The sequence below is a fragment of the Lathyrus oleraceus genome, chromosome 4 (genome assembly GCF_024323335.1).
Source record: "Lathyrus oleraceus cultivar Zhongwan6 chromosome 4, CAAS_Psat_ZW6_1.0, whole genome shotgun sequence".
NCBI lineage: Eukaryota > Viridiplantae > Streptophyta > Magnoliopsida > Fabales > Fabaceae > Lathyrus > Lathyrus oleraceus.
The window spans coordinates 221,373,842-221,445,930 of NC_066582.1; the positions used below are offsets into that span (position 1 = coordinate 221,373,842).

Genomic DNA, 72,089 nt, shown 5'->3' on the forward strand with positions numbered 1-72,089 from the left:
CTAGTTGTCACTAGTATCGTTTCAAGAGTTCAATTGTCATTGGCATCTCCAAAATTCAGTTGTTACTAGCATTATCATCAAAAGTCCAGTGGTTACTAGTATCTTTTTAAGATCCCTTGGTCATTGGAGTTTATCCAGTTGGTTTTCTCTAAAAAAAAACCCAGTTATAACTGGCACTCCGTTTGAAAATCCAATCGTAATTGGTACCTGAAGTTTGGTTGTTGCCAACATCATTTAAAGTTCAGTTGAAGTTGTCACCAATCCGTTAAAAGTTGGTTGTAATCCATTGCTTACGGTCTAAGTCCAATTGTTGGCATATACAGAGAGTTTGAGCACCCTGTTTTTCCTGATGGTTCCTAGAAAGTCATGAGTGACTTTTCATTTTTAGGAATTCCCAGAAGCTTGGATGTTATTCTTGTTGAAAACTCCAATGATGTTTGGTTTTGATTGATTTCTTTGTAAAGAATCATCATACCCTTTTTGCATGGATGATCTTCTCGTAAGAAGACTCCAAATCTAGTTTGTATGGATGATTTTCTAGTAAGGAAACTCCAATGTGTTATATGGATAATCTTCTCGTAAGAAGACTCCCGTTTATTTTTGTTGTTTTGGGTAAATTTTATGTTAGAAATCTCCAAAGTCTTTGATTGGATATATCTCTTATAAGAGATCCTCATAATTGTCAAAAGTATTCTAAAGGGTTAGGTCATGTCTGAACTTATTTGATAAAACATATTGTGGATATTTCTTATGAGAAATCTTAAGAACTGTCAAATATATTAAAGTGTCAGGTCGTGTCTAGACCTATTGATAAATTGTACTTTGGATGTTCCCCAGTGTCTTTTTCCCAGCAAATTGTCATCCTCAATGAGTCCCCACCCATTGCCTTTGACATTTCCTATGAAATACCGCTACCGTATTCCCATCATTCCCCACAGATCTATCCATCATCCATCATAAAAATCCCGCTAGGGTCCATCATATCCCCAACAAACAAAAAAAAGGTCCTTCAACTCATAGCACGGCATGTCATCACATATAAGGGAAAAATTTGGGTCTTTTGTATTTAAATACCTTTCACTTTTTATACCATGAGGATTATCATCACTCATGTCGTCTGGTAAAGATATTTAAATAGGGGCAACTGTCATACCCTAAAGTTTTCCCCACCTAAAGTCATTCATCTTTAAAACACCCATTCATTTTATATCTCATTGTCTGAATTGATTGGTCATCGGGGTCATAAGGATTTCATATTCCGTACATAATTCAGGATTAATGGTCATCTTGCTTGACTTATTTGTTTTGACTTATTTCTTTTGATCGATCTTGCATTTTTTTCTATCCCTTACATATTCATAACCAACATTGGTTTGACTTTCATTTAAGCTTTGTTAAGTTGATAATTTAAGTTTTGCTACATATTCTCGTTAGATTCGTAGTATGGTTGGGACGACATCATCATTCATTCATGCACCATCTAACATACATTACATTGATATTTGTCTTGCATCACTTTGAATACCGATGTTTAGAAATTCACTTGGCACTTGCATTGAAGTTCTAGTTTCACCAAGTGAAGCTATACTTGTTTTTTTTTTTAAATTTAAGTCAGACGCTAATTGATTATTACTGATTAATTAATTTCTAACGAAAGTCTTTCATAAAATATTAGGATAACATTTTTTAAAATAACAATTCAAGATTTCAAAATTAGACATAGTACGGATTTTTGTTTTACAATTTAACCTTATAATGTAATCCCTTATTACATTAAGTTATGTTTTTTCTTTTCCTTTCTTTATAACTAAATAAATACAATTTAAAAAATAATAATAATAAACTCCCAAGCTTGCAAAGGTGGTCCCGTGAACACTCTTTCCATGAGGACAACAACAACCCTGTTTGTTGGTAGAATTTTGTCCTGTATGAGTGTAAGACCCTAATTTTGACCCTAAGATCCCTCATGGCATCATTTCATTGTAGTTTTCATTTGCCTCAAGGATCATAGCATCTTGGCTCCTTAACCCTAGGGTGGGACTTGTGTGAGTTGGCTTGAGACCACCAAGCATGCTTGAATTGTATATTATTGATTTTCTTATTTTGTTTACTAACCAAAAGCACAAAAATATGTCACTAACATCTTTTGTTTTGTAGCTTGAGCAATCATGTGATTCAAGACTCCTAGGAGGCCCCTATGCCCATTGAAGTGGCCAAATGAAAAGGAAAGCAAGCATGACAATGGTTCCCAAAGCTCTCAATCATCATATATGCCTCCCAAGTATCTTAATTTGTCAATTTGATCAAAGCAAACCAAAGGGCTTGAGGATTGTTTCCCAAGGAAACCCTAATTCATCTGTGCATTGACTGTGCCTTGCTCATGAAACAACCTCAACCCATGATCAAATACAATCAAGGGAAGTTCTTTCATTCATCATTTCATGCATATTTGAGCTTATGTGAGTGTCCTCAATCATCTATTCACCAAGATTGGAAGTTTGGACTTGAGAAGTTGATCAGTCAATTCATCTGACTATTTTGAAATCCATTGAGACCTAACATTTGATGTGTTTGTAAAATGAAGATGACCCCAAGATAAAAAAATATTCTTAAGAACCATATGAACAACTTTCATGTTCATCAAAAATCCATTTGAAGCTTGGAAGGTCATTATTCATTTCAAAAACATTATAGGTCATTTTGACTTAAACCCTAATTTTGGGTCAACTTCCCAAAGACTTAACTCCCTCATTTTTCATGATTTTGATGTGGGATCAAATGCATTGGAAAGTTTAAGATGTTTAATTCATTTGTTATGTTTAACAAATTTTCATAATCCTAAAATAAACATATGTGATAATACAAAACATTATAGGTCACTTTGGACCAAAGTCATTGAATCTTGAAAAAGTCCAACTTCAAGTGCCCATAACAATCTCATCAAAAATCCAAATGATGCACAATTTTAGTCCTAATTGATTTTCTTGAAAAGATATACAACTTTTGTGTTGAAGGTTTTGTCATTTGAGGCTTGCATCATTGAAACAGAAGGGGTTGAAGTTGGTCCATTTTGGCAAAATTCACATACACATGTTTTGCACCTTGAACTTCATGATCAGTTTTCAATAATTTCCCAACTCCAAATGGATTTTTGTTCAACATAACAATTGTTCCTCATGTCAAGACCTTTCCAAACATTACCCACATGACCATATTTCAATTTGGCAAAGTGCATTTTCGAAGAGGAGAAGATTTATGTTCATTTATGCATAACATGTTGAAACTTAATGCACAAGCCAATTCAATCACATTTGCACGTCCAAAACACTCCAATTACACTTCAGCATGCTAAACCAATTTCATTTGGGCCTCCCATGCTCTTGTACAGGCCCATGCATTGAGGCCCTCATTCCACATACACACGAGTTTGCCATTGTTTGCGTCGGCTTCTACTATAAATACAGGTGCTTGGCTTCATTCAATTCCAACCTTAAGGCGCCTAAATTGCTGCCGAACTGAATCCCCATCCTTCACTCAAAGGAATTTCACATTTCCATCTCAATTTTTCAGTTTCAATTTTCAACTTCCTTGGTTGATTATATGAGGATCGTGCGTTTTGGTGAGGTTTTCAAAACCTGCAACTCTGGCCGAAGCTGGCTTGCTCACCGGAGAAGACGGTGGTGTACACCACCGTCCACCACGCCAGATTGCATCTGGACCATTGAATGTTGTTTCCAGATTGAATCACAGCCATGCAATGTTATGACTTTTTTAAATGCTTTATGTTTCTCATTTGACCAAGGCCTTTGGTGCGCGCGCATCTCTCCACCATCTGATCATCCACCTCATTTAATGAATCAGATCCAACGCGCCAGGATTTTTGCAATTTCTAATTTATTTCATTTTATTTCCTTTATTTTATTTTATTTCAAAAATTCATAACTCTTTCATTTTAAATCCAAAAAATATGGGACCAATTGCATTATTTCTCTTTTTAATTCTAGTTTCTGAAAATGATTTTTAATAATTTTTATGATGTCATTTAATATTTTTTGTGAATTTTCTCTTTTCTGGTTATTTTTAATTCATTTAAAATAGTTTCCAATATTCAAAAAATGCAAAAGCTATTTTCATAACATCTTTGAATGATGATGAATCTATGAAAAATATTCTCATCAATTTCTTAATTGATTTGAGATTTATTTGAGATTTTAGTTCAATTATGTTATTTTTTATTCATTTTTAATTGTTTAAAAATAGTTTCTGGTTTCCAAAAATGATGAAAATTTTTGTCAAACTTTGTTTGACCTTGTTGAACTTAGGATGATCCATTTGGACTTTTCAAAGTTGATTTGAAATGGATTTGAAGTTTGACCTTTATTTGTTTATTTTAATTCAAGTGTTATTTTAATTCTCAAAAATACAAAAAAATATTTTTTATTGTTTCTTGACTTCTAAACTTCATTTTGCTTCTGTTTACCATTGATTGACTTTGATTCTATTCATGTTTGATCAATGTGTGTTGGTTGTTTCATTTGAATTCCATTTATGTACATTTCCATCTTCATCTTCTTCTTTTTCTTTTTTTGATCAATGAGTTAATGATTGATGGTTAGCCTTGACATATGAGGGGCTTAACCTTCTTTGATTCAAATCTAATTCATCTTGATCAAAGATCAAGTGAATGGCTTTACATTAGAGATAGGTTGCTTCTTGGTCAAGCAAAAAAACCTAAATTCATACAAGATCATTCTTCTTTTCTTTTGGCATGGCAAGTTGTAGGAGCTTGGCTTACTAGTCATGGTCTCTACCTTGTGTTTGTTGCCTATAGTTTTATTGATCGGCCTCAGATAGGTGTGACTACTACATTAGTCCACTTCGATTGCTTAACATAGCGTTAAATTGCCTTATGACGCACTAACACTAACTACTAATGACTAACTTTAATTCAAGCCTTTAATTCTTGCAATTTAATTTCTTGCACATTATTCATTTGCTTTTGCCCTTTGCTCACTTGAGCTCATGTTTATGTTAATGCAATTTTCCTTTTACTCACTTGAGCACATTATTGTGTATATACTATTGTGCTTGTTTTGTTTTGATTGTGTGAACCCAATGCAAATGGAGAAAGGACTTAGATTTTAGGATCTTACCTATGCTAATGGAGTTTGAAGAGCAACTAGGCCTCATGCCTTTAGAATGCTATAAAATATCAAAGAGCAACTAGGCCTCATGCCTTTAGAATGCTATAAAATATCAAAGAGCAACTAGGCCTCATGCCTTTAGAATGCTTAATCTTGAAGAAAACTTGGAAGGGTCCTAATTTCTAAACTCACTCTTGTTCATTCTTTCTATTGCATTGTGGAACTTTTTGGTTTGTGTGTTCTTGTGTGCTAGGGATCCTAAACTTGAGTCAAGTAGAAGAACCATTGTCATGAGCACCCAAAGTGAGAGATACAAAAGCCAGTTGGAAGATTCCTAGGAGCTTGCTTGTTTTGCTTGATTGCTTGAGTTATTTGCTTATTGCTTACTAATTCCAAAGGAAAGGGAACAACTTGGATCATCACTATGATCTCAAGAAGGGAACTCCATTGTGGTTTTATTTCTCCTCCTTCATCTTTGCATGTTTAGGACCTAGCCCTTCTCTTCTTCTCTCCACTCTAACCCAAGCCAAACTTTTGTGCAAACATTAACATTGTTTTCAAAATTAGAAACCTAAGCATTATGCTTTTGATTTTTCAAACTCTTTTCATAACACTTATTTTGAATTGAATCCTAAGTCAACTTTGACCTTACTTTGTAAATACTTTTCATGGGTAAATACAACTCACTCAATTGTTTTTGTGGTTTCAATGACCATTTGTGTTAAAGCTTTTCATAAGCATTAGCTATTAGGTTTGAGTTATCCTAGAGGTTGATATAATACTCACCTATATCCTTAGTGATGGACTATAAGTCTTCCATGCTTATCATAGGGTTAACCCCTCACTAGTATGTTGAAGCTCTCGTCACATGGTGGATTTGTGGTTTTAGGTTGAGTTTTCTCCCTTTGATAACAAAAAACCATAAGGCTTTTGACCAATTAATTCACCAACTTCTTTTGATATTTTTACCCCGAACTACGAGGTTTTGATCCTACCTTTTTAAGATGGTACGTAGGCAATGGGTTTATCCATTCAAACACAAAATTGTAAATAACTTGTATATTCTTTTCTCATCTCCCCAATCATGTTTGCATAAATATTTTTCACAAATACCAACCTACCTTACAACATTTGTAAAAAGGGCTCCCTTAGAGTACTAAGGATGTTTTGGGTGCTTAAAACCTTCCCATTGCATAACCAACCCCCTTACCCAGATCTCTGACATTTTTATTAGTTTTTGATTTGATAAAACTTCTCGGTTTTTGTTCGCTTTCTAACCTTTCCTTTGGATAAATAGAAGTGTGGTGGCGACTCGAATTATATGATTTACTTTTGATTTAGTCAATAAATCTAAAGGTAACGAATACCTCGCTACAATGAGCAGAAGAAATAACAGACATTAGCATGTATTTAGGAAGAAGGTACAAGGCTAGGAGTCAAAACAGAAAGGTAAATAATTTCTTTTCAGGATATCACAACATTAGTATGACAAAGACAGTTTACACAAAAAAGATGTTAGAAAATTTTCGTTTTATCTAAAGTTGTTGAAGCTCAATTCTTTTTACGTAAATGGTATCCTAAGAGTTCTAACATAAGAGGGCAGCAAGAGAAAAACAAAGAAGAGACAAAAAATTTACACACAAAAAAACCTAAGCTATTGTTACCGGATTGATATCAAAAGACCTCTCGGTAACCATTCAAATTGGAAGCAACATATCCAAGGCTATTGGACTCATACAGTGGACATAGAAGAAGAAGCAGAAATAACGAAAAGCAAGAGGAAGAGATTACCCGATTTCCATCAGTGAGTTATCTTTTGTCTTCACATTTTATTTGTTGTAACTTCTTGTGTTTGGTGTCATTTTATTGAGTAGCTTGATTGTTGCGGTGATTCAAGTATCTCTTCGCGAGCATTGTGAATCCTTTCGGATATTTTGTGTTGATGAAGAATGACGCGACCAGATTCATGTGTAGGTGGTCATCCGCCGTCACGAGTTTGTAAACGGTCGGAGTCGTTGGGTTCTTTTCATCAATGTCGTCGTCTGGAGTACGGTACGGCCGAAATCGCGTCCATGGCTACCGCCTTTGAATCCATATGCGTCATGAACCATGAATGGTCAGAGCCGTTTGGTTTTTTCCGTCAACACCTTCGTCGCGAGTACGGTGTGGTCGGAATCGCGCATGTGCGTTCTGCCATTGTTGGTTGAGAGAGAGTGAGAGAGTGCGGCGCTGAGAAGAGAGGAAACCCTAGTGATAATGCAGAGACATTTTTGGCCATGTGCGAATTAGGGTTACCCCTAACATTTTACATTTGTGTTTTAAACAATCGGGTTCGGTTTGAAATAAACCGACCTGCCCCACTTTGGGTCGTCCGTCATATCCAGGCCCATTATTCTTTTTTTGTTGAATGTTTTGCCAGTTTCTCTATTTGTGTACGTGGATGCATATAACCTCCAACTAACCGCTTCCGGCATGGTGGTTGAGACCCCTCATATCTCCCACCAGGCCCTGGGTTCGATTCTTGCCTTAATTACTTTATTTTGTCATCATTTAGATTTATCCTTCTTTATTTCTTTCTCTTTTTTTCCTTCTTATGTGATTATTTAATTTAAGTTAGTCATTTTTGTATCTCCATTTGATCCAAATTATTCCTTTTTTTTTAATTTTTGTTGTTCTTATACGTCAAAAATAAAATTATTTATTTATTCCAACATATATTTATTTATTTATAATCAACTTGTTTTGGAGTCCTTGTATGCCAAATCTTGGTGAGGGTATCCATCCAACTCCCTTCGATTTCAAACTTCCACATTAATCAATTTTAATTTCTTCAAACCATTTTCAACTCAAATAATTATTAACTAAAATGTGAAGAAAAATATTACCTGGATGGAATATCTAGTCGTAATCCTGAAAATTAGGCCCAAGTTGTAAGAGTTTGTAAGCCCCGTGTATTCGTCTTCTCTTCAAAACCATTGTAATTATTCAAACTTCTTTTTCTCAATAAGATTGGAAGAAAAACATTACCTGGATGGAATATCCAGTCGCAATCCCGAATATTAGACCCAAGTTGTAAGATCTTTTGTAACCCATAAGTATTCGTCTTCTATTCAAAACGCTCCAATATTCAAATCATTTTCATAAGTGAATCTGAAGAAAAAGATTACCCAGGATGGAATATCCTGTCGTAATCTCGAATATTAGGCCTAAGTTGTAAGAGCTTGTAAGCCCTATGTATTCGTCTTCTCTTTAAAACACTCGTAATTATTCAAACTTCTTTTCTCAATAAAATTGGAAGAAAAAAGATTACTTAGGTGAAAGGTCCAGACGTAGTCTTGAGTATTAGACCCAAGTTGTAAGAGTTTGCAAGTCATAAATACTCGTGTTTCAAGTCCAGAAATACATTCAACCAATCAAACTCTTTTTTTCGCCGTCATGCGATTGTTCAGAAAAACCTTTTCATAAACGAAAGACACCTTGTCTTAAGGTGATGTAAAGCAATGTTTCGACCACAATTGTTGAGTTGAGATAAGTGACATTTTTTGAATGTTGATTTGTAAATCCATTCGATATGTGGTATACGTCCGCTCCTCATATGTTTTGGGTAAAATAATGTTTTTCATCGATTAATACAATATAGCTTTCGCTAAAATCGACCAACAAAGAAACATTTTTCTACCCAGAACTACGTAAGCCTTGAGTTCTCTATTGAGATACGTAGGAGCAGGATTGCGAAATCCTATCAGGCCCATTAATAAAAAACTTAGGTTTAGTCCCCTTCATTGTAAAAAATCCAAAAACATATTATCTTTTATTTTGATCCTATTATTCTTTCCCTCATAATAACTTGAGAAGGTAAGGGGTGTTAATATCTTCCCCTTACGTAACCGACTCCCGAACCCTGAGTACAACGTACGTGAGGCGTGTTAATACCTTCCCCTTACGTAACCGACTCCCGAACCCTGATTTGGTTGCGACGACCATAATCATTGTCGTTCTTTCTTGGGTTTTATCGATATTTTCCCTTTCCTTTTAGGAATAAATAAAGTTAGGTGGCGACTCTGTTTAGTACATCATTGTGAGCGTGTGATTACGCTTCGCTAGGTCGCATTCTCATTTTTTGAGGTGCGACAACTATACTAGATCTCAAGTCAACTCAAGCTTCACATACAAGACTTTGGAGACTCTGGACACCAGGAGTGGATCACTGCTTCATTCTTCAAGCACGACAAAAGGATTAATCTTTCAACGCTCGTCAGTTATGATGTGAATTGCACGCTACAAGGCTTAAGTAGTGGAGAAGGAATGATAGGGAGTATTCCTATCCTCATTCTGAATATATTTGGATACGGGACACCTGACCCTATTGTTCAAAGTATTCACCTCCATTCATAGACTTTAGTGCAATTCGAATCAAACAAATGTCAAATCTTATTCCCCACAAATAACACTTCAAGAATAAACATCTATAACACTTGCGTCTTTGAACCAAGCACACATTCTCTTGGACATCCATACATTTATTGGGTTAATCACCTCATGGTTAAACACCCATCCCTGATTCAAACCCTTCATGCATCGCCTTGTGGAGCCCTGTGCTTTGGCAAACCAATTCTTTTATTTTTCCATGTGGAGCCTTGTGCTCTGGTAAACCATTTTATTTTATTTTTCCCTATGGATCCATGTGCTCTGGAAACTCTCATACATTTCCCTATGGAGCCTGGTGCTCTGGAAACCTCATGCATTTCCCTATGGAGCCCTATGCTCTAGCAACCCTCATGCGCTGCATGTGGAGCTCCATGATCTAGCAACCCCCTTTCTTGTAGGTCTTGATATCCTGGATCTAGGAAAAATCCTACAAATGTGCATTGGCCACGCCATCTATTGGTTAACACCATACTCTTTGGTTCAGACATGCCTATCTATGGATTCAAACAACATAATCATGGTTCGGGCAATACTTTCACCAATCTCGACAACACCTTCCTCATTTCACAACTCTTTTACCTTCAAACAATTTTCTTTTACAATTCAAACAACTCTTTTTCAAACTCAAGGAACTCTTTCTTTTTCTTTTATCACACAAACCTTTTTTCAAAACAATTTTCTTTTCTTTTTCATAAAAGAACTGTTATAATTTGTTCCTTACAGAGCTCTAATTTTCTCTTTGCACTATGAGAATACGTAGGCACGAGGGTTCGAATCATTGGCGAGCACACTAACTAATAAACTTATTTTCCCCTTTTATCATTCGCAAGTAACCTTTAGATAGTAACACCCATTCATGCAGAGGACAATCAAAATGGTTCTCGTTGAGTACAACGTATGTGAGGGGTGTTAATACCTTCCTTTTGCATAACCAGCTTCCTTATCCATTTCTCTTCCCCTTGGGTTTTATCGATATTTTCCATTTCCTTCTGGAATAAATAAAGTTCGATTGTGACTCTGTTTTATCTTCGAGTGTGCAACGTGCTCGGGTATTTTTCGCAGTGCGACATCGCCATGAAGAAAGGACAACGCCACATGCGCCCCTTACCACAGTAGACTACTATGCTACACCTTATCCCCCACTACTGTCTTTGTATCCGATTTCTTGTAGACGAAGCTGAAGAAAGTAAAGGAATATTCTAATTTGATACTTGGGCTTAATGTGATCCTACAAAGGCCCGTGATCCAAGACAAGAGAAAAAGAAAACCTAGCTAAAGGGTTATAAATAGAGAATGTTGAAGTTTGTTGAGGAGAGTTTCGCACATTAGAGAAAATCACAGAGAAGATTATTGTATGAAAGAGTGGAGAGAAAAGATAGCTTCTTCTTCTCACCTATTCTAGTGCTAATTGTTGAAGCTTAGCACAACTGAAGTCATCACTTATTGGTTATCCATCACAAGGAAGTTTCACGTTACTCTTAGGTTGCTATTTTGTTTTCATCTTTTGTTTAAGAATGTTTCCTTTCAAAACTAGCTTTGTAAGTCAGCTTATTATGAGTTAAACCTTTTGTTTGTTAAGAAATGAGAAGTTAATATGAAGTTATTTTTATGTTGAAATTGTATGTTATTTAATTCCTTATTTTATTATGTGGTAACATGTTTAAATCTGTTTCTCTGAATGATCAACTTAGAAAAAGATAAAAGCTTGTTGATGTGACAGATCCCACAACAAATGGATTTCATAATAAAAGTAGTCGCACGAGTAGGATAAATATATTCACTTATTTAGTATGCTTAGAGATAATAAACTACATCTATAGAGGAATTTCATGAGACAAACAGACGTATCATACAGTTATAAGTGAGACTTAGAGATTTGTTCCCTTGCCCTTGTATGTATGCTTTTGATGTTGTAGAAACACACTCTAAGATCGCTCACTGACTTATTCTGGCATGACACTTCACATCATCTACACATAATTATTTCATGCATATTAATGAATCACAACTCAACATACACTCTCTTGATATATTCATACACTCTCTCTGCAATATTAAGTTACTAATTTAAGAACATTGAACTAGTGACAATCTACTATTCTTTTTACTCTTGCTCATTCTTAATTTCTAAAAATAATTGCTTATAAAATCAACCTAAGTTACTTTCACTCCATGTGGGTACGATATCCTTACTTTTTATCACTTACTACTTATAACAAACATGTATACTTGCATGTAGCACGTTCTCAAGTAACAAGTTTTTTCCGAAAGCGGATTTCTAAACAATCGAGTTCGAGGCAACACTGAAAGGCTGTCTCATTCTCGGTTGAGAAACCTTCATAGTTTTGCTAAATAACGCTCTCGGATGAATGAATGATTTGGGCTAGCGAAAGCAGAAGAATAATCCATCTGAGAGAGTACACACGATGCAAAAGTAGGTGTTGTACAATTTAATCTATTTTCTATAACTCGCTAAGTTTTTCTCATATTCAAATCATATAGTCGATTGGGTAAGTAGGGATAGGTAATCATGTACCCTATGTCTTGTCTTTAATTTATGTTAATTCTATTCATCAACACTTAAACCTGAGTATTTTGATCGCCTTAGCTTTACACCTCTAGAATAAAAAACGGTAATCAAACAATATCTCCCTGTGGTTCGATATCTTTTGTACTATTTCACATTGTTGTGCACTTGCGACTTGCATCACGCACCCCCAATCAGAAGAAGGACCTACATCCTAGAAGACGATGTCCAACCTTTGTTTGTTGATGAAGATGCAAGTCATCCCTAAAGTTTCCTTATCTACCCATGATAATTGGTCAGTATCCACAAGAAGTACAACGTATCCCTCCGCCCATTTTTGCATCGTTGTCAACTAATATAAATTTATGATCACGAGTAAAGGCACATGACCATGATTCTGTCCACCACCTAACCTTTTTGTCAGTAGGGTCACAACCGAAGAGAGTTCCTATAGGTTATATAATATAGGTTTTGGCCTTCCGAACAAGTGTATCCTCGCTGAAGAGTCTCGGACTAAAGCAAGGCGTCACTCCATCTCAACTGTTTGGGTCCTGGAAATAGTTTCCTTCACCAAGCGTCATGTCCATCAAGGACGGTTCTAACTTCTATTCATTTATAAATGTGACTCTATGTCACACCAAGGTAGGATTCATTACACCATTGCAAGCTTAATATATGACTTATTTTCTTTGACGTTTGAGTGTCAACATGCAAGTACACCCTCTTCTCCAGCCACGAAAGACCACCGCGTCGGAGACTTCGTCAATCTACTTTATTTATTCATTTTACGCACGTGAATAATGAATAATGTAAAAGAAATGAATGAGATATTATTAAAATTTAACATATGTTAATCATATTTATTAGTTAAAGTTAAAATGAAAACCGTAACTTGGAAACTAAACATATCTTAAATTAAAAAACCTCTGTATACAACGATAATTTACATCAGCTATAAAAATTATGCTTTTAGAATATAGAAATTTATAGAAATATAAATTATAAATAAAAAATTCTTTAAGTATTAAAATCAGATTAATAGTGCCTCAACTCTTTCTTGTATATTCGTAGTGGGTTGTATTTTTTTATCCTATATATGAACTGCACCGTAGCAGCAATGTTTTCTTTCAAGAAAATTCGAAGAACCTTCCTGGAAAACTCCTACTCACAAGGACAAAAAAATATTTCGTTATGAAATTCCGGATGTATATATTAGGAAGCAACCTATCAAATATAATTCACACTTCAAAGCTAACATCTAAAAAAGTTTAGGTGAGTGAAGTGTTGAAAGAGAGAAAATATGAACATGGAGATAACTGGCAGCTACGAAGCACCACTACCACTTCTCTCCCTGAATCATGTCTCTCTATTGTGCAGATCAGTGTTAGACTCTATGAGATTTTATGAAGAAGTCTTGGGTTTTGGTCTCATTAAACGCCCTTCCTCTTTCAAATTCAATGGAGCCTGGTTAGTACTACTTTGATTCATTACCATTTTTTTTATTTATTGGTTTGTACGAGTTTTCAATGCATTACAATATTTTTGTTTCGTTTTGGTGTAGGTTGTATAATTATGGTTTTGGAATACACCTGCTTGAGAATCCAAACTATGATGCATTTGATGATACTCCTATGGATGAGCCACGACCCATTAATCCCAAGGACAACCACATATCATTCCAGGTAATTAAGCTTTGTATTCTAATAATTTTAGAGTTAAATCTAGTTTTTAATAAACAATTACTAAAAGTATTTGCAATTTGGTTTTGTGCAGTGTACAGATGTTGGACTTGTGAAAATGAGGTTGGAAGAAATGGGGATGAAGTATGTTACAGCATTGGTAGAGGATGAAGGAATCAAGGTGGAGCAGGTGTTCTTCCATGACCCAGATGGATACATGATAGAACTTTGCAACTGTGAGAATATCCCAATAGTGCCTATTTCTTCTTCTTCATGCTCTTTCAAGGCAAGAAGCCAGAGCATTAAGAAGGCTCCCACCAAGTGTGGATTCATCATGGAAAATGTTATGATGCGAAGCTTGAGCATGGACATGATGAACTTTGCGTTTTGAGGCTCCATAATGTCTAAATAAGGGGGTGAAAATAAGTTTCTTTTTTTTCTCTGTAAGATCAGAAAAGTGTCTGTTCATAAAAAAGAAAAGGAAAAAGTGCATAACATTGTTGTTAGTTTATCTATGTAATCATTATATCGAAAACTATATTGTATATGGAGTGCTTGTAATAAATATGATAAATTTGTGAGACTGGTATCTTGTTGCATCATACTCCTAACAATCTGTCAATATTTTCACAAACCTTAGTTGACTATAACAAAAAATAAACAAAAAAAAAAAAAAAGATGTGGAAGGTGTGCTTAGAGAAATCAAATGTGACTATAATTAATGGTGGAAGCAGAAACACAACTAAGTGGCCATGCCAAGAACAATTAATATGACAGAGCAACGTGAAAAGGTTTCTTACAGAGAGATATTTATGCACTTCAATAGTCAATAATAATTAGGGGAGAGATCTGTCAATGATGATTCAGAGGAATATTTAATCCTCTTGGTTGCAACAACCAAAGGATACTAAGAGTGGTTAATAAGAGATTGTTTGTGATAATCTTCACATTCTGATTGATGAACTCTGAATAGTACAAGTTACATTTATAGATGATTTGAGGTACAAGATTTTCCGAGGTAGAACTAGAAATGAGTAATAATGTCATGATGCGGTGGGGTAAATTTCTGATGCAAGCGAGGAGGGGCTAGTCTGGAAGGTTAGCATTCCAACGTCCAAATTAAATCCTAAGTGAAAATAGTGTGAGATTAAATTATGGTTAGAACATATTGTCATACCCTAAAATTTATCCTCGTTTTTCCTACATTTTACTTAGTTTCACTTGCATATATGAAATCATATCATACATCATCATAACTTAGCATGACATTTGCATTAGGTCATTGACTCATAAGCATGACCACATTCTTTGCTTAATGTTAATATTAAGGTTTTTTTCACTTTGATTTACTTATCAACTAACTAAAACATCAATAAGAAATGGTACTTGTTTGTTCCCTTATTTATGTAGGTGATCATGCCTCAATTCAAGACAAAATAAAAGGTCATTTTGATCAAGAAAGATGTAAGTTTGGTTCATTGATTCAATGGTGGTTCATTTGTTTATTTCCATGTCATTTCATCCAATCTTCAAGTCATCCTCAATATCATTCAAGTTTTAATTCAGTTATCTTCAAGGGATTCTCATTCCATCAACATTTTAGCTTGGGATGTAAGAGAATTTCAAGTTTGAACAAGTTGGAACAAGGTTAGTTGACCTAATTTGCAAGTGTGGCTTACTTTTGGTTCAAATCCCATAACTTCTTCAATTCTCAACCAATTGACAAGTTTCTTTGAGTCAAATGTTCCTAATGAGTTCCTCTATAACTTTTCTTCAAGACTCAAGCATCAACTCAACTCTTAAGGACCTCAATTTCGGAAAAGGCTAATTTTCCAAAATGGGACAAAACCTTGTCATGACCCCCACTTGGCAGCCATGCCATTTTCAACTCAAGCATCCTTTTGGTCTCATTCCTTTTGTATTTTGTTATGCTTATATCAAAGTTCATTTGGCCCAAATTTGATCTTAAAATTCACAAGGGAATCAAAAGTTATGGTGTCATGAATTTGGAGTCTCAAGATGCCCAAAACATGCTAAGACTGTTTGACCAAATGCCTGACCTGAAAGGCACATCATGACCTCAACTTTTAACACTTGCCATTTTCACCCCAGGCCTCCTTTTAATTTGATTCTTTTTTGCATTGATTCATTTCAATGAGATGAACAAAAGGCACAAAGAAAATCACAAAATACACGAGTGAGTTTCATTTGGCTTAACTTCAAATAAGGTGTCATGGACTTTGTTTTGCACGAAGCCTATATTTTGCAATTACAGGTAATTTTTCATTTTGGGACCACTTGCACATGGCAACTTGTTTTTGATGCTAAAATGCATGCGACCCAACACAAAACGACCAGGTTTCATCATCAATTCATTTTTTTCACTCCTCATCCGACACGAGTTTCATTCTGCAAATGTCAACCCTAGCTCACAGAAATTCTAGATTTGTTTGGCATGTGTGAGCTTCACATTTCATTTCCTATAAATAGGAGAGTGATTTTCCTTCATTTGCAAGCTTGAACAGCTAGACAAATCCTGCCTCACCTGAACCCAATATCACTCCAAAACTAGTTCGTAGTTTCTTCGATTCAAGCTCTTTCAACCTCAAATATTTGCCTATAAAGCTTCATCGGCATCATATAAAGCTAATTGCATCATCATTTTTCCTTGGAACCTCTTGCATCGTGCTTCTCATTTCTACCATTATTGATCTTCGAAGCTTCAATTGGAAAGGTAGTTACGAGTTAAATTCTTGAGCAAACAATTTACCATTCTCTTCGTATTATTCCACTGATCAAAAGCCCTCTATTATCTTTCATTTATATTTTATATTAGTCATTTAATTTTACTTTGAACACTTAAGGTTCTTTGTGTTTCTGAGCAAAATTCTCCCTACTCAGAGCCAATAAATGGCTCTGATGCAGGGAGACATAAACGACGATGTGTTGCGAAGCTAATTCCATGCTTGGGTGCTGCTAAAAATACCAGTTCATGGATTTGCAAAATCGAGTTGAAGGTTGAAGATGAAGATGTGTGCGCTTTGGTGCCAAATTCAAACATCAACCAATCACACTGCGCCCGCGCATTTTTTTGAATCTCCTGACCGTTGGCACCTTAATTCATTTTATTTTCTTTTCTTTTATTTCTTTTATTTTCTAATTAATTTCTCACTCAATTTTAATTCAATTTGATCCAAATATTTTACACAAAGTCTCTACAAATATTTTACATCACATACATTTTTCTCCCATTTTTTAAATCATTCTTGCATTTTTTTGTTATTTTCATTTCATTTCCTTTTGCAATTTATTTTTTAATCATTTTCAAATATTTGAGACTTTGTGTATTTTTCTTAGCCATTTATTCATTATTTTGCTTATGGTTTGGAATTTTCTCTTTAATTTCCCTTTTAAATCTTTTTATGATTCATTTTTTGCAACTTGATGTTTGAACTTGAGTTGTTGACTTGGTTGGTCAATACTTCTACATTTCAAGTCATCCATAGATGGTCTCTTAGGTTGATTCAATCTTCTCTAATTCAATATGTTGATAGGCGATCATTTGATCATATTTTTGACACTTTGAGTTAGTGATAGGTTATCCCTAGGATGTGCCATATGTTTGGGTCCTTTGACTTATTTTATAGTGGATCATAAGTCAAACACTTGAGTTTGCTTTCATTTTACCTTTTATTCTCTTCTTTCTTCTTTTAATTTTTAACAATTGTGCTTCATGCCTTAAGAGTTTGATTTGGTATCAACACTCTGACATGATTGACACATACATTACTTGCCTCGTGATCTCTAACTTGTTACATCTAACCTCCTAAAATTTACTTTATGCAATTTACTTTTGTGCACTTTACATTCTTGACATTTATATTCTTGCAATTTACTTTTATATCTCATTATTCATCATATCACTTCACACATTATTCATATTTTCTTATTCATCTTATGTTTCCTATCTTGTATTTGGTTTGCTTGACAATCTCAATGAATCAAAACATGATAAAATTGATAGACTTGATCCTTAAGATCCATGCTTAACTTGGAGTGATACTCTGGATTGTGGACTTTGAACTTTGGACTTAGGACTTAGACTTATGCTTTATTTAGAGTGACCTTGGACTCATTGGCATCTTGATCACTTACACATTGTTCACATATTGAACTTTTGAACTTTTGATCTTATCATCTTGTTTATTGTTCATTGCCTTATATCTCTGCTTATCACATTCAGTTGTTTAGGTTAACACACATTAGCACACACATGGCTTACTCTTGGGATACCTAACAATGAGACCTAAGCTTAATATACTTTTACACCTGTATGGCTTACTCTTGGGCTACCTAACAATGAGACCCTAGGCTAGTCTTTGTAGGATCATGAATTATATGTTCATCCATCTCCTTCCCTTTGATTTAGCTTGATTAAATTCCATTTGATATACTAGATCCTTTGAATTTGCACACATTCCATCTATCTTTGTCAAGTGACCATAAGTCCCTTGGTCACTTAATGGGACTTGTCTCTGTTACTTTGGAGCTCAAGCTTCCCAACAAGTATAAGACCTCAAGCTCAAGTCAAGGCATTAACTATTTGCCTCATCCCCACAGAGCATCTCTGAGAACCTGTTTCAACAACTTGTCAGACATTTACAAGGATTACATGTAATGAGCCTTAAGCAATAGAGAAGGGGTGAGAGGGAGCATTCCTATCCTCATTTTGAATATTATGGATACGAGACAAATGACTCGGTTGCTTTGAGTATTCATCTCTATTTATAGACTTTAGTTCAATCCAAGTCAAATCATTGTCAAGTCTGTCGCTAGCCCTGTGGCTCACCATTTCAAGTTCCTCTTGGTTTAAACACCATCATTTGGTTTCCTATTTTAGGTTAATCACCTTCATGGTTCACACCCCTTTCTTTGTTTCGACACCATCTTTTATCTTTCTTTTCTTGGTTTTGACACTCCCCTCTATTATGCTCAAGTGTACTCGAGTATTGTGGTACTTTCAAGGAAATTTTAACTGTTGCTTTTCATATGTCTGATTTCCTTCATTTTGGGCAATTGATTTGCCTATCTCACTTTACTATACAAAGGTCATTTGACCTTAAAGGAAATGTTTCCACTCTTTGCGTAAACTATAAATTTTCTCTTCTATATTCAAACTTTTGATTCTTTCCCCAAGTCTTAATGAATCCCACTTTACTTGTTTCTTTCTTCCTTTGGATTCTCCACACCCTTGGTTCGTCACATTTTAATGGGAACCTTTCATCGTACTTCTCCCTTCAAACTTCCAGTTTTTAAGGTACCACTTTTATCTTTCTCATTTACAATTGTTTCTTTGTCTCTTTTATTTTATCCATGGCCAATATATAAGGTGAACTAGAGAGTTTTATGGAAATATCCAGTAGTGACGATATAAGTAATGTTTCGTTTCACATTGGGGTTGTAGACCCAAAAATGTTGAATGTTGATCTTTGGCAATTTCCCTCCCCAATCTAAGCCTTCTTGTTCTTAGTGATAGTTCTGATGCTAGCGAGGGTTCTATGAAAAATGGTAGCAAACAAATAAGTCACCACCTTGGTGGAAACACGAGTGTTTATGCAAAAGAAGTCAAAGGGGTGATCCTAGATCATATTGTTGTCGGGGAGGCTGGTGCTAGTCAATCCTCTTTCGTGCTACCCCTGGAAGATCACGAGTCAGTTGAGGTGTACCATGATGGCTCGAGGGTTTGTGCTTTCATTAATCTTTTCAATCTTTGAATGGATGGGAGCCTAGTGATAAAGAGGTTAGGGAGCATCTCAACTTCGAGGGTCATTCCAGAATCCATGGTGAACATTATCTTTTTATTTACAATGGGGTAAACATGGCACGAAAGGATTGACAAGGTCTTGTGCTAACTGTTGATACCGCTTAATATTATTGGGTTGAAACTGAACTGGTGGGAATGGTTTCCATCTCCATCTATGTTCAGAGCTTGAAAGATGCTTATTCGGAAGTAGAGCCATCTTTTGTCTGGTTTGTTTCTCCTGCTGACCCAACAAGATGATATGTAGTTATTTTTATGGATCTATGTAATTGCAGGTATTGTCAAGGTGATCGAAGGTGGTTAACAGCAAAGCTACAAGTCAAGTAAGTAGTTGTTTGGTTTTGGTTATAACAACACTTAATATCAAATGATATCCATTGAAGTCCTTATTTGTTGAAGATAGCTCAATTGGTCAAATATGCTCAAGATGGTTGATTAAACTATACTTATGAATCAAGTTATCCTCTTGGAGATGTTCTTGAAGATCAAGTCATCTCCTTAAAGTCAACATCATGGTCTAATGATATTCAAGGGAAGACTTATGTTTCATGGTTCATCGGTGATTTAACCTCTCAACTATCAGATGATGGTAATCAAAATGAAGATATCTCAAGCCTCATTAAGAATTTTTAAGGTTCTTGTCATATTCTAAAATATAAGATAATGATACCAAGACTTGAAGCTTCAGAGTTGTGAAAGAGAGGAAGTGTAAAAGCTCACCTAGTTGTGTCCGTCTGAATGACAAATGTCTTGTAAGGACAAAAGAGTATTTCTAGAAATATTATGCCAAAATCATACACATATTAAAAACCTTTGAGATGCTTCTCATATTTTATTTAAACCACCTGAAAATATTTTTAAGACCTCGCCAATTGATTAGGGGAGTGTCTGATTGATAGAAAGATTTTTTATAGTTGAATAATCAATTAAACCTAATGACGTAATTGGTTATTTTTGCTAAGTTAAGTCTAAAATTGATTGGGACGATTTCTTAATGATTGGTAATAACTAAATATCAAAACCTTCCATAATAACCTATTATTGGTGGTTAATAATCGATTAGCCTAATCAATTATGACATTGATTTTGCCCATGGATTATTTCCAAATTTAAACCATAATTTGACCTATAAAAGGAGAGGTTCTCTATCACTTTTTCACATCCAGAAAGTGAGCTTTGGTCTCACTTTTACTTCTCTCATAATTCTCACTAAAACTTTCGCTTTTCTCAAACATATTGAGACATAGTGCTTTGAGAGTATTCTTGAGTTAAGTGAGGATATTTGTTTTGGGTGAGGTCTTAATTCTAATTTACCAATAGTGTATTATCTCCTTAGTAAATAATTCTTCTGTAAGAAGTTGTTTGGATGTTAGTTACACCAGTAAAAGCTCTTCTTTTGGTTTTTGGGGTTTTCTTATGAAGTCTCCATTTGGTTTGTGAGTTTCGCCAAGAAGAAAAACTCTATTTTGGTTCATGAAGATCAACCATCAAAATCTTCACAACATTTCTTGATCTCGGTCTGGTTAAATTCTCTATCAATTCGAGATTAGATTGTATAAAATCTCACTTTGTCTTGATATCAGACAGGTTAAAAACTTTATCAGTTCGAGATTAGTCTGTATAAAATCTCACTTGGTTCCCGAGTTCAGCCTGGTAAAATCTCAATTGATTTAAGATTAGATAGTGTAAAATATTAACGTTGTTCGTGGTCATCCTGTGTAAAACCTCGATTTAGTTTGAAGAATAGCCAAATCAAAACTCGATCTTTGTTTGAGATCAGAATGTAGAAAAATATCTATTTAGTTTGGAGGATAACCACTCTAAGCCTTGTTTGTTGCTTGGTTGGAAGTTAGTCTTAAAATTTCATTTCCTTGTATAAGGAGGTTTATGGGCATGTCATTCTAAAAGCTCTCAAGTTTATTGGATACTCTCAAGAATATTTCTTGGGGGACAAGAGTTGGTCAATTTAGGCCTGAGCGCCTGTATAAATCTTTGGTGTATCTATTTATCCCTTATCTCTTTACTTTATTGTCTTTCCTTTAGTTTTTTGCTGCTTATTTACCCGTTTGGTTTTAAAATGTTTTCAAACTCTGATTTTCCAAATTATTTTGTTTTCAACCAAAGTTTTTTAAACCTCCATAACTTACCCCCTCTTGTGTATAGAGTCATATGTCTAACACTTTCGACGGGTGTTCGGTGCCTTTTTATATGTGTATGTTTTCTAGATTAAAGTTTAAACTTACTTTTAATAGCTTCAAAGCAGAGGTTTTAAATCAATATAAGGATTGTGTTGTCTCAGTTACACCTGGTAGGTTGAAACTTTGTTAAGGTTTTTAAATACTACTACGGCTATTGAGGAGGAGTTCTAACTATGAGATTACTCTTCAATGTGACACTCACTTCTGCACAAGCGGAAAAGGGTATGTGGTTTCTCTCACTTTGTCAGTCGAAAAAGGTGTTTTCCATTTATTTAAAAATCTAGAAAAACTTTAAGGATCATGTAGCGGTAAAAATATTGAGATTAAGATATTGATTAACTTAGCTCGCAAAGTAATAGTCATCACCGCGCTTTTATTGTTTCCAAAGGAAAAGGGAAAAAGTACGAACAAAATCCAAAGAAGTTTTAAAATAAAACTAACAAAAAGAGAACAAGGGCCCGAGGGTTGGTTATGTAAAGGGAAGGTATTAGCACCCTAAACATCCATGGTCCTCTTTGAAAATATGTACATTTTGGTTTGAAAAAGGTGTTGTTTGTTAAAAGATTTGAGGGATGAGAAAAGAAGCATTTTTATTATCATTTGGTGTTTGCCAAGACTCTTAGAGTATCATGCCTACGTACCAACGAAATGCAATGGAGGATCAAAACCTTGCAGTTTGTGGTAAAAATAACAAAAAGGGTTTGTTTTGATTTATTTTTATGGAAAAAGATATTTTGTCATTTTAAGGAGAATACTCAACTAGTCACCCACAAGTATGATAACTTTGCATCATCATGAGAAGTGATCCAACTTGGATAAGGATCCCATAGATGGAAAAGAATTATCATCAATACTATGGAGATAGGAGAATTATAACTTAACTATGGAAATGACTCATATCTAATGCCTTGAGAAAAGTTTTAAAGGGAAAAATGCACAAAGGCACAAAATGATTTGAATGAGTTAGGCATTTTTTAATATTTTGAAATTGGTCTAAATATGCTTAAGATGGATTGACGTTTATTAAGGAAAAGGCTTTTAAAATCACTTAACAAAAGTCAAGGTTTGTTGAGAAAAATGGTCCAAGTTTAAAACAATAAGGTTTTGAAAGAAAAAAAGGAGGATTTTGTAAATTAAAGAAGAGGATGAGAGACTATCTTAAAGCATAAAGTAAAAGGTAGGGAGGAAAGATCTAACTAAGAGATAGCAAGCTTTATAACATAAGTCAAGCAAGAATTTCCTCATTTGTATTAAGCTTCAAGCAAGCCAGAATAAGCAAATAATAATCCATGTATCAGATTAAACCAAAGTAGCTCAACCAAGTCTCCAAAGGAAGTCCAAAGTCAAAGGTACCAGATGGATTCCAAGGTCTCAAATCACAAGTCCCAAAGCAAAGGTCAAGATCCTAATTCTAAGTCCATAACTCCACAATGATGCCAAGGATAGTAACCACAAGTCCATGAATCAAGATAACCAAGTTTCTTTTTTAGGTTATTTCTTATTAGTGTTTTCTTTCCAAAGATATGAAAGTAAGATCCAAATGGACAAAGAACAAATGACATAATCACAAACAATATGATATGAAATGTTAAACATAAAGTATAAAGTCAATGGCATAAAATAGAATAGCATAAAGTAAATGACTTGGAAATAAAAATTAATACAAGTAAAATATTAGTGAATGATGTTAGAAAGCAAAAATGAAAGATGGTTTGGTAATTTTTTGTAGAATATTCAACTATTCACCCACAAGCATGAAAATACGAATCTATACATCATTTATAAGAAGGCCTCCAACTTGGACAAAATCAACAAGTATGTCACTAGCTCTCACAAATGAAAAGTGAGCAATATTTTCACACAATACCATGAGAAGTAGGAGACTACAATCTCACTTATGAAAATGTCATTGCCTTTGGGACAAATTTAGCGCTATGTGTAACACCTCAAAATTTGCCCTCCTCTCTTGGGACTAGCTTAACATATTGCATAACATTTTTTAGGTCATTAGGCATTGCATCTTGCATATCATGTGGTTACATTGTGTCAGTCATCCTCAAAAGTCTTGGTCAGAAGATAAGGGACTAATGTGCAAGCTAGGGTTTCATTGATTGAGTGGACTGATCATTAACCATCTGAGGGTGTGTGATTCAAATTAGGGTTTTATGATTCTCAAGGAGATTGATCTTTATCTTGGTTGAAATGATACATCATCATCATGGTCTTGTTATCATCCAGAGGATTCAAGAGGTTGATCAGATATCTTGAGATTAGGGTTTTGACCACTAGTCAACCCTAATCAGTTGCATTGGGCTAATCAGGGCATGGCAAGGAGATGGGGTCTATAATGGATATGGGGATCATCATATGGCTATAGTGAGCTTATGGAAGCTAGGGTATCATTTTGGAGCCATTTCATCAGGAGTTTGAGGCTCAATTTGATCAGTACATGGCCAAATTCATCTATCAGTTGAAAAAGTCAACTGTGGTCAACTGTGTTTGATTTTATGGATTTGGAGGTGGGAGAGAGTTGGATACACTTCATTCATGTCTAAACAAGTTTCATTTGGCATTTCAAACATCAAGAATGAAGAAAATAAAGTCAGACAAAAAGTTGCCAAAAATGGAAAGTGACTTGTAATGGAAGTTTCCAAAAATGGAAAGTTTTTCACCACAAAATTACATGTCCAAAAATGCTTCAAATGAAATTTTGTTCAACATGAAAGTTGTAGATCTTGCTCTCACCTTTCCAAAAAGTCCAAGAACTTGAATTTCCCATGTGTGGTTGACAAGATATGGTCCATTCATTTTCCAAAAATGCCTATAATCAAAGTGGCATAACTTTCACATGGAATGTCCAATTTGGGTGATCTTTCTTTGAGCAAACCCCATTTCACATGTACTTTCATGGTGCATGATCAAAATTCATCAAAAATGGTCAAGGCAAAAAGTCATTTTTTAAGTGACTTCTTTTGAATTTTTGGTGTGAACATGTGAATTTGAGAAATACAAGAGATATGCACATGAAACCACTTCCAACACACTCCAAATGCCAAATAGAAGTTGTGTGAACTGTCATTTTGCTGTCACATTGGTTAATTGGAGAAGGTCATTTTGGACATTGCATTAAGAAACTCATTTTCACTAATCAAGCCAATTTTGATAATTATGATTAAGAGATGGATTAAGAAGTTGGTATAAGTTACTAATCATAACAGAAATGCTAATGAGATTGCACATTCCAAGATTTGTAACTGTTTTCCCCTCCAATTCTCTCAAAATTCACAAAACCTTCATCACATTTTTTCAACATTTCTCATCCAAATCTTCATCAATCTTGTTCATTCTTCGTGGATCCATGCTTCATAATCCTTATTGAAGATCTGTTTCATACATCCAAGGAGAACTATCAAGAATCACGACTGTTGGAAGTAAGCTCAACAATGGCAATTTCATGATTCTTCAAACTGGAGCATCATTGAGCTGAGGAATCTTTTCTAATCACCTTCCATAACATCAATCTCCATCTGTTTTGGCTTTGCACGCGTGGAAACATCCAGATTCACAAGCTGCCATCATCATAAGGTGCAAATTCGATTTCCTTAATTGTGTGAATCATGATATGCGTTTTGTAGGTCTTTCAATGTAGATTAACATGATGCTCATAGATTTTGATTTGGTTGAGAATTGTGAGAGAAATCTGAGATTGAAGTTTGATGCTCATTTCTTTTTTTGTTCGATCTGTTTAGCATGTTTAGAATTAGGTTAAAATAATTGGATATTCATGATGTGCGTGCTTTGCTGGTTCCAATGATATATAGTTTGTCAATTTTGGTTGAGATTTGATGTTCATGATTTTCTGGATTTTCTGGAAGTGTTCTTGTCCAAGAACACTCATATGAGCGTGTTAGATCCATAATTCCCTGGCCTGAATTCAAATAGTTGTTTCCCGCGCGTTTTAGCCTATCAGAGAGCGCCATTGCGTTTAAGTGGAACGACAGTGTTTTGGTCATGTTCTTGGTATTTACGCTTCTGCCATTTTCAGCATTATTATTTCATTATTTCGATTTTCTTTTTCATTTTATATTTCAATTTCATGCATGAACTTAGAAAATTCATAGATGATTCATTTTTTATCCAAATTGAGTGAGGTTTTTCTCATGATGATCCTTATAATGTGTAGAATTTAATCATGATTTTTGTGATTTTTGTGCACGTGTAAAAAAATTAAAATGCCTAGGGTTTGCTTGGTAGTGTCACATTGGTACATGCTTTGCCATATCATTCATAAAATGCTGATGCTTTCAAAGAAATGGATGAAATTTTTTGTGCACATTATGGACACTTTGATGGTGATTTTGATATAGAGTTTGTGGTTTTTGGATACCTGGTTGTTGAGATATGAATTTTTGAATAGAGGTGTGACAATTTGTGTTACACCAAGCATTGTGAATTTCATGATTTTATTTGCCTTGCCTAGGGATGTTGGATTGAGCTAATTTTTTGCATGAATAAACATATGAATGTTGAGATGACATGTGAATTTTTCTGGATTTATTGATGGCATTTCCTATTTGATTGGAATTTTTCCCTCTGTTTGGTCATTTTGTTGATTGTTTGTGACACATGTTACCATTTGATTTGTGAAATTCTGATCATTGATTGTATGTGTGTGAAATTTGACATGTGGATTTTAGACACATTATAGGTCATTGTGGTTTCGATCCCATTAATTTATCTTGTTGTGTCACTGTTTTATGATTTATGGAAGTTGATACTTGTTTGGATACCATGTGTTGGCTTGCTTGAACTTGTCTGAACTTCTTGATTTTCATTGACCTACTTCCTTTTGTCCAATTGAGCTGAAATTTGACATGCTATCCATTGAAGGTGTTCTGTTTAGACTTGAATTTTTGTGGAATTAATTGAATTGTTTTGGTATGCTTTTGATTGAGATCTTTCTGTTTGGTCTTTTGAAGTTGCAAATTGCATGTTTGATGCTATTTTGTGCATGAAATGATAATGGTGATTGGTATGAGCATGGGACCAATTGCATTTGCTTTTAATTTGTTTGAATGTGATTTTGGATAATTTTCACTTGCTGTTTTGATTTTTTCATCTCCTTTGGACCCTAGGCTTGGCCTAGTGGTCTTGTTTCTCATGTTTGGTTTGGATTTTCAGGTTGAAATGCAAAAGGCTTAAGGAGAAAAATTCAAGTTAATTAAGTTGACTTGTGAATTATTTATGACTAACATTGGCTTTGTGTTGTAGGGTTTGATGCTTGAGTTTGAGCTCATGGCTTGCACTTGTGTGCATTAACTTGTGTTTGACTGTACAGATTAACATTTGCTGTTTACTGTTGATTTGTCTGAGTACTGATGATACTTGATTGATTTCAGGTACATTAAGTTGCTTACAGTTCCTTGAGAACTTGCTTGTTGTTGCTTGGTTTTTAAACCAATTGAGGTAGAATTTCTATTCTCCATGTAGTCTGGAAGACCTGGCCTGTTACCTGGCCAGGCATCTGTCTGAAGTCCTCCTTAAGAGGCGATGTTTGTGCTTGTTTACTTTTGTGCCAAGCAGGAAAAGTCCTTGATTAAGGCAATTGGCGGAACCCAAGGGATGTGCAATCCATCCCCCGCTATTCTTGTTGAGTCGTCCCTCTGCTCACACCACTGTGTTGACGCATTGGGACATTAACCCAAGATCTTGTGATGTTGCACAGTCGAGTCAGAGTCTTGAGTGTAGAAGGGTTCCTCCATTCTGGACCCACGCTCCTTTGTATGAAGCTCTCCCTGGCCAGGGATAAGAGCTGTGAAGTCTAATCTTCACTCACCTTTCATCTGCTTCACCCTGACTCTCAATGTCAGGGTTAAGAGCGAACACTACCCTGTACAGATGACTTGCCTCGGCAGTCCACCCTTGTTTGAGCCTCACTTGACTGGATATAGTGTGTGCTATGTGAATGTTTGCTTTATTTTGATTGATGCTTGCATGCTTGTTATTCCTGGTTAGGATTAGCTTGCTGTTGTGCAAGTAGATAAAAACCATAACATAGGGCAATGATGCATGATAACACTAGGCTCGAGTACAGCTCCCTAGTAGTGTGTCTCCCTTGGTTTTTGGCTAGAATTTCTTTCCCTTTCAGGGGAACTACGTCGCCCTGATCCTCATACCTGATGAGGTACGTAGGCAGGAGACCGTGCGAGGTCTCTCCGGGCACTTTTCTTTCTTTTTGTGTGTGTGCTTGACGGTTATAGGCTCGAGTTCCCGACTCCCTATTAACTTGTTTGGTTGTTGTGTGCTTGGAAGCTGATGTAAGTCCATCGAGTGGCATTCGGGTTCCAGTGTGCGTGTGTTTGGTTCGGAAGCCGATGTAAGCCCAGCGATTGGCATTCGGGTTCCAGGTTTGCCTGTGTTTGTGTGTGTCTTATTTGGCGTGCGTGAGCCAAACTACGGCAGCTCTGATTCTCGTTCAGACGAGATACGTAGGCATAGGACGCGATGTCCTAGCGAGCCCTCTCCTCTTTTACCCCACCTGCGTTGTCTTCGGTGTGTGTGTGTGATGTTTGTTTAGCAACCTTTTCTTTCTTTTAGAGCGTGGATCCCGTCGAGTACGACGGACGTGAGGGGTGCTAATACCTTCCCCTTGCGTAACCGACTCCCGATCCCATTCTCTTTGGTCGCGAGACCATGCTTTTCCCAGGTTTACTCTGAGCGTTTCCTTTCCCTCTTTTGTGATAAATAACGCACGGTGGCGGCTCTGTGTTGTTTTCGTTTCAGCCCGCCGGTTGTTTTTCGCGGATGCGACACTATGTTAAGCAATCGTAATTGGACTTATGTAGAAGTCACAACCACCTGAGGCCGGTCAATAGTAATGTTTGTGTTAATACATGCTAGAGAAATGATATGTAAATCATCCTCCTAAAGCTATGCCACACAAGAAAAGAAAAAGAAAGGGGAAGATCAAACACAAAGGCTAAGAGGATGGTCCATTACTTCAATCCATATTTCATGACACTTAGGACAAACTTATGCATCAATCCAAAGTACCTTAAATAATTTGTGATCATTTAGAAGGTAGATTTGAAATGGTGAAAGTTCATCAAGTACCAACCCATACATCATGAACAAGATGGACACAAATTCATCCAATTGATCAAAAGGAAAAGAAAGGGATGAAGAAGAAAAGGGGACAAGAGAGGTCAAATCCAAATTGAATCACAAATTTGATCAAGTCATTATCAAAATCAATCATCAATTTTGGTAGATTAGACTTTTTAACCCCATTAACACCCAAGATCCATTGAGTTTGATGAGACTTAAAGTCAAAATCATCATGATCCAAGGCCAACAGAAGTTCACAAGGTCATACAAATTTAAAATGCAATTAAATGAAATAAAAATGCATAAAGGGTATTTTTAAAATGGAAATAAAATGAAAAATACACAAAGTCCTTCAAAACACCAAATAAATGACCAAGAAAATTATGGAAGGTTGGAAATAAAATGAGAAACATAAAATAAAATTTTCAGAATTTTAAAATGCAGAAAAGTATTTTTACAACAATTAAAACAAATGAGAAAAGATAAAATTCATGAAAAATAGAAAATCATTGAAAAAAATATGGAAAAATAAAAACCAGATGAAGAAAAATAAAAGAGAATTTTCAAAATTATTTTGGGATTTTTTGGATAAAAAATGAAATTACTACGAATTTTTAAAGAAAAACAATTTAAAATAATAAAAGAAAAAGAATTAAAATTAAAAAAAACCAAGATCGTTGAATCAAGCCTCGTTAATTTACGTGGCAGATCTAACACTCCAAATGATGAGAAACACGATGGAATATGCTGCAATCAGAACACAGGATTCAATTTGAATTTAACCAATCAAAACATTTCAAAATGCCAACGTGTCTGGTCCAAACTCAGATCACCTGAGAAATACTCCGATCATCTTCTCCGGTGAGCTCTCACCGGAGTTTCATTGTTTGGTAACTTCAAGACACAAGACCACCACCATTATGATCCTCTTCTTATCCCGAATTTAACCTCGTGCCTCAAATTCATTTATGTGAACTGAACAGAGGGAATTTCAAAGAAGTTTCAGAAACAAGTAAGCCATAAAAAATAAAATTAAATGATGAACACGATCAATCAACACCAGATAAGTTAGGGAAAAACATCAGAGAGTGAAGGACTACATTATGGTAACTTGTTTGAGTTTAAATGATGCTCAAAACTACCTTGTCCATATGGTGATCAGAAGTTGATGAAGCTCGATCTGGTTGGAGCAATTCAGAAGGTCTCAGAGCTTGGGAATTGTTGCAAAAGTTTCAGAGGATGTCGATGGAGCTAATAGAATCAGGAAAATGGATTGAAATAGGCTGAAACTCAAAACACGATAGTTGAATTTTCTGGAAAAATTTCAAGTTGCAACAGGGATTTCTTGGCTCTCCAAAGCTTGCAAATGAAGACAATAGGTTCCTATATTTATAGGCAGTGTGTTTGGATCCAAATACGTGTGGAATGATGCAGAACTCTTGCAAAACGAATTTGATCCAAGTGTGTGAAAAGTGTGACTTGAAACTCCTAAAAAATTAGCCAAATGATGTGTTTTAAGTGTCAATTAACTTATGTAGGCTTGATTAAACATGTTTAGGACCCAAAACAATTTCTAATTTGGCTTCGAATTGAGTTTAGTCATGATCAAATTTCGGGCAATGGTGATATCTTCGGTTTAAAGTTACCATGTTCAACTCAATAGGGCATCCTACTCAAGAGGCTTTATGATCCCATTCTTTTTGCAATGTGTTAACATCATGACCAAGATTACAATGAGCTAAGAAAGGTTGCATTTGGATGTTTAAGTACAAATTTATGGTGTGTGAAGTTGGCATAAAATATTGGTTCAATAACTTAGAAAAATTTGAGTGCTTCATGGCTAAAAATTACCTATAATGTCCCAATGAATTTCATTGCCTTCCAAGCATAATTTGGCCTTGGTCTTTGAAGCAAACTTGTAGAGTGTATCACCAATGGCATTGTGAAAAAATAATCAGCTCGATGTGTTGAAATTTGAAGAAGTTATGATCTTTGAAAGTTGGCAAAAAATCACTTGAAAATAGGTCAAATTTCACTAAGTCCACAAATGACCTATAATGTCTCCAAACGTTTGATGATCTTACATGCATAATTGGATCTTGTCATGAAAAGATAAGTTGTAGAGGATGTTGAGAAGAGTCATATTCAAAAAGGGCATTAAAAAATGTTGAGAATTGAAGTAGCTGTGATCTTTGGAACTTTGACTTCAAAATGTTGACTTTTAGGTCAAATCCCTTTGAACAAGCTTGTGTATTTGGACTTTCCTTGCATTTCAAAGCACATGGGTGATCATATGAACTCAAGATAAGGTATACTTGATTGTATCTTGATTAAATTACTCAAAACTTGAAGTTGCTTGTTAAAGAAGGAATGGAAATAAACACATGAACCTTTGACTTTCCTTTAGAAGTAAGCAACTAAACTTTGAGATGCTCTTGATTTGAGGAGCCCTACCTTACACAATAAACTCAAGGGAAACAAGACATATTTTTGGTATATTGATTAGTGGTTAGATAAGAAATGAACATATAAACATAAAGGTAAAACAAAGAAGCAAACCCAAAGATGGATAGGGGAAGGGCCAAGATGTGGCCTTGTTTGTATGCAAAAGGTGCAAATGAGGTGTTGGATCTTAGGGTTAAAAATTAGGGTATGACAAATCATTACTTCTTGGTGACTCCCCTAAATCGAAAAGCTTGTCCCTTATTATGAATTATTCCTGATGATCGTCTCTCTACCCCTCCCCCTTCTTCAGACCCAACAAAATGCGGGAACAAGATCCAAAAATGTTAGGCCCAAGATTGTTTCTTCCGACCTCTAAAACGTTACAGCTTTGCTTATAACTCTCTCATACTAGAAGAAAATACATAGTGAAATAGGATTTATTTGTCTTCTGGGAGAGTTTGGGTTATAAAGATGGTGTTTGACATTCAAATGTACTGTCTACTCAGGAGAATAAGTATTATAAAGTTGGCAAACAAGTTACATTAATGATACAAATAATTTTGAGTACAAATGATTTTTGATAATTTCCAAAATTCTAACTTTGTATTATCTTTTAATAAAACAATTAAGAAATATAAATTCTAAGTGCTCAAGAAACTTTTCTCTGATATAAGAAAATTATGCATTAAAGTTTCTAAGAGTTTTAACAATACCCATATGAATTATTTAAAAATATTTGATTAAAGAGGTGATTTTGAAATCTGAAAAATTATGTTATATATACATCACAAGATGCCTCTTAGATTAATAGTCATGAATGACAAAATGTTCATGATTAATATCAATGATTTGGAAAAGGTATCATGAACATGTGAATGAAGATGTATTGCGATGTTTCATAGTTTCCAAAAAGAATCAAGAAGCAATCGATTGTTATAGGAGGTCAATCAATTGTCATAAGTTTAACGTTAAAAAATATGCAAGATTTACACATGACAATTGACTTTTATATTGCATCAATTGATTATGGGGATAAAAATAGAGACCCCTCAATCGATTGTCACCTAGCATCAATCGATTGATGCTTCAATGATTTTGAAATATTTGAAAATAGTGACTTCACAACAATCAATTGTACCCTAATGTCAATCGATTATTCCTTTAATAAACTTGAGATTTTTCTTTTAAAACCATGTGTTATGAACGGAAATCACGTATGAATGCTATATATCTTTAAGAATGGTTTAGATGAAAAGTTGTGAACACCTTAAGCTTATACCTAATTAATTGCTTATGGCACCTTAGAATACGATTCAAACATTTGATATTCAATTTAGCCATGATCAATCCTTTGACTTGAGAATTTTAATCTTGAGAGATATTTTCCTTCTTTGCATATATTTGACTTCACCAAAACACCATCTAATTAAAAGCCCATCTTTACAGAAAGTGGGATAACCAAGCTTTTGATAACAAAAATCAATGGTACGACCATTTCTATGACAAAAGGTACATACACAAGGGGAATGCTTATAACTGTTGAAATTTCCTTTGTTCTTGAAATATGGTCTTTGAGTAGCTTTAATCAAAATAGAATCATAATCGTGTGACACTAAATTCTTTTGATTACTTTCTTCTTGGATCACAAGAGAGTATATGCAATTGATAGATGACAATGGATCCATAAGTAAAACTTGAGTTTTAACAACAGAGAAATTATCATTCAAACATGCTAAAAATTGGATTTCTTGATCTTCAAGCATGTATCTTGATCAGTTCTAAGTACAACACATCGACCACTACTAAAAATAATATATTTCATGACAAAACTTTCAACTCACCCAACAAAAAACCCGATGTATAATGTCAAGGCGCGTCATGTTTTATTTATTTATTTTTTAAAATAAATACAACATATTCCCTCTATTTCTAAATATAATTGAGGGAAAAATGATTCAGGACATGCTTTGAAATCCAACAATGCAGTTTATGTTTTTATTTCAATAGAAATGGTGCCTTTTTTTTTAAAATTAATGATATATTTCTTCGGTTTCTATAATAACTGAGGGATTAGATAATCATATTTTACTATAAAAGAAGTCATTAATCATATTTTACCCAAACCTAACTTATATTTAACCGCTCCAAACTCGTATGCATCATTCTTTGGGATAGATTGCAAGACATAAAAAATCTTCAATGTTCTTCTATCTTGAACAAAACTTTTTTTTGCCCTTGCAATCTCTCTCACATAATGGTGTCGATATTGTTATTGTATATTTGGAATAATTTTTTTATGTTGTCAATCAAAGAAAATATTCCATAATTAATTGTTTTCCTCGGTTGACAATATTGGGAAATGTATTCCTAAACATGTTGTAAATTGCAAGCAATTACAGTATAAAAAAATGGTGAATGGTAAAAGATTGAAAATGAAATAAGACATGTTACTTTTAGTTTTTTATCATTCACTATTTTTTGCAAGTAATATATTACCTCTTTTTTTAATAAAACTGAGGGGAAAGTCCTTATTTTAACAATGCTCATGATATCTACAATACCACTATATATCTTGTTCTCTTTCTTGTGAAAACATTTGACATGAAAATATTTTTTCAAGATAATGAAATCTTTCAACAAATCTCTGGGATGAAATGCAAGTGCATAAATTTTTTTCCATGGTTGGAACATATAACTTATCAGAAATTTGACGCATGCAATCAATTGAACTTGAAAAGAATGTGCACAAAGGTATACAACAAAATCTAGATAACAACAAAGATTTCTTGTTCTCTAAGAATAACTTGAAAATATTTATTGTTATCCAAGAATTCATTGTTATAATTTGGATTTATTTCAACAATGTATTTTAATATTCAATTTAAACAATATATTTAAATAAAAAACTTACTCTCCTCGATTTTTAAGGGTGTGTTTGGTTCGAGGTGGGGGGAGGGGAATATGTTTGGTTCAAATACTATGAGGGGAGCAAAATAGAGTTTTTGTGTCCTTCCAAATTGGGAAGATTTGGAGGAGAGGGAAGAGAATGTGAATTTTGATCATTACTAAAGAAATATGTTTGGTTCAAATATTATGAGGGGAGCAAAACCCCTCCAAAACACAATTTTCGTGTGTCTCAAAATTGGGGGGATTTGGAGGAGAGGGAAGGGAATGTGAATTTTAATAATTCAAAAATTATTATATTTACTAAAATATTTTCAATTTTATTTTAATATTTTAAAATTATTTATTTCCTTTCATGTTACTACTTCTCTTTTGTGTGATTTTTCTTTATTACTTCCATTAACTTATTATAATTGATCTCCACCTTCCAATTATTTTTCGCATTTTTGTACTTAATATAAATTATAACCACGGTAAACTTTTTTTGTTTTTTATTTATTTATAATTTATAATTTTTATGTTTGTTACATTGTAATATATATATATATATATATATATATATATATATATATATATATATATATATATATATATATATATATATATATATATATATGTACACCTCGGAAATTCTAAAAACTCGAGCTATCAATCATTGTGCCCGAGTTGATATGTTGGATATTTATGAAAAGTAAATGATTATCGATGTGTTCATTTGATTTCACTATACAAAATCTTAAAAATACTCAAAGTACCAGCTTTAGAGAGAAACGAGCTTCACTGGAAAAATGTATGAATCTTGAAACACCATTTTCATTCAAATGAAAAGCTTTTTATTTAGTTTTATATTCTTTGCCAATTTACTTTCATTTCTCTTTTAACTTCATTGTCACTTTACGCTTACTTTACAAAATTATAGCCTTTTTTTAAAATTGTCGAAATTACCTTTCACGTTGTTTCTCTAGACAGTTTCAACTAAGTCGAAATCCTTTGATTTTCTACACAAACTATAAGCAAAAAAATTTAGCACTATGTCCTAGGATTCTCTAGTTGATCCTGGAAGTAACCTTCAATAAGAGACTAGCGGTTGTTTACCAAATTTCCTTGTAAACAAATTGGCATGCCCAGTGGGACATGTGTTAAACTCTTGTCTTTTATAGATATTCATAAGTTTTCTCTTATAAACTTGTTTTGTGTACATTGAATTGTTTTGACTAGTTTGTATGTGTTTAAGAAGTGGGATGTCTTTATCAAAAATGACGCGTCCTCTTATAGATTATGCCACTTCACAAAATAATCCTCAAAACATAGTAGAACAATCAGTCGAATTGACGATTGAAGAGGCAGTTATTTCAACGCCCGTTAGGACAATTGTCCTAGTGGTATCGTCAACACCATTTGCACTCATACCATGGTAGGGGATAACACCTCCACCACAACCAGAGAATACCCTATTTAACCCTGCAGCCGCAAGGCGTTTGTTTGGGTTCTCAATGCCAATGAATAATAGGGAATACCCATATGGCATACCAACGTCAATGATGGCTGACCTTCACACTAATATGTCCAATTTTAGTGACAATGCAATGGCCACTAGGCCATCGTATAATTCACATAATGCTTCGACATCGACCACAAACAATATGGTTTGACTAGGAAGGACATGCTACATCCCTCAAATAACGCCATCTTTAAATACCACCTCTATGATGACCATGAGGCAATAGATGGATGAAAGTAACATATAAGTGGTTAACACTTTGAACCAACAAATGAAAACCATATTAAATCCTTTGATTATGAATACAAACCAAACCTATGAGTTGTTGGCAAATCAAATGGGTTGAATTGATGACTTTTTTGGCACGTCTCAAGTTCATGCTCGATCAACCCCTTAGATATCAAATGTTAGACATGTCAAAACGCTTGAAAATGAGATGGCCCAAGTGAATGTACACCAAGCCCAGGGCTTTCGACCACCATAACCTATCCCCAACAGGGAAGAGGGAGAATACATAGATCAGCATAATCCTAGACCTTTGATGGTTCAGAGAAACTAGGATGATGATCAGGTTCTTCAACATGTCCAACAAAACAACTTTGAGGGACATAATAACATAGCCAATATGGTCAAATAGATTTTGGCCTAGAACGACCTTAATGTGGGATTCCACATGCCTAACTTTATATCTCCTTTGTCAGAACATGTTCGATAAATGGAGTTGCTCAGGGGTTGGAAGGTCCCCAAATTTACTAAGTTCACTGGCGACAGTAGTGAGTCGATAGTTGAACATGTCGCTAGGTATCAAACCGAGGTTGGAGACATTGCGAACAATGAGAATTTGAAAATTAAGTATTTTACAAATTCTCTAACAAAAAACGCCTTCACTTGGTTTACCACACTCCTTCCACACTTTGTTCAAACATGGAATCAATTGGAGAGATTGTTCCATGAATAATTTTACATGGGTCAGTCGAAAATAAGTCTGAAGGAGTTAGCTAGTGTGAGGCAAAAAATTTATGAGTCAATTGATGATAACTAAACAGGTTTAGATTTCTTAAAGCGCGATGTTTTACACAAGTCCCTGAACACTAGTTAGTCGGAACAGATGCAAGTGGCCTAGATTATTCCATTAGGAAGAAATTGGATACTCAATACCTTAGGGATATGGCATAATTGGCATATAGGCTTCACCAGGTTGAGCGCTTGAAAGCTGAAAAAGCCAGAACGAATAAGTATCATAAAAACTAAAATGTTGCGTACGTAGAGGCGGAAGAATACCTCTCAGAACTAGGCTATGAATATGTCGAAGAGAGTGAGGTCAATGTGGTTGAACTTAAGCTAGAACCTCCTTACGTATGTAAATTGTTGAATCTGTCGAACAAGAAGAATCTTGTCGAACCTATTAAGAATGAAAAATTCGTCACAAAAACATATACTTTTGATATAACAAAGTGTGACGAAATATTTGATTTGTTAGTCACTGATGGATAGATAATAGTGCCTCCGGGCCTAAAAAATCATCTATTAGAATAGAGGGAAAAGAGAGGTTTTTGTAAGTATCATAATTTTTGGGGTCATAAAACATTTCAATGTGTGATTTTCAAGGATTTGTTGCAAAAGGCTTTGAAATAAGGAAAAATGCAATTTGGTGAGAAGCGAAAGACATCAATGTAGGTGGATACTGACCCACTGCAAACTGAGGATGCTTACTATGCTAAGCCCGTCGAGATCTTAATGGTGGAAGCTACCAAGGGCTTTAACATAGAGGTCGAGAAAAGTGAGCAGATTTTTGCAGTTTCTGATGTAGAAATGAAAATGTGTACCCATAAGCTAAAGAAGGGTTTATCGACTTCCTTGAGCGTTGCAAGTTGAGTGACTTCAAGACAATGATATGCCCAAGGTGTAGCGTTGTCTTTGATGATGAGGCATCAAAGAAACTGAAAGACACCAGGATGCATGTTCGTATAAGAAGAAAAAGAGGAAATCCAACTACTAGGATCACTTTAGACAAGAGATGTGTTCCACTCAGAAATGAAGAATACAAGAGGCAGTTTCGAAAACCTCATTATAGAACTTATCGTGCCCCGACAAATGTACCCAGAGGAAAGTGGGTCAAGCCTTTGAACCAGCGGGGGGAGGGGGAATCAGCCAAAGTGGAAAATGGTCGACCCCAAGATAGGGTTATCAGACCAGAAGAATCAAAAGGTGTCGAAGGGTCAGCCACACATCCCTCATAACTATAAGGGAAACAACCCTATAACACAGACGCAATGAAGGCGCCACCAAAGTAGGAAGAAGGCTGAAAGAGAAGCCTTTACAACCAAGCATGAAGCCTCCACAGAGAAACATGATATGGCTATGCCAAAAACTCAAAATAAACCCTACACAATAACCCTGAGTGATAGAGACAAGAAAATATCCAACCAAAGATTGTCCTTAAGGGTAGCACATATGGGGAAAGGTAGTTTTGGGCAAGGGCGAAGACGCCTGAATACACCCTTCAACAAGAGGAGGATGTCCTTGAATATGCCCATCGACTAGTGAAGGAAGTGCTTGAATATACCCCTCGACCAAAGGAGGAAGTCCCTGAATACACTCCTCAACTCGAGGACAAAACTCCAGAATATACTCCTTAGTCAGATGATGAGATGGTTGAAGACATAAAAAAATATGAAGATGACTTTAAAATTAATTGTGGCATAGTTTTTGTGCTTCCTAGAGAGTATGATAGAGAGGCAGAGGTGTTGGAGACTGAGGAGGATTACATACAAGATGAGACTGCAAATCAAAAGCCTTTATGTTATTATGTTATAAACAATGGCGTTATTGAGGAGAAATAGGCCATTTTTGAGAGGCCAGGCTCTAGGATGATGTACCATCTCAAACCTTTGTTCATAAGGGAGAAGGTGGATAATATGGCCGTCAACAAAGTTTTCATTGATGGGGGAGTGACTGTCAATTTGATGCCGCATTCATTATTTAAAAAGATGGGAAAGACAGACATTGATATTTGACCTCACAACATCATTTTGTTGAATTATGAAGGAAATTCCAATCACATCTTAGGGGTAATTCAGGTATAACTCTTAGTTTGCTCTACCATTAGGCCAACACAATTCATGGTAATTACATCTAATGCTAATTATAACTTGTTGCTTGGGCGTGAATGGATCCATGGAATAGGTGCAGTCCCTTCGACTCTACACCATAGGGTTGCCAATTGGCTTGAAGATGGCATTGTAGAAAATATTGAGCACTACCAAAGCTATTACATGGCTGAGGTCAGTAAGGTTGGCAAGAAAAACTTTGATAGAAACTTAGCGAAGATTTTGCCATGTTATGCAGCAGATGAGGTTTATAATCCTAAAAAAGATGTTATATATTTCTTGAACCTTCACCCAAATCATAGGTTCTTCTGGGATAAGGAACGAGTAGAAAATCAATATGTCAAAGAAGGAAGTATGCCACCTGTAAGGCCCCAATTTGACCCCTAAGATCCCTCATTCCATCTCATAGCTTTGCATTGACATTAGGATCGCACCTTGGTATTCTCCTCACCTATTGTTCATTGGATTTTCATTAGAAGAGATCACCAAGCACATTTGATTGTATCATGCTTTATTTTATTTTCTTACTAACCAAAATACAAAAATATGTTTAGTGTAACTTTGTTTCTTTTGTAGGTAGTGTGTGTGTCCATCTGTGCCTCACCAAGCTCACAACTAGAGTTTGAGACCCTCAATGCAAGAGATCAAGCAAGAAAAGGTCCAAATTGGTTCCAAACATCATATATGGATCCCCATGTTATTTATTTGCCATTTTTTATCAAGAGTTCATCAAGAGTTTGAAACTTGTTTGTCAGGGAAGCCCTAATTCATCTGGGTATCTTGTGTGCCTTCCTCAACAAGTTTATTCAAAAATTGGTCAAAGATATTAAGGCATACTTAATTTTACATCATCATAAGCATATATGATCCTCCATGAGCCCCTTAGAGCAAAGGAACTCCAAGTATTAAAGTTAATTCAAGGAAGTTGACCAAAAAAGTCAACTGGTCAAATCTAGGGTTTCCTAGACCCTATATCCTACAATTGTTATCATATGAAAATGATTAAAATAGATAAGTTACTCTTTATGACATTCCAAAAATATTTCATGTTGGCCTCAAAACCTAATTTTTCTTGGAAAGTCAATTTTTATGGTGAACGATTATAGGTCATTTTGTTTGTGCCCTAGATAGAAGGTCAACTTCCGAGAATCATAACTTCCTCAATTTTTATAATGTGAAGATGATTGAAGTTTCATGATTAATTTAAATATGTCTTCTTCAACTTTCATTCTTTTATAAATATCAAGCTCTACTTTAAAATTCATGTTCCATGAGGAAACATTATAGGTCCATTTTGGTCCTCATCATTGAACAATCAATTTTCCTCAATTTCTAAAATATATAACTCCATCATCAAAACTCCAAATGGTGCCCAATTTTTGGTTAAATTAAATATAATTGAAATATATACAACTTTGTAGAAGGATCCAAGTTCATTTTAAGCTCACATCAAAAGTTATTCAAGGTGGAAAGAGGGGTCATTTGACTTATAACTTAGAAAAATTTCTAAGTATGTTTGATTCTTCCAACTTCAAGGCCAACTTTCATCATCTTCCAAGATTCAAATTGGAAAATTCCCAACATAAAAGTTGTTCCTTACGATGATAAATTTCTAAAGAGTTCAAGATCACACTATTTGGATGAGAAATCGAGGACTTGCGCATGAGTTCTGTCCATGGCTTATTTTAGCAAGTTTTGAACTTCAACATTGCACAAACTTTGCATGGCTTTATGTGATGACTTCAACAACATTTTTGGCATGAAGTAGAGTGGATTTCAATCATGATTTGAGCCTGAACATGCACCCATGCACCAAGATTACTCAATTTTCATTCAAATTTGGAAAGGTGTGAACATCAATTGCTTGGCCTATAAATCAAAGTGCATTGGCTCAGAATCAAGAGAGAACCTTGCCCAAGCTTTGCCAACCATTTCCATAGCCTCAGAACATAGAACACTTTGAAGATTTCTTTGAAATCGATTTTTTGTTCAACTCTAATTTGTGAGAAAAAACTCCAAAGGTTCCTTCCCATTTCCATTCCATTGAACTTCTGCAAGCAAGAGGAAGAGAAATCACTTGGAATTGCATCAAGATTAAGGCTCAAAAGCTGCTGACAGAAGGTCAATTTCATCAAACTTTTTCTCTTTGATTCTCCCCCAATACTCTAGATATGTACTCAATTTTGTGATGGATGAAGTCCTACTAATGTAGGCAATGCGACTGAGTTGTTTTGAGCTTGAATCGAAGCAACTAAGGTTGGACACCTTGATTTTCATCTCCACTTTTCTGATTATAGAGTGAGAGATGGAACAATCGGAGGTCAGATTCGTGATCCTTGCATTTTCTCTTTAAAATGATGTATGATCCATGAATTTATGGACATGTTTGATCCTGCTAGTCCGGTGAGCCTCATCGGAGAAGATGACCGAAGCTAGGGCTCCGGTGGTCGCGTGGCTTGTCCTTCACCCTTGGATCTTCATTCCATGTTTTAATCTTGACCATTGCTTTTGATTACCACGTGTGTGGGTGCATTGACTGAAGCACATGTGGAACGCACATTTTTGTCCATCCGGTCTTCCACCTCAACTAATGAGGGAGGTCTGATGGCTCCGGTTTTTCCCTCTTATTTTATTTTCTAAAATGATTTTCAAATAGTTATTTCTTCCAAAATTCATTATAAATTCATTTTTGATCCAAAAATCATGGGACCAACACCAAAAATTCACAAATATTTTCCTCTTCCCATTTTTGATTTAAAATTAAGTTTTGGATTAAGTTTGATATTTTTGGTGAATTTTGTGATTTTAAACTTGTTTTAATTAGTTTTTAATTACTTCTGACTTTTGAAAAATACCAAAAAAATTAGTCAATGGTCTTTTGACCTTGTTTGACATGTGATAAATCCCTTGGCCATTTCTTTGGTGTTTTTAAGGGGTTTTAGGTTTTTGATCTTTAAAAAATTATTTTCTTCATTTTAAAAATGTTTTAAAAATTATTTAATTGATTTAATGCTTTGATGAGCTTTTGTATTGATTTTGTGTTGACCTTACTTCTGTTTGGCCTTGGTATTGGTTAAATTGGACCTTGACTTGGTCAATACCATTGGATTTAGGGGGTTGATGAAGTTTAAACTTCATCCCTCAAGATGATTGAATGGTATTAACCAGGTAAGGTTCATCCCTTGACCAATTTGGGATCCCTTTCATTTCATCTCTCCATCTTCATCTCATTTCTTCCCCAATCATTTCTTGGCCAATGACTTCTCATGGATCAATAGCTAGTTGATTCATCAATGACCTTGTGTCAGATGAATCAACATGAGCTTGATTGAGATATACCCATCCCCTCTTATTTTTGTGTGTGGTATGCTTTAGGAGTTTGGTCTTGGATACCTTGTCTCGAGCATGAATTAACACCAACATTATTATTGACCGACCTCAGATAGTTGTAACTTCTACATAAGTCTAATTACAATTGCTTAACATAACGCTAAATTTGTCCCAAAGGCAATGACATTTTTATAAGTGAGATTGTAAGTCTCATATTCCTCATGGTATTGTGTGGAAATTTTGGTCCTCTTCCATTTGTGAGAGCTAATGGTACTTGTTAATTTTATCCAAGTTGGAGCCCTTCTTATAAATGATGTATAGATTCATGTTTTCATGCTTGTGAGTGGATAGTTGAGTGTTCTCCAAAAAGTGACTAAAACATGTCTTCTTTCACTAACATTTACTAACATCTTATTAACTTTACTTTAATGTCATTTACTTCATGTTTTTATTTCTTGTTATTTATTTTATGCTTTTATTTTAGCATCTCATATCATATTTTCTCTTTACCCACTTGGGCCTATGTTTATGTTTCGGTCATTTTTATTTTGCTCACTGGAGCCATTATATTTTGTACCTGTGATATATTTGTGCTTGTGATCTTATTTTGTTTGTGGTCTTAGGACCTTAAAACACTAAAAAAAACATATTGGTGGACTGTTGGATCTCTGTTTGTGACTTGATTTGGATCTATGGACTTAGAGTAGGCAACATTCCTGAGCTATGGAAGAATACTTGGCCAATGCCATTAATTTGAGACCAAAATATGGCCAATGTCATTCATATGATACAAGCTTGAGAGACTCTCTTGGGTTTATCTGATACACTCTTTCTCTTTGTCTGAATTGTGATTGTGATCTTATTGTTATTATTTGATGTTTTCTCTTTGAGTGTGTTTCAAGGGATTGCTTGATTTGGAGTGCTAGATTGGATGTTTGGTTATCTTTATTTGATACCATTGGGTTTCTTATTAATTGCTTGGATGATTATGGATTTTTTGTTTGCTTGACAATCATAAGGAAATGAGTTTTTATCTGACACCATTGTCTTGTGGATGCTTTTCATGGGTTAGATCTTTTCAACTCTAAACTTTTAATCTTGTCTAGGATAGTCCCTTCATCTCCCCCCTCTTCTTTAATTTCAAAATCTCTCTCTCATTTTCAAAACTTCTTTGCTTATTGTTTTCAACTTAGACTTGCTTTAATAAATAGAAACATTGACCTTATGCCATTGATTTTCAAACCATTTTCTTAATCAAACTTGTAAAAGGACTTAATCATATTGACTTTATTTTCAAAAAGACCAAAAAGAACTAACAACATCATCTAATCATTTCGGCTGCTTGGTGTCTTTTTCCTTTTAAACTTTTCAAAAAGAAAGCATTTATATTTGAATTATCCTTGGTTGAGATGTAATTCTCACATTCCATGATATGTTGAGTGTAATACTTTCCATTTACTATGGGTTAGTAGCATACTTGTTAATTTAATCCAAGTTGAGGCCCTCCCTCTTACATATTGTAAAGCCCTCATTATTGGTGGATGTTTGGTTGAATATTCTCCCATTAATAACAAAAGATCTTTAAGCTTTTTTTAAAAATCAATACACCCATCTTTGAAAATTTTACCATGAACTACGAGGTTTTGATCCCTCATTTATGTTAGTACGTAGGCATAAGACCAAAAATCTTATCAAACACAAAAATGTAAATAATGAATTATTTTCTCATCCCCTCATTCTATTTTTAAAACAAATATCTTTTCAACCAAAACAAATGCACACAAAAGGGCTCCCTAGGAGTACCTAGGACGCTTTGGGTGCTAATATCTTCCCTTTGTGTAACCAACCCCATTTACCTGTAATCTCTGACATTTTATTAGTTTTGATTTGAAAACTTCTTATTTTTGGACTTTGTTCGTACTTTCTCCTCTTTCCTTTGGAAACAATAAAAGCGCGGTGACGACTCTGGTTTTATTGACGTTGAGTTAACCAATAGCTCAGTTGTCATGAATTTACCACTACAGAAAAAAAAATGGCGACTCTGATGGGGAGTAGTCCCAAATGGGTTTAGCCTAATTTTTGTGTGTATTTTATTTGTTAATCATTGATGTTTGTATGTTTGTATATATTGTATGTGTGATATTTTCTGTCTGTTATGCTTGGTGATCTTTGTTGGTGAGATACGTTCTATACCCAAACTTGAGTGCAATCTAAGATAGGAGGTGGGTATAGTCAATGTTGGCTTTGATGGAGTTATTCCTGAAAGAGTTGATTTGAGATCCCCCACTCAGTGGAGACCTCTTTGGAGTTACTGGTGTCATACGAGTAAGTCGTGGATATGCACTACTTTCTCCGACATGGGAGTTCGAGAAGCTGAGAACCGTAGAACATTTAATCCAACTTGGCCTATTTAGGACGTAGTGCAAAGACTGTTCAAGTGTAGACTTGATAATAGTTGTTACGCGATACTACACTCAGATGAGTTTCTCTTGAGAATACAATGGGTTGATGAGTTAGCCATCCGAACCTATAATATCCGATAGATGGGATCACAACTCTGGGAACTTTTTTAGAACATGCTCTGCAGGGTTTTATCCTTAGTACACTCCTTTGGGATGGTTCTTAACCCGACTCCATGCTCGTGACTCGCAACAAACCTTTTGATTCTTGGTTGATCTGATCAATTACCATTAATATCAACGGATCTTGGGTGTTGATAGGGTGAAAATCCTAATCCACCAAAATGGATGATTGATCTTGACAATGACTTCATCCGTCTCTTGACCTTTGTTTGTGTTTTCCTTGTGTGTCATCCCTTGTGTGTGATTGCTGCATTCATGCATATATGCACATCATAACATTCATCACAAAAGATAAATTTCAAGGAACTAAGGTCGTGTTTGCAAATATTTTCAGACCATGGATTGTGGACGAAGGAACACTAAAAAATACGGTTTCAGATGTCCAGATTTGAAAGAGTTAAGGAAGCTAGCATCATTTGTAGTTGATCCCTTAGATTTCAAAAGACGTCATGAGAAGCTTTTGTCTGTGCTGTCTACCGAGGTTGTTGAATGACTCTTGAATGTGTTGGTTCAATTTTGTCCCCTCTTTGGATCTTAATTGGATGCGCCAGTTCAGCTGGCGCATCAGTTAAGAAAAATGGTCATTTTGATATTTTTTTTAAAATTTTAGTTATTTTGATATTTTAACTGAAAATGTTGATTATTTAAAAAAAAATTCATTCATCTTCGCCAAACATTTTTTGGTTATGACTTTGATTTAATAAACATAATAAATAGTAAATTGAATATTAAACACAACTTTTGAAATTTTTTACATTAATAATACTAATAATAATAATTCTGATCTATTTTTAATTTTTATAACAAAAAATATTTTTAAGAAACCGTTCTTTTTTTATTTTTAGTTTTTTTATAAAGAAAATCTTATATGTGTAAAAGTCTTTTATATAGTATATTCTTTTTTCTTTTGTAATATTTCTAAAAAATTATTGTATTTAATATTTAAAAGTAATATAATACCAAAATAAAAATAAAATAATATTGATTTTATTTTATTCACGAATTATTTTACAATAAGGATGTGATTGATATTAGACACCAGGCAAAATATCAAAGGCAAAAAAAAGGAGACACGAGAAGGAAAGAACGAATTGCCGATCAGAGATCCGAGAATCAGAACGCAACAGATCGATCCAAAATGGCTCCATTCAGTGGCGACGAAACTGCTCCCTTCTTCGGCTTCCTCGGCGCCGCCGCGGCTCTTGTTTTCTCCTGTAAGTATTCATATTCATAATCCAATCTGATCCAACGCAATAATTGAATAATAATAATCTCTGATTCGAAATGATGTCGTTTTGCAGGTATGGGAGCGGCTTACGGTACGGCCAAGAGTGGCGTCGGAGTTGCATCGATGGGAGTGATGAGACCTGAACTTGTTATGAAATCGATCGTTCCGGTTGTTATGGCTGGTGTGTTAGGTATCTATGGTTTGATTATTGCGGTTATCATCAGTACTGGAATTAATCCTAAGGCCAAATCTTATTATCTCTTTGATGGTTATGCGCATCTTTCTTCTGGTCTTGCTTGTGGTCTTGCCGGTCTTTCTGCTGGTATGGCCATCGGCATCGTCGGTGATGCCGGTGTTAGGTATATTTTACTTTTATTTCATTTTTTTTTGTTTGATCTTGAATTTCATGGATGTTAGTGAAATATTTGTGTGATAATTGAATTACTAATGATTTAATGTGTGATTTCTTGTTGTTTGGAACGTGTTTGTGGTTGCAGGATTTATGGTATGATCTGTGTTAAGAGTTTATAAAATTAACTTTGATATTTTTCTAAGCTGATTTTTGGCTTCTCTGCATAAGCCACAGAAATTTGCTTATAGAATTGGGGTATATAGAGCTAAATCATGAGGGCTTTTCAGTTGTTTACTCGTTGATTGATTTCTACATGGTGTTGTTAAATAGCGGCGCTATAAGTTAGTGAGAATCGCTGTTCAATACAAATGTTGTCGGAAGTAGTGGCTATAGCGACTCTAAAGGACTCTTATACGATGGAATTTGAATAAACTTTTTTTTTATAATGATTTACCATTGACAATGATAATACTGATTGTAAAAACAATTAATCTGTATGCTATTGTATGTATGATAAGTGCTGAATGAAGTGTTTGTTTGGATACACCATCAGATAGTTCAATATGAATTTACTGAACCTCCAAATTATGGAAGCGATAGAACTTGCGGTCATACGACATTCCACCGTGTAAACATGTTAATCCAAATGTGCTGTCAATTTCCAGATATGTTATGTGAAAACTGAACATGTTGAGATATGTTAATCCAAATGTGTGTATAGTTTTGTTTCGTTGTGATTGTTTGTATTGGTGTGCTAGGTGATTCATGCATTTCATCTCTGGATTTTGATACTCAGTTGCAGATAATATCAGTTCGAACTGGTTTTGTAAAAATATTTTTTAAGGTTGCAAGTTTACAATGAATTGAATTTGACTTGTTGGTAACTGTCTTTTGTAGAGCAAATGCTCAACAACCAAAGCTTTTCGTTGGAATGATTCTTATCCTCATTTTCGCTGAGGCACTGGCGTTGTATGGACTTATTGTTGGCATCATCCTCTCTTCCCGTGCTGGCCAATCCAGGGCTGAGTAATTTCCTATTTCGCATTGGCTGTGGTTTGCAGAGCCACAGATTGTGAATGTCACTGGAATTGGTTTTGGTAATTTTAGTACACTGGTTGCTGGTTTTCATTATTTCAAGTTATTCTATTTATTTATGTACTCGTTTTAAAATTGAGGTTATCTAGGACCAAGAATAAAGCTTTTCTCCTTGCATCATTAGTTTTTAATATGCTCAGTTAATAGATCAGAGATCTATATACTTAGACAGATGTTTGTTTTGATTCCAATAACTTATTAAATATGGTTTTGTACTCTTGAAAATGTATCTCCCAAACAACCTTTATACCTTTCATTTATATTGTTTTATTCAATATATGATCTCTGTGTGTGTCTTTTCATATTATTTCACTTGACAATTTTATTATCATTTCAAGCACACCATATACAACATAGTATTGGATAGTTGAATACATAAATTAACAATGCTCTGCACCTTTTCCCTGTTTTGATGATGATAAACAACTTTTCTGATTTTACAGACATAAAAGATAATTACTTTCACCACCTTATTTTGACATTATGGAACCTTAAAACGCAAAGTTCATCATGTCCATGCTCAAGCTTCGCATCATAACATTTTCCATGAATCCACATTTGCTGGGAGCCTTCTTAATGCTCTGGTTTCTTGCCTTGAAAGAGCATGAAGAAGAAGAAATAGGCACTATTGGGATATTCTCACAGTTGCAAAGTTCTACCATGTATCCATCTGGGTCATGGAAAAACACCTGCTCCACCTTGATTCCTTCATCCTCTACCAATGCTGTAACATACTTCATCCCCATTTCTTCCAACCTCATTTTCACAAGTCCAACATCTGTACACTGCACAAAACCAAATGGCAAATACTTTTAGTAATTGTTTGTTTAAATTAGATTTAATTTAAAATTATTAGAATACAAAGCTTAATTACCTGGAATGATATGTGGTTGTCCTTGGGATTAATGGGTCGTGGTTCATCCATAGGAGTATCATCAAATGCATCATAGTTTGGATTCTCAAGCAGGTGTATTCCAAAACCATAATTATACAACCTACACCAAAAAGAAACAAAAGATTGTAATGCATTGGAAACTCGTACAAACCAAAAAATAAACAAAAATAGTAATAAATCAAAGTACTACTAACCAGGCTCCATTGAATTTGAAAGAGGAAGGGCGTTTGATGAGACCAAAACCCAAGACTTCTTCATAAAATCTCATAGAGTCTAACACTGATCTGCACAATAGAGAGACATGATTCAGGGAGAGAAGTGGTAGTGGTGCTTCGTAGCTGCCAGTTATCTCCATGTTCATATTTTCTCTCTTTCAACACTTCACTCACCTAAACTTTTTTAGATGTTAGCTTTGAAGTGTGAATTTCATTTGCTAGGTTGCTTCCTATATATACATCAGGAATTTCATAACGAAATATTTATTTGTCCTTGTGAGTAGGAGTTTTCCAGGAAGGTTCTTTCATTAATCCGAAATTTCATGAAAAAAGAACGTAGCTGCCACTGTGCAGAAAGAAATAAGGCACTAGTAATATAAATTAATTCTTTATCACTCATCTAAAAGAGTTGGATAACTCTCTCCAACCTAATTTTTAGAGACTATCTATTATTAAAGTACCTTATAAAAATAAAAAAGTGCTCTCAGATTTCGGAGACGCATCTCCGGACGCGCCCTAAGTCAATAGAAGTCTGACTTAGTGTGAAAAACTATGGAGATACATCTTCGTAAACATTATGGAGATGCATCTCCGGACTCTATTTGTTCTAAAACGTGCTAGAATCCCTTCTCCTTCCTCACTTCTAAAAAACAATTCTAAAATTTTGTCAAACTCTCTCAACTTACATTCTCTCGAAATCAGTCAAACAAGTTTAAAGTATCTTCCATCAATATTAAGTACATCAAAGAGATCATTCATCACTGAAGTAAACTCTCAATTTGTAAGATTTTTATTTTTGTAATTTTTTTTGAGTTTTTGTATAAATTTGTAGAATTTGATGATTAAAGTATGAAATATATAGTTTTTCCATGATTGATAGTTTATACATAATGAAAAACGTGTTTGATGGTTAAAAGTGACGATCAATGCATTATTCTGAGGATTTGGAGGTCCGCATCACTGCCATTGACGTAGCTGAAAGTTGCAGAAAATTTTGGAGATGCACCTTTGAAATTTCTCAACGTTTGGATTCCCAAGAACCGAAGATGCATCTCCGTAATTTATTTGTCTATTTTTTTTTGCTTTTAATGCTTGTAGGGTTGCTTGTAGTAATTGTGTGACACTTGTCTAGTTTACTTACAAGCATTATGACCGATCGAGACGACATACTAAGGCACGTGATAATTACACAATATGCATATGTCTAGAGGCGAAAAAACCAGGTTTTAGAGGTTCCTGTTCCATCTAGTCCGGTTCATGCGGAGACGTCGACTTTTGGGACTCATATATCTTCATCTTCTTCTTTCCGTAGGAGACGGGCGTCACCTAGTGACGTATCACTACCTCCATATTTTCGTAGGCGACATGTTTCACATATTCATGCACCAGAGGTACCTGAGTCACCAGAGGTACCTGAGGCACAGGGCTACCTCAGACTGATGAGGCTGATGAGCCAGTGCCATCTCAAGCTGATGAGGCTGATGAGCCAGTGCCACCTTAGGTATTTGGAGGAGGCTCTCTAGAGTTGTCATTGTTACCTTTTTATATGGACCATACTGTCAGATATATTTGGGACGGAGAGGTAAAGTTAGTTGAATGCATTTCTTTTAAATTACGTTTATTATTATATTACATGTTTTTGACATTGATTTATTTTTCTGCATAACCGTGATCTGCTCAAATTCATTAACCATGGGCTGAAGATTGTTGGCTTACATCAGCCTAATGAGGAGTGGTTTTAGGATGCTTTGTTCCTATCTGGGATGAAGGACTTAGCAAGATCGATTATGGTACGATGAACCACGAGTTGTTTAATGCATTCGTGGAGAGATGGCACACTGAGACCTCATCATTTCATCTATCATTTAGTGAGATGTCTATCACATTCGATGATGTGTCGTGTTTGATGTTGTAGCAGTAAATTCATGATCATCAAGCTATGGATAAACTTGACGTTAATAAAACCAGAGTCGCCACCGCGCTTTAATTGTTTCTAAAGGAAAAGGGAAAAGTACGAACAAAATCCAAAGATAAGAAATTTTCAAATCAAAACTAATAAAATGCCATAGATTACAGGTAAGGGAGTTAGTTAAATGATTACAGAGGGAAGGTATTAGCACCCAACGTGTCATAGGTACTCCTAGGGAGCCCTTTTTTATGTGTATATGTGTTTTTGGCATAAATGATGTTTGAGAAAAATAGAGTATAGGGATGAGAAAAGAATTCATTGATTATATTTTTGTGTTTGACAAGACCTTCGGACTTGTGCCTACGTACCAACATAAAAATGCGGGATCAAAACCTCGTAGTTCGTGGTAACAATTTCAAAGTTGGTGAATTGCTTTTAACAAAAGTTTAAATGAAAAGGGCACAAAGGGGCCAAAAATTTGAATGGTGTTGTTAGTTCTTTTTGTCTTTTTGAAATTTTAAGTCAATATAATTAAGTTTATTTACGAAATTTGATTTAAGAAAAAGTTTGAAAATTCAATGGCATTAGGCCAAAGTTTCTAATTATTAAAACAAAGTCTATGTTTGAAAACACAAGCAAATAAAGTTTTTGAAAAGGGGGAGAGATTTTGAAATTTAAGAAGTGGAAGGAGATGTGGAGACTATCTTAAATATAACTTAAAAGTTAAGAGTTGAAAAGATCTGACCAATGAGATGCAATCCAACAGACAAGAATGTCATATAGAAAATCCATTTTCCCTTTGGACTTTGAATCAAGCAATAATCAAGGAACAATTAGCAATATCCAGATATCATGAAGATCAAGGCATCAAATAAAGATAGCCACATCCAAGCAAGCAACTCCAATAGCTAGTAATCTTCATTGTCTTCCAATGTATCAGATGAAATATTCCTTGATCAACTCAGAACAAAGCATCAGACACAAGATCAAAATAACAATTAGTACAAAGACAAATTGCAGATGAATTCAAACAAGATCCAAGGCTTGCATCAGATGAAGGCTCAGTTTACAATAATTTGGTTTCAAAATGTTGGCATTGGCCAAGTCCTTTTTGCACAGGGAATATTGCCTAGTTCTAAGTCCAAGAGTTCAGATTAAGATCAACAGTCAACCAAATATTTTTTAGGTTTTTTTTGTTGTTATTAAGTATTTTAAGGTCCTAAGACCACAAACAAAATCAAAATGCACAAATAATATATACAATCACAAGATATGGCTCAAATGAGCAAAGTGAAAATGATATAAACATAAACAAGTTAAATGAAATGTAAATGACAATGAATGATAAATGACTGAAATTTAAATTGCATAAAGTAAATGACTTGAAAGTAAAGCAATATTAACAAGATTTAGGCAAATGTAAGTCAAGGGTTAGTCAGGGGTTAGTGGTGTTTTTTAATTGATTAAGTCATTCTTTGGAGAACACTCAACCATTCTTTCACAAGCATGATTCCTTAAACCAAGATATCTTCCATGAGAAGAGCTCCAACTTGGATAATTCAACAAGTATGCCACTAACTCTCATGAAAGGAAAAAAGGTCAAGTTTCCACACAATACCATAAAGAATGGGTGACTTACAATCTCACTTACTAGAATGCTATGCCTTTAGGATCAAATTTAGCTCTATGTTAAGCAATCGTCCAATGTAGAAGTCACAACTATCTGAGGTCGGGCAATAAAAATTTAGATGTTAATGCATGTTAGAGATTTGGTATGAAGAACCAAACTCCTAAAACATATCACATACTAAAAGAAAAGATCAAGAGGGAGGGACCTATCTCAGTCATACTTGTATTGGTTTATCTAACACAAGGTCATTGATGAACCAATTAGCCTTAAGACATTAGAGATTTCATTGGTCAAATGAAGGAATGAAAAAGAATAGGGATGAAGATGAAGAGGGAGGGGAAGATAGAAACACAAATTGACCAAGGGAGGATTTTATCAAATCAAAACCATTCATTCATTTTGGGAGATGAAATGTACATTTCATCAATCCCCTAAATCCAATGGTTTTGATCCAACAAAAGTCAAATCAACCTTGACCAAAGCCCAAACAGAAAGTCAAACATCACAAGACCATAAAAATGGCTCAACATAATTTTTACACATTTAATCAATTAAAAATGAATTAAAATACATTTTTATTTGGTCAAAACCTAAAATCTCTTCAAAACACCAAATAAATGGCCAAGAGATTTATCCTAGGTCAAACAAGGTCAAAGGACCTTAGACAAAAAAATTCATGATTTTTTAAAAGTCAGAAGTTTTTTAAACAATTAAAAATATGCATAATAATATTTAATTCATGAAAAATATCAAAATTAATCCAAAAAATAATTTTAATTCAGAATATGAAAGAGAAAAATATTTAAAGATTTTTGGTGAAAATCACATATTTTTTGGATTAAAAATGAAATTAATACGAATTAAACAAAATAAAAGGATTAAACATAAAATCAGAAATTAAAATTAAAATAGAAAAAACAAGGGTCATCAGATCTCCCTTATTAATTGAGGTGGCAGATCTGATGGCCACACGCGCGTGTTCCATGGTGGTCCTCAGTCAAAGAGATGTACGTGTGGTAATCAAAAGCAATGGTCCAGATTCTAACATCCAATCATGATCAGATGGCCAAGAGATGTGCCAACACACCACCGGAGCTAGGGCTCCGGTCATCTTCTCCGATGACCTCCACCGGACTGGTCCAACTTCATCTCTATGGAAAATGAAAAACAAGGACACTATTTCAAAGAGAAAACGCTAAGGATCACGGATTTGGCCTCAATTTTCTCCTATTCCAAGTATATAGAAAGATACAGGGATTTGAATTTTGAGGATCATGAACTGAATTGCTTCGGTTTGACCTCAAAGCAACTCAATCTTGTTGCCTACATTGGTAGGACTTCAGCCAACCAAAATCACAAAGAATGGTGAAAAATTGAGAGAGAATCGAAGAGATGAAAATTCTGGAAAATAACCTTCGAGTGAGTTTCAAACTTGCTTGATCTTGCTTCCAATTGGCCTTGGCTTGGCTTCAGAAGATTGTAGGAGTTGAATTGGATCAAGGAAAGGCTTGGATTCTTGGAGTTTCAATCTCAAAATAGAAGGAGATTTTAAACTCGGTTTTCAAATGAAAACCTTCAAGATTATCCTCTAATGGTGAGGGTTTGGATTGCAGGTTCAAAGCTTGGGCAGGGTGTTCTTAATTCTGAGCAATGAAGGTCTTATATATAGGCAAGGCAATTGCTTTCTACACATTTCAAAAATTGGCCAAAAATAGCAATTCACTTGCATGGGCGTGTGATAGGCCCATGAAATAATGCAATCAGGTCCAAAATCCCTCATGTGCAATGCTGAAAGCATGTCATGTGATCATGCAATGGAAAATGAAACGTGAATGTGAATTTCATCCAAATGATCCCTTGAAGAGAAACCATGCGTAAGTCCTTCAATTCTTGGCCAAATGAGATGATCTTGGACTTTTTGGGAAGGTGCGATCAAGGGGAACAACTTTCATGTTGAACACTTTTCTATTTGAAGCTTTTATCATGATGAATTTTGAGGTGGAAGTTTGGAAAATCAAACATATTTGAAAATTTTCTAAGTACCAAGTCAAATGTTCACTTCTTCCACCTTGAATAACTTTTTCTATGGGTTTCAAATGGAAAAAGTTTCTTCGTAAAAGTTGTATCTATTTCAAACCTATTCAATTGGGTCATAAATTTGACCTCATTTGGATTTGGCATGAAGGAGTTATGCATTTTAGAAGTTGAGGAAAATCACTCGTTCAATGGTAATGGCCCAAAATTACCTATAATGTTTCCTCTTGGCACATGCATTTGCAAGTTTAATTTGAATTTCTTAAAAGAATAAAATTTGGATAATACATCTTTAATTTTATAATGAAACTTGAATATCTTTAATATAATAAAAATTGAGAAAGTTATGGTCCTTGGAAGTTGACCTCCTAACTAGGGTTCAAACAAAATGACCTATAATCTTTCACCATAAAAAATGACTTTCCAAGAAAAACTAGATATTGACTTCAACATGAAAGTTGTTTGTAATGTCATAAAGAGTAACGTTTCTCTTGGGATGATTTTAATATGGCAAAAGTTGTAGGAGATAGGGTCTAGGGAACCCTAGTTTTGACCAGTTGACTTTCTCTGGTCAACCACCATGAACCAACTTGAAAACTTGAAGTTCTCTTTCTCTATTGGACTCATGGAGGATAATATATGTATAAGATGATGTAATATGAAGTATACCTTGAAATATTTGATAAAATGGTGAAGAAAAATGCCGAGGAAGTCACACAAGATACCCAAATGGATTAGGGCTTCCAAGGCAAACAAGCTTCAAACTCTTGATGAATTCTTGATCAAAATGATAAATGAAGATCATGGGGATCTATGTATGATTTCTAGAGTCAATGTGAACCATATATTGATTAGTATCCTTTCATTGAGGGTCTTAAACCCTAGATATGAGCTTGATGGAGCATGGGTGAACACACACATTACCTACAAAAGAAGTAAACTATACATTAACATATTTTTGGTATTTTGGTTAGTAAATAATAAAAAACAAAGTATGATACAATCGAATGTGCTTTGTGACCTCTCCCAATGCAAACCCAATGAATGAGGGGTAAGGAGGATGCCAAAGTGTGATCCCAAAGCTAATGCATATGATGAGATAGCATGAGGGATCTTAGGGTCAAAATTGGGGTCTTACAGCTGCATCTTCAAATTAGGGGGAACGTTCTAGATAATGAGAGGATTAGCAAATATGAGGCATTCAAGTTGATGGTAGACTATCTGAGATTTGACCCAGAGGCTGCCTTGAGAGAGTTGGAAAAAACCCGAGGGGCTCATGCTAGGTTTGAATTCTTGAAAAAGGTATATACATATGAGATTCTTAGAGAAGAGAAAACTAGAGGTGATGACGAGCAGGTAGGGCTCTATAGAGCGTATCTATGAGAGCATACATATTATATTTGGTTGGTACTATGATTTTTATGGACAAGAGTGTCACTTTTGTGGATGTCATCTATCTACGATACTTCGAGGACTTTGAGCGGATCTATGAGTACAAATAAAGGGCTTCTGGTTTGGTCTACTTGTACTCTAAGTTATCTGAGGTTTGTACATGGAAGAAGAATAAGGTGATAGACAACATCACACTTTTGACGGTAATATTTATTGGTCTTTTAGTGTTTGTGTGTCATTTTCATTACATTTTTGCAACACCCTTACTGATGATTTGTGTGTTCCAACACCTTTCAGGCTTGGATCCTCCAACACTTCCAACACATCTCTAGTTGGTCGTGTGTATTGACCTATATTGAGATCATGCGGCGTGCTTCTGCATCTTCCCCGCTCAGAGATAACCAGGAGTTAGAGTTGTTTCAAGTGTATCTTGATCGCTTGGTAGCTGAGGATTGCACTTTAACAACTAGGTCGATCACCGTGAGACACAACCATTTGGCGATATAGTGTTATACTCAGGATGGTTGGATTGTGGTTCATGATTGAAATTTCCTCATCTTCCCGAGCGCTTCATGCGGAAGTTCGGCTACACCCAGACTATTCCAAGATACTCTATTGTCTCTGCTCCTCCTGCTATGACACATAGAGATATGTATGCCATATATGATGATTATCTTATTCATCTAGTATTGGAGGAGGTACGAAGTACCGTAGTTAAGAGCGACTGGAGCTACGTCGATGGGTACATCAGGTGGTTCTTTAGGATGTCGCATCCATATATGGTGCAGGCTGCTCCAAGAGATCCACCGGGACCAACTCATCAGCAGATACTAGAGGAGAAGCAGACACAGTTAATCATGCTCATGATGTGTTGCCTAAATGTCATCGCATTGTGGAGATTGTGCAAGTAGACATTGAAAGGGGTATCTTTCGTGATGGTTCTGAGGTGAAGGAGGTCCTAGATGCCATTATGACGGAGACATGAAAGACACTGATGTACCTGAGATAGCGTCGGAGGACAGGGGCAGAGAAGTCCGATGAGTTCGAGGAGTTCTAGTCCGACACACATAGTAGTTGATAGTATTTTTACTTTAAATTTATTATTGATTGTATTTTATTTTGACTTATTTCGACTATATTATGTATTTCGACTTAATTGTGTATCAGCTGATGACTTATTTTGACCATTTGTATTTATATATGTCATTTTTTGTATATCGATTGTCATTTTCATCTGAGTAACCATAAAAATGAATTTACTTGCATTGTTTTGATTACGAAGATGCATCTCCGAAAATCCTAAAGGAAAATGCATCTTCAAATCAATATATATTTAAAATGGACCTTTTAGAGAGGGATGTATGAGGTGTGTTTTGAAATATTACAGAGATACATCTTCTAAATTGTAACGTTTTGACTTAAGATAAGGTACATTTGAAGATGCATCTCCGAAAACTGAGGGACATTTTGGATGTTCCATAGGACGTTTTTCCACCCTATAGAGTGATAAAAAATATCATTTTTAAATGTATAATCATCAATGTGTCAACTTAGATATATGTCATTGTTATTTTAAGATGACCAATGGACATATGGATCATCTAATTAATTGATATTAGGTTAATTTTTTATATTTAATTATTTTAAATTTAAATTTTGAGTTAATTTTGCTTACATAGTTCCAATATTCAACAAAACTTCACGTCATTAAAGAATTTTATATCTCATAAATTTAAATTTTATTTTTCAATATTGATTTTTATAGTAAATCATATCACTTTTAACAAATGAATTTGATTTGATCAATTTAGTACTAAAATAAGATCCTATTGAAATTTCTAGTTGATAGATCTATAGGTACAAATTATGACTAATGTTTTGAGGAACTTATAAATAATGCTATTTTAAATGTAAATATACAGAAATATAAGAATAAAGTGCTATAAAAACTATAAAATACAAGAAAATTGTGTAATGTACCTATATTAGAAAGGGTTAAATATGATTTTAGTCTCTCTAAAGTTAGTCATTTTTACTTTTCGTTCCTGTAAAAAAATTCATTAAAGAACCATCCTCATAATAATTATCGTCCACATTTTTGATCACTGACGTTAGATATGAGTAATGGAAAGTGACGTGACAGTATAAGTGGCCAAAATTTGAAAGTTAAGAGTTAAAATGCGTGCCACTTAGAATTTTACTGGGAGTTAAGTGATTCGTTACTGCATAGTAAAAGTTAAAACTTAGTTATCATTGTGTTAAAATGATTTACCATTGTGTCTATTGGTTGACTGAATTGTGTTAAACTGATCTAGAAACCCTAGGTTATCCGAATCGTATTTCATGGTTGTGATATATCCTGCTCACTATTGATGCAATTACGAAGTTAACTCGCTGTGTACTAAGGTTGGTGTGGTCCTTGAAGTGGGTCGGTGCTTGAAAGTTATGGTCCTTGGTGTTTCATTTAGTGTGTTCCGATCAGGTTTGTCCCACATGTCTATTTCTCTTTTCCGTTTTTTAGCATTGTTTTGTCCCACATGTCTCTTTCTCTTTCCGATTTTTAGCATTGTTTCGTTTTCCTATGTCCCACAACTTTTAGGGTTTCTGAATTGAAATGTTAAAACAAGGGAATATAATAACATAACATTGACTGTATTTTGCTTTATGGTAGTTACACATTGATGTTATATTGACAGAATATTTAATGCCCAATTGATAGTTTCTTGATTGAGTTATTGTAGTTACGTGAAATTATTACAAATTTATCCTTACCATGTGTGTAATTTATAAGAGATATGCTTATTTAAGGTGTTATTATACAATAAGGGTTGTTTTGTAAAAGACCCCAAGTTAAGATATGAAGGTGGGGATATGTATGCATACAATGGATAAGACAATGATTATTGGTCCTTCATTGAAGCTCGTGATCTAATTAAGGCTATGGATTCAAAGTTTAAAGTTGAAGGTGTGAAAATGTGGTGGAAACATGTAGGTGGTAGTTTGGAAAAAGATCTCAAACCCTTTAGAAATGACGAGGACGCGTCATTTTTATCTTTGTTTGCTGAGAAGAATGAATGTGAAGCTAAAACTTATACCGAGGCCAAACCATTTACAAGTGAGTTGACATATATGGAGAGGTTAAGATATAAAAATAAGGGGAACAAGTATTAAGGATGATGAGAATGATGGTCAATACACTAAATAAAGTGATGAAACTATCAATGGTATACACTTTGAAGACATTGGAGAAGAGGGAATGCATGATTTTGATGAAGAATTTGATGAAGGTTTTGAAGTGTTGGATGAAGGTGATGTTGATGGGAGAGATGATGTTGATGGCTGCAACAGAGGAAACTTACTATGAAGCACATGAAGCTAAGATGATGAAAGTTAAGGAGGTGAGTTTAGATTCTTTTGAATGGTTAAATTTTGTTCCCAAACACAAATGGTGTAAGCATGCATTTCCATTTTACTCTAAGTGTGATGTTTTAATGAACAATATTAGTTAATCTAGAGCCATGTGTTTGAAAGTTCCGTGAAGCATCTCAATTATGGGAAATGCATTTAGTGCACATGTTCCCGCTCTATGAATGACTCCCTCGACATTTCCACTGTCCTAAGGAAATCAACCAGACATTATGAAGTCGTTGCTGACTTTGAAAGACTTCTTGTACTCCATATCACACAAAGCCTTAGGGGAAACTATTCTGTGACAACCATGAGCCTAATGTAGAAGAGTCCCATTTACCATTTCAAAGGGATAATCTCAATACATATCAAGGTACAATAACTATCTATACATCTGCATGCATAAGACTTAAGTTACACACACACACACACACACTTTTCATATATCACTCGACCTTTTTTGGACTTAATTATTGACTTGTACATTGAAGTGCTAACCTTACAGATCCACCCCTGTGTAATTGTTCCAGTGACTTGCATCACCATGTTAGGAGTCCACCACCTAAATTAATCCATAATTCTCGTTCCATGATGGAACAATAAATGATCTACTACAACATTTTCAAACCATTTCGTATCTTGGATCTATAAATCATACTTTTGTAGCAATATGACCCATTGTAATAACTGAGGTTTTAATTCTCCTATGTTCAAAAAATATTTTAAGGTTGCAAGATCCGTGAACACAATAGCCTTTAAACCAATAAAATATGAATGAATTTTTTCTAGGGAAATTATTATTGCGAGAATCTCTTCTTTTTAATGTATAATTAATCTGATTCCCATTAAGTACTTTGATAACATAGATTATAATACAAAAGAGTTTATAATTTCTTTGATCAAGAACTTCCCATACGGCATAATGACTAGCGTCAAATATCATCTCAAAAGGTAATCTCCCATTGGGATCTATGATTAAACTCATTGTCTTTTACTAACAAAATGCACAAAGGTTTGAAATTTTTTGAAAACTATTTTATAAAACTCCTATAGAATCTTTCATGCCCTAAAAAACGTCTAATCCCATTCATATTAATAAGGGAGGTAATTTTTCTAAGACCTCAACCATAGCCTTGTCTACTTCAATACCCCACGAGGAAATTTTGGGCCCTAGTACAATTCCTTATGTTATCTTAAAATGAATTTTTTACGAATTTAACATTAAATTAGTTTCAATACATCTTTTTAAAACAAATTCTAGATTTTTTTAAATAACAGTCAAAGGTCTCACCAAAAACGGAATAATTCATAAACACCTCCATTAAATTTTCAATCATATTAGAAAAAATTGAAAGCATGCACCTTTGAAATGTGGTTGGTGCATTGCACAAGCAGAATGGTGTTCTTCGGTAAGCATAGACTCCAAATGGACATGTGAATGCTATCTTTTTTAATCGTCAAGATCTATAGAAATTTGGTTATAACTAGAGTAACCATCAAGAAAACGGTAAAACAATTTACTTGATAATCTTTCAAGCATACAGTCCATGAATGACAATGGGAAATGCTTATTTCTCTTGGCTCTATTCATCCTTATATAGTCAATGGACATCCTCCATTTTGTAACTGTTCGAGTTGGAATTAGCCCATTTTTCTCATCTTTCTCTATTCTGATCGGACTATGTGAGTTGGACTTACCTACCCATTATCGCATATTGGATAAATTATTTCGGCTTCTCGTAATCATACAACTTCTTTCTTGTTGGGTTCAATTGTATTATTCTTCTTTCTTGATTTTGTGCAAGCAATCCACATGGCTTATTCTTTTCAGATAAAAAATGTTCCACCCAATTGCGTCTCGATTCTTCTTCAAAATATTCATAAGTTTTTCTTCTTCCTCTTGTGTTAGTCTGTTACTCATAACTTACACTTTGGTGGAATCTTCCCATAAAAATATGGATTTGAAGTGTTTCGACAGTTCCTTGAGTTCTAGTGTTAGCTTTTCATGTTTATCTTCTGTGAGACCCCCTTCATTTAATTCTTCAATTTGGGAATACTTTTGAAGTTTTCACATATGATTTTTCTTCGAAAACTAAATCTTTTTCTTCCTTTATGATAGGTTTCACCATAACCCTTACCAACATTGGAGATGTTGTCTTATTTGGAGTTGTGTCTTCAAGTATTTCTTCAATTTCATCTAATTGATCTTGTTCGTTTACATGACGTATTACTTCTAAAATGTTGAATACTACATATTCATTATGAAACCTCAATATTAATTCCCCCAATTCTACATCAATTAGGGTTCTTCCCATAACTAGGAATGGTCTCACCAATAAAAGGGATGTTTTTGAATCTTCTGCCATATCCAAAATTACAAATTCAACAAGGAATACAAATTTTTCTACTCGTACCAGTACTTATTTTAAGATTCTATAAGGATAAAGTCGTGATTTATCGCCTAATGCGAGTGTCATTCTTATGGATATATGTTCTCCAACATTTAGCTTTCTCACAGTTGATAGAGGAATTAGATTGATGCTCACCCTTAGATCATCACACAAGGCTCTTCCTAAATGTAATAACCCAATAGTAAAAGGAATGCTAAATCTTCTTGGATCCTTTAACTGAGTAACTTCTATTGAATTATTTCCCTACACTCTTCATTTAAATGTATCTACTTACTATCTTATCTTTTCCAACCGATCCTTTATGTATTATGCCTAAACTGGCAATTTCTCTATGGCCTCTCCAAAAATAATGTTTATTTGAAGTTGAGTAAACATTTCTAGGAATTTCGTAAATTGTCCTTCTTTTTCATCTTTCTTCTTTAGGTGGGTAAGTTTCCGCTTTTTTTTTTGTCTCACATACACTTTCTCCTGTTTTTTCCTCACACCCTACCTTTTCTTCTTCCACTAATTATGTTGCCTTTCTTTCTCTACTCCTTTCATTACTTTTTTTTAACTCCTTAGCACTGGTTGTTCTAAGAATTTTTCTACTCCTTAACTCCATATTTTGGCAGCTTGCATACACTTTCTCATCCACTTGCTTCTTTTTCAGAGTCTCCAAAGTTTCCTTTGAAAATCTTAAGAACTCTGCTAGAGTTTTCTCCAGAGATTGAGACCTCTTTGGTTCATATATAGATTTCTCTTGATAATCAACCTCATATGCAAGAGGGTGTATATTTGAGTAATAGTTGCTTCCTTGATAATGAATTTCATTATAACTCTCTGTATGGATTTCCTCTTCAGCAAGAAACCATTATGAATTGGACATATTAGCCGTATGGCCACCCCACAGTAATCACTCATGCGATCTTGCTATTATTTCTAGTAGGGTGTATGCGTCCAATATTGGTTTGACATCCTTTCAAACCTGTATTTCACATCACTTAAAATAGAAAATACCTTTAGTAATATCTATGTAATAAAATTAAAATAAAAAACTGAAAACAAAATAGTAAATTGGAAATTAATGTGAGTAAAAATTCAAGTAGAGTTGTCTATTGTTGCCTTGTTGAAGTGATCAACAATCCCCAACAGAGGAGCCATTTTGTGGGACTGAAAACAATTCTTGTAGTCATTGTGCCAACAAAAAACACAATGTGAGAAGTTCAATTATCGTATCCACAAAGATTTTATTAACCTTATATAAGAAAAAGGTGAGTGCACTTGTGCCTTCAACATATTAGTGTGTAACAATAACAAGGGATACGTAGAGCGCGGTTGGTTGGTTTGTGTACTTAATAATAAATCTAAAAATTCTAACTACCAGTTGACAAATATAATTATAAAAGAGATTAAGTTCTCCTTTTGAATAATCTACCACTAGATGTGATAATTCCCATGAGTGAACCCATAATGATTATGTTTTAATTATAACCTTTTACAAAACATGGAATATCTAATCGCAAGGTGTTCTGCTTCATCAAAATCAACCCCCCGCATACTGGGAGTCCCCAATTGCAGTGATGAAGACTTTATGCACTACTATAAATATTGCATTTTATGATAAAACTTTTACCCCACCCAACAAAAAATCAAGGTAAAATTCCAAGATGCGCTATGTTTTTTTTCAAGAAATTATCATCTATTCCCTTGGTTTAAGAATAAAACCGAAAGGTAAACTAATTCAAGTTACACGCTTCGAGTCCCAACAACTGCAATTTTTTTTTCTTCTGTAAAAGTGATGTCTTTTCTATTATTTAAGTTTTTATTTTATTATTAAATATTCTATTCCATCGGTTTCTCAAATAACTGAGGGGTATGATACCCATATTTTACCATAAAAGGATTCTTTCACTAAGTTTTATCCTAAACCTAACTCACAAGTTCATACGCTCCATACTCTTAAACATCATTTTGTTGGACGGATTGTGAGACTGTTTTTTTTGTTTTTGTTTTATGTTGTTGTTCTTCTTATACCAACCATTAGCAAATCATTTTTCTGTTCTTGCAATCTATCTCACATAATGGAGTTGTTGTTGTTGTTTACGTCAATGTTTAATGGAATATCTTTCCAATATTGTTAACTAAAGAAAACTTTCTATAATACATACATACATGATTAAGAATAAATTTCTCAATATTCTAAATCGAAGAAATCAATATATATATATATATATATATATATATATATATATATATATATATATATATATATATATATATATATATATATATATATTGTAACACACAAAGAAATTGGTGAATGACAAAAAATAGAAAAAGAAAAAAAAATACATGTTACTTCAATTTTTTTCCATTCACCATTTTTTTGGCAATAGAAGTCATATATTGAAGGTGAGAAAAATATACACAAGAAGGGGGGGGGGGGGGGGGGGTGAATTGTGTATGTGAAACTTTACTTCTTTTTTCTTAAACCTGTTTCAAAACCTGAGATGTCAAGCTCAAATTCTAATCCAAGTAAGAGTCTGAATCAGATCAGAATCTGACTTCAAAGTTTGTTGCACAGCGGAATGTAAAAGCATAAGTAAATAAAGAGACACACAATATATATTGGTTCCTCTCAACTCGAGAGTAGTCCATTCCTTGTTTAGCACAAGATATTTTCACTATAATAAATAAATTACACTTTGCTCATTCAAACTAGAAAGAGACTTTTTCTCAAGCCCTCAAGCAAGAGACTTCAATGTCTGAACAACCTATTCAGGACTTCCTGCTCAATCCCACGGAAAGAGACTTCATGCTCAATCCCACGGAAAGAGACTTCATGCTCAATCAAACCCTGAAATATATTTCCATATCTGCCTTCAAGCATGAGACTTCAATGCTCAATGTAACCAGAAAAAGACTTCTTGCTTAAGCCAATAGCTCAAGACTTCCTGCTCAAACCCTCAGTTCAAGACTTCTTTGCTTAAGTACTCGGCAAGAGACTTTTCTTTCTCAAACACTAAGTCTGAGAATTTTACATATTCTAAACATCAATTTAGGATAGTAAATACAAATGCACTTGATACTCTTATTAGTGGTGCATAGTTATAACATAAATTCTGATGTCTTTTAGATTTTTAAGATAAACAAAGATAAGAAATATTAAGACCCTATTGTACAAGCTAACAAATATAAAAAAGTTTTCTTGCTTGTATCAGATCCTTTTTGTGTTGTGTGGTTCTGTTGACAGTTTATTCAAAGAGTTCCATAATATTTGAATCTTTAGCACTTTAAACGTTTTCAACAATAGTCAACAAACCCATATTGATCAACTTTTCCACACCTTCTTCAAATCCCTGAACTTCCTTTTATAGGATCAGGAAAATAGCCGTTGGAGGATTTGAACATAACGAGCTAGCTTAGTGAAGAATTATGCCAAGAGAGACGATGGAGACTAGAATCTACTCCCAAACTTTGTCCACTGAATAATAGCAACACTCTCAGTACCTTTCAAAGACGCCACATCTCTATTTCTTGAGCCTTGCAAAACTAAACCCTAGTTAATTTTATCCAAAAATCAGGGGCTTTGATAGGACAAGACTCCTTTAGTACAGTGTACGGATCATATGCCCTTCAGCCTTTCAGAATCTGAGTTGTCATCAAAAGCTGGGTCGAGACCAGAGTCTGAACCTTCAGAGTCAGATGCCTTTAGATGCTGATGAACTACTACAGAATCTGATCAATCATAATCTAATTCACTTCTTTGTGGAACTAAGTCTATTGATAGACTTGAAACGTTCATATAGTTTGACTTCAAAACCTGCACACTTGAACAACTATTAGCAAACCCTTTTGTTCTTTAAATACATTGTTATCATTAAAACCTTTTAAGGGTATGAACAAATATTGTTCCAATATTTTCCCCTTTTTTATGATGACAAATAAATGTATTTAAGAATAATGTTTGATGATTTAATTAACACAGTCTAACATTAGAGTCTAAGCTTTGTAAGCCCCCCCCTAAGTTAGATAGTTCATTAAGGTGAGGTTTGTAAGCACCCCCTAAGTCTGATAGTTCATTAATACAAGGTTTGTAGGCTCCTTTTAACTCCTTATCTATAATCAACAAATTCTAACATCAGAGTCAGAGGTTTGTAAGCTCCCCCTGAGTTTGATAAACCTTATGTTGAGGTTTGTAAGCTCCTCCTTTAGTCTGATGGTTCATTAAGGTAAGGTTTGTAAGCTTTCCCTAAGTCATGTCTTTGTTAATTAAATTAAGTATTTAAGCCCAGTAAGATAAATTACTCAAAAATATAAATAACTTAGAGCTTATAACTCCGAAGTTGTTTTGGCAGAAACTTCTTTGTTCAAATGCATCAACCTCTTCTTAAATACTCTCCATATTTTCTCCCCTTTGTCACTATCAAAAATATTTTCAAAGAAAGAGAAAAACAATAAAACTGAAAAAAATGAAGTTTAAAACAATTTTAATGCACGTAATTTTGAAAGAGATTAAAACATTGAAAGATTTGAAAGAATTATTTTTTTTTCAAAAGAAGAAGACATTTTAAAATAGTTTAAAATCCTTTTCAAGAATCTGAAAGAGAAGAAAATTAACCAAAGAAATTATTTACTTCTTATGGTAAATGACTACCATTTCAGTTTCTAAGAAGTGTTTATGATCCAATATGGCATGCTTCATTAGTGGTTGGCTTTGATAATTTCAAAGATCAGAAACTTAAACCACACATGGGTGATTGATCTGTTGGTGTAAGCCCTAGAGGCCAATACTTTTGGGTACTTGTATCGAATTATTTATTAATAATAAAGAGGCATTTTCTTTATTATGGTTGATTAATAAAGTCCCTGGAATAGATAGTCCGTTTAATGTATTAAGTGTGACTTAATCATGAGAACACATTAAACATAAGGACACTATTCTTAAAGTATCCGTAGTCGAGCTTTAGTGTGAAGTGGGATAACATTAAAGCATTAAGACTATTATGTTTGTAGACTGATGATCACATCTCATGGATCATGGATAAAGAGTTATCAAGTCTTAAACATAGGTATGAATATTAGGAGTAATATTTATACCGGATTGACCCGCTATGAGAATACTATATAGAAAGTTATGCAAAGTGTCATAAGTTATTCTCATGGTGATAATAGTGTATACCACTCTTCGACCTGAAACCACTATGGATCCTAGATGTAGAGTCGAGTGCTTTATTGCTGATCCAACGTTGTCCGTAACTGGATAACCATAAAGACAGTTGATGGGTACTCCACGAAGCATGCGGAGGGACATGAGTGTCCTAGATGGAATTTGCCAATCCTGCGTAACAGGATAAATGTCTATGGGCCCAATATTGAACTGGACAAGGGTGACACGGTCTATACCTTGTGTTCAATATAGACATAAGGGCAAAGGAGTAATTATACACATAATTATTATCACAGGAGGTTTTGTCAGATCACATGACATTTTCGTGACTTGGGTAGCAGTGATGTGTTGCTAGATACCACTCACTGTTTATTATGTTAAATACGTGATTTAATATAATTGCCAACGCCGCGAAAACCTATAGGGTCACACACAAAGGACGGATTGATGAGAGATAGAATAATTAAGGAATATCGTAAGGTACGGTGTACTTAAGTAGAATACGAAATATGGTAAGGTACCAAGTACTTAAGTGATTTCGGCATATTATGAGATATGGGCCAAAATGCACTTAAGTGGGCCTTTTGGCTTGAAGCCCACACAAGTGGTTCTATAAATAGAACCCCTTGGGTAGAAGCATTGTCACTCAACTCACTGAGACAGAAAACACAACTGAAGAGTTGGAATTTCGTATCTCTCTCTCACTCAAAGCCTTCATTCATAACAGCTAGCACTGCGATTGAAGGAATCCGTTCGTGTGGACTGAGTAGAGACGTTGTCATCGTTCAACGTTCGTGATCGCCCCGTGGATCTGTATCAAAGGTTTTGATCATTATCAGAGATCTGCGCCAAAGGTTTGAATCGCCACAAGAGGTAACGATTCTATCACTGATCATGCCCATTCGTAAGGATCACTAAATGGAGAAATTTTTAAATTCCGCTGCGCCTTGGATGGAAATTCTCCAACATGATCTTCCATACTTCTATTAAAATAACAAATAATCATTTCAATTTATAACTCAAACCACATTAGACTTCTTACTCGATCTAACTCAAAATGAGCTCATCAATAGAGAAATCTTCTCCCTCCCATGTCTTATTAGCAACCCAGGTTCAAGAGGAAGAGACCTTTAAGAAGACACCTGAACAAAAGAAAAAATATTTTGAGGAGAATTCTTTCAACATCTTCTTCAAATTTTGAAGCCAAAGATGATCATAAAAAGAAGATAAAACCCAAGAGAAGGAGAAGTTCTGCCAACATAGTCTATTTTAATTCAAATGCTAAAGATGGAATGGGTTGTGAGATGGGTTAACTTTCATCAAGCTCGGGGTTTTAAAGATGATTAAAAATATCTTGTAATTAAGTAATGTAATCAATCTATTTGATGAATTAAATTTTCACCAATTTCTTTAGTATATCATTATTTAGTCATAATCATTTCTTACAGAGGAAACTGAGAAAGAAGTATCAGAGTAAAAAAAAACAAAAAAAAAGACTAAACAAACGAATTCTTTTAACATAATGACTTTCAATATATTCATTTATTGGAGATGCTTTACAAGTCATACAAACCAAAATCAAGCATAATATCATAAACATTACATCTAAATAATCCAAACAAAAAGAAAATAAATGCATAAAAGAGAAACTTAAGGACACGCTGCCTGCCGAAGTGAAACAGAAGGCAGGTCCAGAAGCTGTACATTAGAAGTATTTGCATTATCCCAATGTCAGCTATCAACTTCTTTCCTAAAATATTTAATGAAATATCATTCACATTTACAACATGAAGAGGATAAGTCTTCAATATCTGTGTTGAGAAGAAGAAGCAAATTTGTTTAATCAGATTCCATTAAATCTAAGTTCTCAAGTGTTTTGACATTAGAAGATGATTCCAAACTGCCCTTTTTCGAGAACAAAGATTAGATATCTTTGATAGATCAAAGATATCCTTAAGGATACACTGAAATTGTTTTGAGATATGAGCATATGGGGTAACTCCATCAACTTCACAATCAGTTGCATAAGCAGAAGTAGTTAAGGTTATCATGAAATGTACATCAGAAGCTCCAGAGAGGATGGCAAGCTTATCAACATAAGCTTTAATCCAGAATTATTCAATCAAACTTGAGCATGTATGGCAAAATATCCTTTTGGAATAGCCATCCCAACCGTGCTTAGAAACACAACTTTGAAGATCATTTCCTAAGGCACTCATATCTTCAGGATTGACAACCCTTTCATTGATGACAACTAACTAGTTTCTCAGGCCAAGATTAGATCTAAAAGTCATCTCAGGGTGAGACAAAGGGTTCAGGAGGAAGGTTCTGAAAAACACAGACAAATGAGTTTTTCAGATGAGATGCAAAATGAGAAAAAGAATGCCATTTAAAATAGAAAAAAGCCCAACAAAAATCCAAGAGAGAAAAAGATTTAAGACATCTAGATTTTGAAAAGATAACTTATAGAAAATATTTTGGAAAACAAACAAGTAAGATAAACAAGTACAAGCACATATTCCCCATGAGTCAGTCTTAAGGATTAAAGAATCCTTTCACACTCACAAAGTAAATGACTTAAATCAGAAAACGGTTTCTTGATTTCTTCAACAAGTACACTTGTCCCACGAGTCAGTCTTAAAGATTAAAAATCCTTTCATACTCATAAAACAAATGACTTAGAGTAGAAACAATTTTTTTGATCCACATAAATTTGAAAGAACCCCCTCAAAAGCTCCTTCAAGGTCATATGCTTATGTTTGAGCACTCAGTATAGCATTAACATGACTTTATTCAACCCATCATTGTTTATCTTATGTAGTTTCCATTCTTTGACTAATGAAGGAAACTTCAATGAAAGCTGAAGCCCTGACTAAATAGCACAACCAAGCTCTGATACCAACTGAAGGTGAAAAAAATATACACAAGAAGGGGGGGATTGAATTGTGTATCTGAAAGTTTACTTCTTTTTCTTAAACCTGTTTCAAAACTGGAGATGCCAAACTCAGATTCTGATCCAAGTAAGATTCAGAATCAGATCAGAGTCTGACTTCATAGTTTTTTGCACAACAGAATATAAAAGCAGAAGTAAATAAAGAGACTCACAATATATCCTGGTTCCTCTCAACTCGAGAGTAGTCCAACCCTCTTGTAATACAATATATTTTCCCTATAATCAACATATTACATTTTTCTCAATCAAACTAGAAAGAGACTTCAGCTTAAGCCCTTAAGAAAGAGACTTCATTTACTGAATAACCTGTTCAGGACTCCCTACTCAATCCCACGAAAAGAGACTTCATGCTCAATCAAACCATGAAATATACTTCTTTCTCTACCATCAATCATGAGACTTCACTGCTCAGTCTAACCAGAAAGAGACTTATTGCTTCAGCCAATTGCTCAAGTCTTCCTGCTTAAACCCTCGGTTCAAGAATTTTTTGCTCAAGCACTCAGCAAGAGACTTTGCTTGCTCAAACACTAAGTCTGTGACTTTTACATATTCTAAACATTAGTTTAGGATAGTAAATACAAATGCACTTGACACTCTTATTAGTGGTTCATAGTTACAACATAAATTCTGATGTCTTTAAGATTTCTAAGATAATCAAAGATAAGAAATCTTAAGACCCTATTATACAAGCTAACAAATATACAAAAGTGTTCTTGCTTGTATCAGATTCTTTTTGTGTTGTGTGGTTCTATTGACAACTTATTCAAATACTTCCATATTATTTGAATCTTTAGCACTTTAAGCATTTTCAACAATAGTCAACGAACCCATATTGATCAACTTGATCAACTTTTCCACACCTTCTTCATATACTTGAACTTCCTTTTATAGGATCAGGAAAATAGCCTTTGGAGAATTTGAACATAACGGATAAGCTTAGTGAATAAGTATGCCAAGAGAGACGTTGGAGACTAACATCTGATTCGAAGTTTTGTCTACCAAAAGGTAGAACAGACTGAAGATGTCATATCTCTATATATTGAGCCTTGCAAAATGGAACCTTAGTTGATTTTATCCAGAAATCTGGGGCTTTGATAACAAGACTCCTTTGGTATAGTGTACAGATCAGATGCCCTTCAACCTTTCAAAATCTGAGTTGTCATCAGAAGTTAGGTGGAGACCAGAGTATGAACCTTCAGAGCGTGATGCCTTCAGATGCTGATGAACTACTACATATCTGATCAATCATAATTTGAGTCATTTCTTTGCGTAACTGAGTCTTTTGATAGGCTTGAAACCTTGATATAGTTTGACTTTAGAACCTACACACATGAACAACAATTAGTAAACTCTATTGTTCTTTAAATACATTGTTATCATCAAAACCTTTTAAGGGTATGGACAAATCTTATTCCAATATTCTCCCCCTCGGGTCTTTTAGAAACCGAGGTTAAAAATACCAAATTTATTTTATTTTTCATATAAAAAGAAAGATTATTTACCTTGGTTTTAAGTCATAATCGAAGGTAAAAATAAACATGTTTACTGAGTTTCTTCGCAGTCCTTCAAGAAATCTTTGTTGTTCATTTAGTGAGTATCAATGCTTAAGACACCGCCATTAGTGATCAGCGTGAAACTTAAGAGACATTCATTCAGAAGGCTCATGCCACATTATAAAAGCATTATAGATATCAAAAATTGATCATGAAAATATTGAAACTTATTTGTTTTATATCAAAAACATTTAAACATTGTTCTCTATAATGGATTGCAAGAGCAGAAAAATATTTGGGTTAAATATTTGTGTTCTTAAATAATCATATGACTGAATATTTATTTTATTTATCTAACCCATTTTTTGTTTAATATCATAAACAAATGCATGAAATATCCAACATTTGATCTTCCCCAAGATTCAATGAAATGAGGATCCAATATGAAGGATTTATGCATTTTGGAAGTTGAGGAAAATCACTTATTCAATGGTATTGGTCCAAAATGGCCTATAATGTATCCTCATATCACATGCTCATAAAAGTTGAATTAGATCTTCCTCCAAACATAAAAGTTGAAGTAGACATCTTAAATTTGGTTGTGAAACTTGGAAATCTTTCATCTCATAAAAATTGAGCAAGTTATGGCCTTGGGAAGTTGACCTCCAAATTAGGGTTTAGACAAAATAACCTATAATCTTTCACCATAATAAATGACTTTCCAAGAAAAACTAGCTCTAGAACTCAACATGAAAGTTGTTTGGAATGTCATTTAGATTAAAGTTTCTCTTGGAATCATTTTCATATGACAAACATTGTAGGAGATAGGGTCTAGGGCCCCCCAGATTTGATCAGATGAATTCCTCTGGTCAACCACCATCAACCAACTTGCTAGCTTGCAATTATTTTGACTTTTGGGACTCATGGGAGATCATATATGCATAAGATGATGAAATTTTAAGTATCCCTTGAAATCTTTGATCAATTGTTGAAGAAGCTTGATGAAGAAGTTACACAAGATACCCAGATGAACTAGGGTTTCCAAGGCAAACTAATTCCAAACTTTTGATGAATTCTTGACCAAAATAACATGTGATACTCATGAGGATCCATATATGATGCCTAGAGCCATTGTAGATCATTTCTTTA

The 72,089-nt window shown here is 34.5% G+C and overlaps 3 protein-coding genes across 3 annotated transcripts; 2 read left to right on the forward strand and 1 right to left on the reverse strand.

The window, feature by feature from the left end:
* Positions 1-13,328: 13,328 nt before the first annotated feature.
* Positions 13,329-14,361, forward strand: LOC127074650 (glyoxylase I 4). The gene is made up of 3 exons (XM_051015988.1): positions 13,329-13,566; positions 13,661-13,781; positions 13,873-14,361. Exons 1-3 carry the CDS (start codon positions 13,400-13,402, stop codon positions 14,167-14,169), a joined length of 585 nt encoding a protein of 194 aa, XP_050871945.1. The 5' UTR covers positions 13,329-13,399; the 3' UTR covers positions 14,170-14,361.
* A 31,409-nt stretch (positions 14,362-45,770) lies between these two features.
* Positions 45,771-47,728, forward strand: LOC127074653 (V-type proton ATPase 16 kDa proteolipid subunit). Its single transcript, XM_051015990.1, has 3 exons — positions 45,771-45,990; positions 46,078-46,363; positions 47,254-47,728. The coding sequence occupies exons 1-3, from the start codon at positions 45,915-45,917 to the stop codon at positions 47,384-47,386; spliced, it is 495 nt and encodes a 164-aa protein (XP_050871947.1). The 5' UTR covers positions 45,771-45,914; the 3' UTR covers positions 47,387-47,728.
* LOC127074651 (glyoxylase I 4) lies at positions 47,679-48,778 on the reverse strand. Its single transcript, XM_051015989.1, has 3 exons — positions 48,541-48,778; positions 48,326-48,446; positions 47,679-48,236 (listed from the first exon to the last, which is right to left on the reverse strand). The coding sequence occupies exons 1-3, from the start codon at positions 48,705-48,707 to the stop codon at positions 47,943-47,945; spliced, it is 582 nt and encodes a 193-aa protein (XP_050871946.1). The 5' UTR covers positions 48,708-48,778; the 3' UTR covers positions 47,679-47,942.
* Between the last annotated feature and the right edge of the window lie 23,311 nt (positions 48,779-72,089).

Excerpts from the sequence above, each read along its gene's own strand:
- LOC127074651 (XM_051015989.1), bottom strand. The coding sequence starts at position 48,707 with ATGAACATGGAGATAACTGGCAGCTACGAAGCACCACTACCACTTCTC. Across the intron at positions 48,447-48,540 it reads TTCAAATTCAATGGAGCCTG|GTTGTATAATTATGGTTTTG; the intron begins GTTAGTAGTACT and ends TTTTTGGTGTAG. Across the intron at positions 48,237-48,325 it reads ACAACCACATATCATTCCAG|TGTACAGATGTTGGACTTGT; the intron begins GTAATTAAGCTT and ends GGTTTTGTGCAG.
- LOC127074653 (XM_051015990.1), top strand. The coding sequence starts at position 45,915 with ATGGCTCCATTCAGTGGCGACGAAACTGCTCCCTTCTTCGGCTTCCTC. Across the intron at positions 45,991-46,077 it reads CGCGGCTCTTGTTTTCTCCT|GTATGGGAGCGGCTTACGGT; the intron begins GTAAGTATTCAT and ends GTCGTTTTGCAG. Across the intron at positions 46,364-47,253 it reads GTCGGTGATGCCGGTGTTAG|AGCAAATGCTCAACAACCAA; the intron begins GTATATTTTACT and ends TGTCTTTTGTAG.
- LOC127074650 (XM_051015988.1), top strand. The coding sequence starts at position 13,400 with ATGAACATGGAGATAACTGGCAGCTACGAAGCACCACTACCACTTCTC. Across the intron at positions 13,567-13,660 it reads TTCAAATTCAATGGAGCCTG|GTTGTATAATTATGGTTTTG; the intron begins GTTAGTACTACT and ends GTTTTGGTGTAG. Across the intron at positions 13,782-13,872 it reads ACAACCACATATCATTCCAG|TGTACAGATGTTGGACTTGT; the intron begins GTAATTAAGCTT and ends GGTTTTGTGCAG.